The 72,089-nt window shown below is 29.3% G+C and overlaps 5 protein-coding genes across 5 annotated transcripts; all 5 read left to right on the top strand.

The window, feature by feature from the left end:
* The first annotated feature begins 1,581 nt into the window (after positions 1 to 1,581).
* LOC112744491 (zinc-finger homeodomain protein 8) lies at positions 1,582 to 3,327 on the top strand. Its single transcript, XM_025794147.3, has one exon. The coding sequence runs from the start codon at positions 2,061 to 2,063 to the stop codon at positions 3,093 to 3,095; it is 1,035 nt and encodes a 344-aa protein (XP_025649932.1). The 5' UTR covers positions 1,582 to 2,060; the 3' UTR covers positions 3,096 to 3,327.
* Positions 3,328 to 34,911: 31,584 nt separating this feature from the next.
* On the top strand, positions 34,912 to 35,897 carry LOC140178771 (uncharacterized). Its single transcript, XM_072216019.1, has 4 exons — positions 34,912 to 34,915; positions 35,045 to 35,123; positions 35,202 to 35,311; positions 35,452 to 35,897. Exons 1-4 carry the CDS (start codon positions 34,912 to 34,914, stop codon positions 35,895 to 35,897), a joined length of 639 nt encoding a protein of 212 aa, XP_072072120.1.
* A 12,962-nt stretch (positions 35,898 to 48,859) lies between these two features.
* On the top strand, positions 48,860 to 49,396 carry LOC140178770 (uncharacterized). The gene is made up of 2 exons (XM_072216018.1): positions 48,860 to 49,009; positions 49,097 to 49,396. The coding sequence occupies exons 1-2, from the start codon at positions 48,860 to 48,862 to the stop codon at positions 49,394 to 49,396; spliced, it is 450 nt and encodes a 149-aa protein (XP_072072119.1).
* A 6,261-nt stretch (positions 49,397 to 55,657) lies between these two features.
* LOC140178769 (uncharacterized) lies at positions 55,658 to 56,800 on the top strand. Its single transcript, XM_072216017.1, has one exon. The coding sequence runs from the start codon at positions 55,658 to 55,660 to the stop codon at positions 56,798 to 56,800; it is 1,143 nt and encodes a 380-aa protein (XP_072072118.1).
* A 1,805-nt stretch (positions 56,801 to 58,605) lies between these two features.
* LOC112743333 (uncharacterized) lies at positions 58,606 to 65,904 on the top strand. Its single transcript, XM_029292554.1, has 11 exons — positions 58,606 to 58,810; positions 58,893 to 58,973; positions 59,241 to 59,426; positions 59,513 to 59,593; positions 59,766 to 59,873; positions 60,593 to 60,658; positions 60,852 to 60,911; positions 61,020 to 61,458; positions 61,578 to 62,500; positions 62,620 to 63,699; positions 64,229 to 65,904. Exons 1-11 carry the CDS (start codon positions 58,606 to 58,608, stop codon positions 65,902 to 65,904), a joined length of 4,905 nt encoding a protein of 1,634 aa, XP_029148387.1.
* Positions 65,905 to 72,089: the final 6,185 nt, after the last annotated feature.

Genomic DNA, 72,089 nt, shown 5'->3' with positions numbered 1-72,089 from the left:
ACCCTAAAAAGAGTATAATTGTTTGTGGGGACAAAAAAACAATATAAAAGTATTATGGGGCCAGGTATATATGTTTAAAATTGATTTTGATTGTGTGATTGAATTGTGGACAAAAGTAAATAATTTGTTATGGGTAAAAAATTATTTTTAATAAAGATAAAAAAATACGAGTCGACATCAACATAATTAACAAACTTTTTGTTTCTACCAAAATTATTTTTCGTTTCTAACAAATTTTCAATTTTATATTTCTATATTTCTATATTGTATATTTTACATATGGAGGATTTTTTTTGTTAAATTATAAATTATTGATTTTTTTAGAATGTTAAAATATAGAGACAAATTATAAAATTAGAAATTGATACGTGAAATTTTATTTTTTAAAAAAATAAAATAAAATATAAAAACTCAGGTGCAGTCAATTTCACGTGAAATTGATAACTGAGAATTGTTAGATAAAAATTTAGTTAAATTTTTTATATTATTTAACAGTTCTCACCTATCAACTTCACGTAAAGTTGACTATACCTAAATTTTTACTAAAATAAAAAAGAAAAGTATAGGTACCAACATATTATCTGTCAACTTATTGCCAATAATAATTAATTATTATATTTTAAACACATATATAAAGAGATATATCCAAAAAATATATCTATAAAGATACTTTTATTAAATACAACAAAAAAAAGACATTTTTATTGGACACATTCACAAGACACTTCAATTAAACACAATTATAAATAAAAATTGGCAGAAATTGACAGAAATACTGTTAGTAACGTAGTGGGATTAAAAAAAAAATAATGATAAAATTTCTATTTTTTTTATAAAAAATCAGTGCACGAGATTTTTTAAAAATTAAATTAGAAATCGCAATAGCTAAGTGCGATTTTCGCATTGTACCATACACATGTAAAACACAAAAAACAAATTTTTTTTTTTTTTATCAAACACCAGATTTACTCTCATAAAAAAATAATTTGCCTCCTTTTAACCCATTTTTGGTCCATGTAAAATATCTTAGTTTGATGGGTCAAAGGAATAATAGTAAGATTTACCTAATAATTTTTGTAATAGAAAAATGGAATTAAAAATTTTTTTGATGTGAATGATTTTACTGTGAAAGCTGACCCGTCCCGTCCTTCCTTACTGCAACACTTGACAAATTAAGATAGGTTACAGTCCATTGCTTCAGAATTGCAGGCCATTCTAATTTCATGCTAACATCAAAATTAACCCCATCCATCCGAGTCAACTCACCGAGTCTTCATTAAAAATACTTGTGATTGAAGCAAAATGACTCAACTGAAATTTGGGACCCCATTTTATGGTGGAGTCAAAATCAAATTCCCAAGATTAAATATATAAAAATGGAGGAAGAGAATTACCATTACTAATGAATCCTATATAGTATAGTGTGATATAGTAGTAATAAGTAACAGTTGTATAGGGTCATAATAATAATTCCAATACAACAAAGGGGGTATATTTATTACTCACATCTAACCTCAAAGTAGGGTCAACAACTTAACCATGGATTAGAACCAGGGTTAAATACCCAAAGCTGGTTAAGAACAACCCACAACCACATAACCCAAGATTTTTTTATTATCAACAGTCCCTCACCCCTTTCTCTCTCTCCCTCTCTCACAGAAACAACCACCACTAAAAATAAACCTTCCTCCACCTCCACCACCACCGCCACCGCCACCACCACCAAAAATAAAAAACTAACCTTTTTCTTTTCAGCTGCCTCTCTTTGTTCACTTGCTCTTGTTGATAGCCCAAAAAATGATCTATAATTCCCAAACACATATAAAACAGTAGCATAGTGAGAAAGGGTTCAAACTTGAAATTGAATTCAATTTTGATATGGAGTGTGATGATATCTCTAACCTAAATAGCTAGCTAGCTAGAAGCAGCAGAAGCAGCAGCAAACCCATCCATCATCACAAGAAATTAAAAAAGCTTAGCTTTTAAAACTTTGTTTGTTATTTTAATATTATCTTGTTTTAATTTTCGTTGTTGTTGTTAGGACCCTAGATGTTAGAGCCATGGACATAGCAGCACAAACAACAATCAACAACAACAACATCAACAATAGTAGCACTACTCCAACAAAATCATCACCACCAACTGAAGAACATGAAACTGAAACACCAACTAGGATTATTCAAAACACCACTACTACTACTACTACTACAACCATACCCAACACACCAACACCATCAAAGGCTTTAACTTTCTCAAATGGGGTCCTAAAACGCCACCATCCTCACCATATCTCCGCCGCCAACCACCACCACCAACTCGTTGTATACAAGGAATGCTTGAAGAACCACGCCGCCGCTCTCGGCGGCCACGCGCTCGACGGCTGTGGGGAGTTCATGCCCGCACCCACTGCCACCGCCGGCGACCCTACATCCATCAAGTGCGCCGCCTGCGGCTGCCACAGGAACTTCCACCGCCGTGAGCCAGAGGACCCGCTTATCTCCTCTGCCTTCGAGTTTCATTCACAAAACCGCCACCATCCTCCTCCACCGCCTCCTCCACCGCCTCACCGGAGCCCTAACTCGGCATCTCCGCCGCCGATCTCCTCCGCTTACTATCACCACCCGTCAGCAGCACCTCACATGCTACTTGCCCTCTCCGGCGCTGGCATCGCCGCGCCGCCGGAGAGCACCGCGGCACCAATTTCCGCCGCCGCAGCTTTAGCTTCTCCGAGGAAGAGGTTCAGGACGAAGTTCAGCCAGGAGCAGAAGGAGAAGATGCACAAGTTCGCAGAGCGTGTCGGGTGGAAGATGCAGAAGAGAGACGATGATTTGGTTCAAGAGTTCTGCAGCGAGGTTGGCGTTGATCGTGGTGTTCTCAAAGTCTGGATGCATAACAACAAGAACAATCTCGCAAAGAAAGAGAGTAATGGCGCTGCTGTTACCACCATTAACGGTGGTGTTGGTGTTCTTGGTAGTGGTGGTGGTAGCAGAAGCATTATTATGGAGGAAGATCCTAATAATAACAACAACAACAATGGTAATGGTGTTGGTGTTGGTGTTAATGGCGGTGCTAATGGTTCTTCTTCTTCTTCTTAATCCTACTCTTTCTTCATTTCATGGCAGAAAGATGATCATAGGAAGAGAGCGAGAGAATTAAATAATATATAATATGTTCTTCGAGGTAGATTAAGGATATATTAATGGCACGGTACCTTAATTAATTGCTAGTTCTATTTTTGCCCCTTCTCTATCTTTTGTTATTAATTGTTTAGTTATTATATATGATTATATTTTTATTAATGATCAATGATGCTATATATTAATTTAATTGATGTATGTACATAGTATGTGTTTAATTTGAAGGAATTAGGAGAATGGAGAAAATGAAAGTGTTTGCTGGGAATTCTCCTTAGTATTAATGATTTTTGTGTTGATATGTCCGAGAGAAAGAAGCAGAAAGTGTTGCTGTTTTGAAGGCTTTATTATGTGTTACTCTTGTTTAAGTTGGTGAATTGTTGTTTCATATGGGTCTACACTATTCCCTTCTTATGGTCCCATTCTATCAATTTAAATTCATATTCTACACTATGGTTGAGTTCTGAGTTTGATGAGTTCAATATGCAGCATGCATTATTATGGTGCTGTAGCAATGGTACGTATGATCTTAGCTAATCCCAATTATTTTAAGATAATAATCCATCTCCACGTGAAAGTGTAATCTAATTATCCAATTTGATTGTGTTGTTTGGGAATTGGGAAATGGTTTTAGCCACTTTCCTTTTAAGGAAGTGGTTCTCTTTCTTGGTAAATAAAAAAAAAGATAAAGATGTATTTGCCAAAATATTGAAATAATAAAAGATGATGACGAGAGAGAAAGAGAGAGTACTGTCTTGTCTTCCGCACTTATTGAACGTTATGGGTGTGTTTTGTTTTCCATCATTATATTCACATAATTTATTTCTTTTCTTTATTTTTTTATTTCTTTTCTGGGGTCCACACCCTATGCCTGCCTGTGTCTTCTTTTCCATCATTCCATAATCAGTTTGGAAAATTTTCAAGTGTATCGTCGTACTGGTATTTCAGTCATTTTTAACTGTTAATTTTAATTATAAAAGATATATATAATATATATAATAAAAAATTACTGATACATCGGTATGACGGTACATTTGAAAATCTTTCAATCAGTTTAATTAAAATTGTCCATCATATATAAAAATATTTACTTATATTCGGTACTTCTTTTAAAACTTATTTTGAAAAATTTTGAAAAATTAATTTGAAAGCCAGCCAAATCAATTCATTGTTTGTACCTCCTTCCTATAGATTTCAAAATGCCAAAATTGAAGTAACTCTAATTTGGCTGGAGTAGTGTAAATAAAATAAAGTTTGATAATATCAATTATTTTTTTTATTAATTCTGTATAGATTGAATTATTTTAACAATTATAATACTTATATATGCAAAAAAATTAGTCATTATTTAGTTATTGTATATAAAATGCATATTTTGTATCTCATAATTTAAATAAGTTTTATTATTTGTCTGTTGCAGTTTTGATTATTATGGCTTATGGTTGATTATTTAATTAAAAAATGTGCAAATGAACATGTATAAATATAGGGAATTATTAGATAAAAATGACTAAAATGTCTTTTTTAAAGATGTTTTTTTGTAATTAAAATTCAATACATATAATTAATTAAATTGTGTTATTTTTATCAAAATTAGATCAGACAAATTAATTTGGCTAAAAAATTAGTGAACCAAATCTTAAATCGGTTTAAATTAATATTTTTTATAGAAAATAACTACAATATTCTTATTATAAAAAATTACTACAATATTCTTATTATAGAAAATAACTAAAATACTTTTATTATATATATATAATACGAGTATTTTAGTCATTTTCTAGGGATATTGTAATTATTTTCTATAGAAAAATATTAATTTAGACCGATTTAAAATTTGATTCAACAATTTTTCGACTAAATTGGCTTGTCTAATATAATTATGACAGAAATAACGTAATTTAATCGATTACATATGTTAAATTTTAATTATTAAAAAATATATTAAAAAAAAAGACGTTTTAGGTGTATTTTATTTAAATGACTCTTATAAATATATACAAATATATGAGAATTGATTTGATAATTTATTTGTAGCGTATGTGAATTTTTTTTATTTTAATAAATGGTATACACCAAACTTAATTTAATATATTTAAGGCAATTTATGAGTAAAATTTGAAGAAAATTGAGTCTTTAATAATAGAATGGGGTACTTATGATGGGGGGGTGGGTCCCTAAATTCTGAGGGTCTACCCTTATGGTTCTGGTAACCAGCAAGTGATGGGCTGGTGCTTGGTCCCTTAAAAACAGGGGTTATTGGTGCATTATGTGATGGATTTTTGTCAAGTATTCCCACTAAACACAACAGTAACACACTGTGTGGGGAGAAAATAAAACTTGATCTTGTTTCACATCTTTGAATTCAAATGCTTTGCACTTAATAATAATTGTTTATGAAAGTGATTTGGGAGTGCAACTCAGCCTTACTATTATTGACGGCAAAAACTGTTGAAAATAACTTTGCCTATTATATATTCTAATAATTAAGGAGTTAATTTGTCATGAACTTTACTAGCTTTTAATTTGCAAGTTGGGTTTTCGTTATCATGAAATTAGGGATAATACATCTACATATATAGATGCATGGTATTCTCTCTGGAATTTGCTAACTATTTTCTTGATCTGAGTTTGAATAGTGCCTTATGCTTTTCAATTATGGTGTGCTATTGCACTAGTAATAATCAATTAGGTGGTTTTGCTTGTCTTTTGGAAATAAAATAAATAAATAAAAAGGAATTTTTTTAATGATCTTTTGTAATTGCATATTGGTTATAATTAAGGTGGAAACTCAGGTGAAGTCGACTTCACGTGAAGTTGATACTTGAGAGTCATTAGATAATTTGACTGATTTGATTAAATTTTCATATAACGGCTCTCAGATATTAACTTCATATGAAGTCGACTTCATCTGAGTTTTCACCTATAATTAATTAGTGGAACTTTTGCACAATTCTTCATGCTATATATATATATATATATTATAGAAAATATTTTAGTGTTTTATGGTGTAGGATAATCTGTTAATTTTAGTGATTGTTTTTAATTATGTATATATTTTATAATAATTTTATAATTGACTTCAACGATTAAAATTACTAGATTATCATACACAATGAAACACCTTAAATACTTGATCCAATTAGTTTGTATTACACTATTACTAGATCTGTTATATATTAGTTGAGAATTAACGACTAATTTCTAATTTTTTTTAAATTTATTTTTGAATAGGTAAAAAATTTATGTTAGATCTATAAGTATTTATGTAATTCTATTCAATATATAACTTAAGTTTTTGAAATATGTATTTTCATAATATAATATTAAAATTTGATAACCAAAAAACTTAAAGTTCCATCACTCTTATTTCAAAAAAAGAAATTTAACACAAGACAAATATTTTTTTTTGAAAAAAAAACTATTTAAAATTCACGCAAATAAAAAAAAAATCTGTCTATTAGATATCTAATCATTTATATATATTCACCGACCAGCTTAATTTTTTAAGATAAATAATGACAAATTAGATTAAAAAAAAAATGTTGCACATACACTACTCTTGAATATTGAACTCAAAACAAAACATTTAAACAATTCAAATAACTATCATTCATATTGTACAGACTTCATGTTTAAAAAATTTGTCATCTTCTTCCTAAATTTATATAATTAACTATATGCTTGCGTACGAAGCTAACTTTACATAATCATGCAAAAAAAACTGAGTAGCTAAGCTCATAATAATGGAAAATTTTCAAGTGTACTGATATACCGGTATTTCAGTGATTTTTAACCATTAATCTTAATTATAAAAAGTATATATAATATATATAATTAAGATCAACGGTTAAAAATCGCTAAAATATCGGTATACCAGTATACTTAAAAACTTTCCCATAATAATAAGTACAATATTGGAAAATCACTCGCAACAGATAAATTATTCTTTTCATATATATGTAGAAAAATAAATTAAAGTATAATGAATTAATGATGATTATATATAATTAAATTAATGATAATAACATGACTCAATATTCAACACTAATAAATTAATAATGTGACTAAATGGTCAAATAGATAATCATAAAACTATGGAAGAATAATCAATCTTATTAGCTTAATTTCTAATAATTTTCCTTTGATTAAAACTAGAAGCAGCCAATAATATGTTTGACGGTGCAACAATTCTTTCTTATTACTCCTCCTGTCATTATCAACCGTTTATTAAGAATTTCTAGAAACGTGGGCAAATAATATTTTAAATTTTTAATCTATCTGGGTCAATAAAAACAATTAACATTATTCCTGTTGAACAAAATTCTAAAACATTCCCTTTGAACTAAAATAATTTTAAGAAGCTGTCAATTCAAAAAGCACCATTTTATTATTTTGTACACATATATAAATGGGTGATGAAGAGTTTAATTTAATTTGTCCATAATAATGTCTCAAAACCGCGTATTGAGACATCATTATCATAAGATTACTCTGTCCTTTTTAGCTTTTGGTTGGTGATTAAGAAGATAATGGATATGTGGTGAGGTGCACTTATCTTAATGATAATCATAATACAATGTTACGTTGCTTAATATGGGAGCTAACTTAATTTTTATAGGGTGAATAAAGTAAAACAAATAGGGTTAACACATAGGCTACTTTTCTGTCCCTACCTATAAAAATTACTCTCTGCCAAGTTGATGTGACATTCTAATAATAATTCCTAAATTACATGATTAGATGGATGAACTTTTTTCTTCTATTTAACTTAAGCCACAACATATCATATCATATCATTTCATTTCATTTCTATTATAAATCTAATTCTAATGTTTATCAATAAACTACTCAAACCTTTTGGTTTTGGTGTAGCAAGATTTTAATTATTAATTAACTGCACGTGTCGGCAAATTTTTTTGGATATTATGGAGCGAGGAGTGTAATATGGGAATATTACACTAATTTAGTATAATGTGTAGAGGTGGCAACGGAACGGATAGGGGTGGATTTTTGTTCTATTTGATTCCGTTTCACCGTACAACAACCTACATCAAATTTGTCCCATTTTTATTCGCGAGTAATAAAACGTTGAATTTTAATCCGTCTCTGCGGGTACTTGTTCCGTCCCTACCCGTTCCTATAATTATTAAAATCTAATAAATAAAATAAAATTTAAAAATTTATATAATCATCATCACATACATAACATAAATTAAAATAAAAATTTAAATATGATACAATATTATTAATCATTTACTAATTATTTTACATATATTATATATATAACGGGACGGATAGAGGCAGGTATTACCTAAACTCGATCCTGCCCCGCCCCTTCCAAAAACCCATTCCAATGCAGGGCGTCCCGAACGGGTAGAAAATGGGTGGATACTCGCGAGTTCGGATAATATTACCATCTCTTTAATGTGCTGATATAAAAATTATTATTGTCACAGAAAAATCGTGACTAACAATTTTAAAAAAGGACAAAAAATAAAATAAAATGTGATTAACAATTTTAAGTAAGGCAAATTTTTTTTAGAATTTCTGATACTATAAAAGCAGTAGTCCCAAATTTAAGTATTAATCTCGGTCGTTGATCAATAATTTAACGATTTTTTTTTATTTTTCTTTCACGTTCTCTCTTTATTGAAATCGTTATTAACGATTTTTTTCGAATTGATTTTACCGTTTTTATAAACACCGTTATGGATCTCATATCTATATAGAGGAATGCTACACATACAAGTCATGTTTGCTTACAAGTTTTACAAGTTGGGCCTAACACGCGCGTTACTGAACCATTTTCGCGTGTTTCATATTCGTTTTCTTTTTTACGAAGAAGAAGAAGAAGAGATACAGAAGAAAAAGTGGCACAAAAAAATACGTGAAAACGACGTGAATATAAATGACTTGTATGATTTGTATGGAAAAGCGTTCTCTCTTTGCCTTCGATCTCCTTCTGTTTTTTTTTTTTATTTTCATGGTTTCTGAAATCAAGTTTTGAAATTGTTTTGAAGATGATGAAACTTCAGAAATACACCCGAACGATTACAAAAATATACCCAAACAATTAAAGAAATACATCCAAAGGATTACAGAAATACACCTAAAGGATACAGAAATACACCCAAAGAATTTAAGAAATACACCCAAAGGATTTAAGAAATACACCCAATATAGGAGGAGACAGTATATTTCTTCTTGAAATCTTTTAATGTTTTGCTGGTTAAGGATTAGGCACATGACAGAGACAATCTAGAAAAAAAATCTAGAAGAACAGTAAAATAGTACCTTGAATAATGTTTTTTCGTTTTTTCTGGTGATTTAGATGAAGGAGAAAGAGAAAACGAAAAGAGGAGAAAAAATTTCAATAAAAAAGAGGGAGGAAGAGGTGGTGTTGATGACGATGATAACGAGAAAGAAAAATTACGAAAAAGAAGAAGAGACACGGAGAAAGAAGAAGAAGAAGAGGAAACACGGAGAAAGAAGAAGAAGAAAAAGAAGAGGCACAAAAAAAAAACGTGAAACGACGTAAATATAAATGACTTATATGACTTGTATTGAAAATCATTTGTAAGTGGAGAATTACTCATCTATATATTATACGGTCAAAATTTCATTTCTCCGAATTATACAAACTTAATTCAGTTAATTGGCATATCAAAAATAAAAATCCGCACGTGTCTACACAATTGCTATTCAATTTGAAACATATCCCACTTTTTTAATTTCCTTCCAAAAAAAAAAATTCAAATCAGATTCGCTAGCTACTGTGGAGTAGTAATCGGAAACAATTAAAATTAATTTTAAAAACACTGAGGATGATGTATGTATAGATGTGACATTGTTGATCAATTAAGCGGTAATATATATCCTTCGTTTAAGTTTTTGTTTTTAAAAATAAAAAAAATGAAATCAGTTTTTTCAATTTTGCTTTCTGCTAAACGATTTCCATATCTTAAGGGCAAAAAAAAAAAGTCAACGTACTTGAAAATTCAACATTCTAGTCCTGTATTAATTTTTTTTGTCCCGGTTTTTATACGAGATTATTAGTGATTTTGAGACTAAACATGAATAGTCATGATTGTATTTGTTATTTCTGAAGGCTACTTGCTCCTAGCTAACAAGAAAATTTTACAATTCTCTAAATTTTATTTCTCTTTCTATGTTAAAAAATTTGAGAGAAGTTGAATATTGCAAGTATGTTTATTATTGATCTTTTAAGAGTCTGAGTATATAAACTCGACAGTCTTGATGAGGCTTGAATATTTTATAATTTGTAGTGTTATAAATTCTATAGTTTAAGATGAAATATAATGGACTTATTCTTGGTTTTTATTTTTGATATTTTCAATTCTTTTGGATTTTGTGAAGAAACAGTAAAAAAATAATAAAAATAAAGAAAGAGATGTAACTATAATAATATATTTATTTTCACTTTTTTATTATTTTATTTTTTTTTCACAAAATTTTAAAAATAAAAACAAAAATCAATCAGATCCTAATAATAAATATTTAAAATTTTTATATGCATATTTCAATTCAACCCTTGATTAAATTGGTTGCACTTGAAATAGAAGCTTAAATTAATAAGAATTCTAAATTTTTTGGACATAAAATTTTATTACTATATCATAATATTATTCATCTCAATAAAAATTTAAATTAATAAAAAAAATAACATAAATAGTTATATATCTACATAAAAAAACCAAGATACAGAATCATAGAGATAAAATTTAGAAGAAAAAAGAGAAATAATTCGGTGAGAAGAGAATGAGTTGATAAAAAAAAAAATCATATTGACTAATCTATTACACTAGGTTTTATTCTTATTTATCTTAAAATTAATTTTATTCATATAATTAGACCCAATCCAATTATACTCATTGGATAAATAAAAAAGAACATTATGTAATAGAATTATTTATTTTAAATTTTTAAAAAATTAAATATATAAACAATTATATATCTATCATATATATTACTCCTATAAATTTATACTAATTATAGTAACTTATTTAGAGCCATACATTGATAATTTTAATTTATTTCAATCAAGGGGGTTCCACATGTTACTAAGTGTCGTGAACAATTTACCTGATAAACATAACCTAATTTTCCTCAAGTGTTGTTGTCCCATCTAATTGAGGTTAAGAACCTGTACTAATAAATTATGCCACGACTATAATTAGCAATAGAACGTGCTTCATGTGCAACATTATTTTGTGGGATTTTCCTCAAATTAAAACCACTTCCATTAGCGCAATTGGTATACTAGACAAAATCGCATTTAGACACATGATTTATGTGTGATAATCACAAAGACTTTAGGGAACTAAATAAAAAGTCGGTGAGTCATTTTATGTGGGGTTAAGTTCAAATATGGCTAGGCAATTTTCATTGGATTCTCAAAGTGGATTTGCCATGCCGATTAGTATGCTACTTTGTGACATTATGGGCCCTATTCACTACATACATATATATGGTTTGGATTCTCGCTCTTAACATCATTTGGGAAGTTAGGTAATGATTAATTAGTATAATATTATCTGGATTTTATAATGTAATTTTTATTACTCTTCTTATATTTCAATATAATATTTATAAAATAATTATGTATTTTTATCATGTATACAGTATTATGTAGTACAATAATAAACAATACACTTTTTTTTTAAATAATGTTTACTACTTCTCTTATCAAAATAATAACTTTGTGACTTAATGAACATCTTGATTCTATTTGTTATATCCCTTGTGAATATTTTCAATACTTCGACTAACGTTTATTGGCGCAAAATCATTTTCAGTGTTAATTCGAAAGATCCGAGAACCTTCAATCTATTCTCCCTTTGTTGGGCCTTCACAACCTCATATCTACTTAATGGCTTCTCGGCCTATTTATATGGTTTTTTTTTTTCTGTGAGCAGAACTACTTATTATATACATGTTTATAATATAATCTGGTCATTAAATAATGGTGTTTGGAGAAATAATTTATAGTATTACTACACATATAATTTTTTTTAAATAAGTTTAGTTAAGTTGAGCCAAACTAAAAAATTACTCACATAATATAACGTGCACGTGAATTATAGTTTTTTTTTTAACATATTTCCTCCTCCTTCTTGTATTGCTATTGTTGCTTTTTTTTTTTTTGTCTCCTCTTCCTTAATTCTCTTAGTATTTGTTCTTATATGCAGGGACGGATCTATGTTATTAATTGTAGAGGCAAGATCTCCACTATAATTTGAAATTTTTTGAGAAGTATATAATAATAATATTTATTTATCCATATTAAATTATTAAATTTAATCTCACAATAATTTTTACTCAATTTTTGTTATTTAATAGTTAATTTAAAAATTTTATATTAGATGTTTATTAGAATAATTAATTCTCAATTTAAATAAAATTGATGTTTTTTCTTAGAAATTAACTTGAAAGAGTATTTATCTTCTTTTAAATTAGCTTTAATTTTTCTCGTACAATTGTATTAATTGAAAAAATTTTCTCAACTATAAATATCAGTAAGAGTTGACTTCTAATTGTATGAAAAGTAAATTTTTAAATAATTGTCTAGTGATATATATAAAAAGAGAGATATTTTAATTGTACTGTAAAAAAAGATTACTTAATTTTTTTAAAATATAAAACCTAAAAATATAATTTTAAATTATATGTTATTATTTAAATTACTATTTTAGTGTTTTAATTTTGTAAATTATATATTTTAAAGATTAATCATATTTTATAATAACAAAATATAATTATAATAATCATGCTATATGTTCATAAAAAAATTATCTATATAGAATATATTAAAATATAAAATACACATTAAAAATAAATTAAATAATACATATATGTATACACAAATATATAATAGTTAATAGATAATTTAATAGGTGATTTTTATGTATACATAATATTTTTATTATAAAAAATATTATTATATTATATATTTTGCCCTCACAATCAAAATTTTCTGGATCCGTCACTCTTTGTATGGATGACCTGGATATAGCTCGGACTCTGAAAGACAGTGCCAAGTTGTTCCTTCAGGTAGCGTTTGTTTTGAGGTACTGAGACAGAGACTGAGACTCAGTATCGTATTTGTTAGTTCAGAGACTGGTACTAAAATTTCTATCTCCGTCTCTAAAATTTCAGTATTTCAGTACCTCCAAAAAGTAGGAACACAAGAGACTGAAATTTTTAGAGATGGAGACTGAAACTTTAATAACATTTTATACCTAAAATACTTTCATTTCAATTAATTAATTCCAATTTTACCCTTTGTGAAAATTAAATTAGAGTTTCATTCTTGTTTCAATTCCTGTCTCCCATTTTGCACCAAACAGAATACTGAGATTTATTTCAATCCCTGTCTCTTAGTCTCAGTCTTTCCATCTCTATCTCTCCACCAAACGCTACCTCAACGCCGATTAATGACCTTGGGAATTCCGGGCTTTCCGTCCAGGAAGATTCCACGTCACAGATAGTATGAATAAGGGGAGATGTACTTGCAAAAGACACTCCGATACTTAAGTTAGTACTTGTAAACTCCAAGAAATGTCCTTTTAAGAATGTAATACCATACCTTTATAGGTGGAGCATAAGAGGTAGTTACATTTGATTGATTTCGAATTAAAGAGCAGTTATCGATTTTTAATGAATAATAATGTTTGATTGACCGGTTTAATTTTAAAATGTAGTCCGGAGAAGCCAATCATAACGTCTACCACCAAATTATAACGTAGAATGTCGATTTATTTCTCATAATGCCGAGTTATAGCTATTATTTTGTAACAGTCATATCAGTATTATTATTACAGGTTTTTTTATGTTTTTTTTTTTTATTTTCATTCTTCTTGAGCAGTTTAACAAAAAAAAAATTATAAGAAAGTAAAATAAAAAAAATGACAAAAAAGAAGAAGCAAATGATAAAAACAAAGCACATAAATTTTTGTTAAAAAGCACATGAACTCATCGAATAGTATAAAAATTTTTCTACATAGCACAAAAATAAAAGTAATGGAAACTAAATCCTAGCACTTCATACTAAGTAACTAGAGTGATAAAAAAAAATTCAAACCTCCTCCTAAAAAATTCAAAAATTAATAAAATTTAGTAGGGGTGTGTATGAATAGGGTGAAATTGGGTTTGATGTGACCTAAATTCGACCTAAAATATACACTGGGCATATTTATTAGACCCGAACCCGATCCTAAACCAGATGAAACCTATACAGTTTCGGGCCACGATTATACTAGGTAAAAATCGGGTAAAAATCGGATCGTTAACATTACATTACCTTAATACCTTCTTATAAGCTAGGAGCCAGCAACTTTTGTGATTTGTAGCCATCAGTGATGATTTTAATGGTGTGAAATTTCATTCAATAGCTTACTTTTCTTTGCTGGTTACATGCTGGCCAGAATTTAATAAAGTTACTGTCCCTAGACTTTTCCTATTCAAATTTTCAAGACTCCAACCATTATTTGACATGGTAAAATTCATTTAGAAAAATATAACAAGAACCAACTCTTCTATAAAATTAAAGCATAACTATAATCAATAATAATATTGTCTAATAATACCAAATATTTAAATCAATACAAATAACACAATATTATGCATTAGTCTAAAATCTTATACATTTTAAACATAAAACATTATCTTATAGTCTTATAATAACTAATAACACAAAATATTAAGGTTTACCATACTTAAATTTCACATAAGAATAGCCATTATCCATTACTAATAACACAAAATATTAATTGTGTATGATGACCGGGCCACCAGACCGAGTTCGGGTGACCCGAGACATGGATCAGAACCAACCCGAAATAATGATCGGGTCTATTTTTGAGACCCTTACCTGACCTACCCAATAAAATCACATCAAATTAGCTCTTAAAGTATTCGGAGTCGAACCGGGTCTTCGGATCGAGCCGAACCATGCACACCCCTAAAATTTAGTATATATAAAGAATCTTAAAACGATTCATACACATAAAAATTCATAAAAAACAAATTCTTAAATTGATATATAAAAATTTTTATGTTCTTCATCACCATAAAATTTGTGATATACACCAAAAATTATATACTTAATAATTTTGCGGTAATGCTTAGAAATTACTTCTATTGCTGCTTTTTTTATACTAATTTTTTGTTTTTATCTAATAATTTTGTATTGAGTTCTAATGTTATTATTTGATATCTTTAATGTGTTTTATTGATTGGCTGAGTCAATGTTTTAAATTTATAATTCTTCAAAAATTTATGTGTTCAGTAATTTTTATGTTTAGAAGAAGAAGGTAATGATGTTGATAATAAAAAAAAAAAAAAAGAAAAAAATCAAATAAAAAAAGAATAAGCACATTTACATAACACATGTGATTTGGTTAAAAAAATATTTGGTCACCTAACATTTTATTTAATTCTTTATTTTTTATTCCATAATTGATACACAAATCAGCTTTGTAATAGATATTGAGATATATTTATATATGCGTGTGTCTTCATGGTTAATTATTTATCATTTTTACTTTTTAGGGTAAATATGAATATGAGTATGATAAATTTTGAGCATGAGAGGAACAAAATTCTTTTATTAGAGTCATTTTCAAGAAAGAAAGCCCCTAACAAATTAAACTCTGTAAAGCATGACACCATATAGTTGTTTAGTGGTGCCGATTTCTTGATCAGTTAGCACATGCTTGTTGATAACTAGAGCCAATTTTGTTCTATTCATGATTAAGCAAAGAATCACAATTTTATTCTTAATTTAAAAAAGAGGGGTCCCCTTAGCTTTTGTAACTATGTACATTGTGGTTATTATTTTATTTTATTTTATTTTATGATCTCATGTGCCTAATAATTTCTTGCATGTAATAAAATGGAAGTTGAAGCTTATGTACCCGCATTTAATCTTTTACCTAACATTCCATTTGGTTGATGAGAAAAGACCCCAAAGGAGAAATTAAAAGAGTGCTTCTAGCTTTGCATATTATCAAAATTCTCATCATTAAGTGAATCTGTTACCAATGACTTTGAAACTAACATGGTAACACATGCATATATGGTGTTGCTTAAACAAGTGTGTTTTCTCTTTTCAGTGAAAAACACCAAACAACTTTTAATTAATATGTAATTAACCCATTCATTATTTCTTCTAAAGTGTAATGAGTTATCACTATATTTAACTAGCCTTTGAATTCTTGCATCTACCCTCTTCAATGCATGATATATGTGTACATTTATATTTTATTTTTTGAATTATATTAGGAATTTAGGACAATTATTCCCTTATTTTATTCTTATTCAATTATATTATGAGAATTGGTCTTACTAATTATTGTTTATTTCTCTAAAAGTTAAATGAAAAAAAGGGATCTGTTTGGGTTGTGTTTTTTTATTTTATTTTAATTATTTTTTATTTTTAGAATTTTATAAAAAAACAAAAACATAAAATATAATTTTATTATTTTTATTGTTTTTTTTACATAAATTCTAAATAACGAAAAACAAAAAAGTTATGTGCAAAAAAAAAATCAATTATTAATTTGTGTATAAATATATGTATAATTTAACTCTTTTTTAATATATTAATGACTGATTTTAATATATACCTAACATAATTAGACCTAAATATACTAAGAGTTTGTTTGGGTGAGCTTCTAAGAAAAGATCTTTTTTCGAATTATCTTTTTTTAAAAAATCTTATGGAAAAGTAAAAGTAATTTTATGTTTGGGTATCTCATGTAAAAAGATCTTTTTATCTAACAATTATGTTTGGGTATAACAATATAAAAGTATTTTTTTGTTTATTTATTACATGAAAAATATCTTTTTTTAAGAGAAAAAGATCTTTTAAAAAAAGATGTAAATTACAGCTTCTCAAAAAAGATTTTTTTTTAGTGCTTTTACTTTTATTACTAGAAATTTGCCAAACACACTAAAAAAAATTTTTTTTTATTGAAAAAAATATCTTTTTTTATCAAAATAATGACGCTCAAACAAACAATAAAATTGAAAACACAAACCAATTAATACTTTTTAAAAGTTGCATATAAATTTTCAACTCGTCTACACTAAATTATGCTCAAATGTACTTTAAAATTTTCTACAAGCTAAGCTACCCTGCTATGAATCCACAGAATTATTATTAATAAAGGATACAGAAATTTACTTTATATATGCATTGTAACCTTAATTTCTTTTGTACAAAAAAAGATAAGCAGGGGAACAAAATGCGAAAGGACCAGTTATTGCAGACCAAATAATGGACCACACAATTATTTACAGCATAAAGATTATGAGGGGTGTACGTACACTTGCTAGCTATTATGGTGGTCCATTATTTATTTATATTACACATATTTTCTTTTAGGCCTTATCTCTAACAATCTCTCCATCTTTATTAATTTATAATATTCTTATCAACTCTTCTTTTTCACCTCTGCCTTCTTTGTTCTTTACTAAATGCTGGCCACACTTGCAAATATTACTGATAGGGATTGGAATTATTATTCTTCTGCTCATAATACACAATATAGAATATATTGTTTACACATGCAACTTTTTATGGTGACCTTTACTTAAAAAAAAAAGGGGAAGATAAATAGAAGATAACTCTAGACATGCATGCAAATCTATTAAACTAAATGGGAATTTTAATTTTTTGAAAAGGAACATCTTTGGTGACCACTTAATCAAATTAAAAGTACTTCATTTTAACTCACTCACTACAATAAAAAATTCTTATATTTTTTTTCATAATATTTTTTAATCTGATAAATTAAAAATTAATCTGTTGTAGATCCAGATTTTATTGAAGGATCTGACAGGCCAATAAATCGTTACATAAAATAAGATAAGATTCGAATCATTGGACTAATCCAAGTTTGGTTAAAGGTTTTTATATTATTTTAATATTTTATTTAAAACTACTATTCTATTTAGTTCATGTCTACCAAAAATTCTATTTTGTTCAAAATATTAGTTCTTGGTTTTGCATAGATTTTTTTTGGTCTCAACACAATATACTTTTGTCAGATACAACCATGGTGAAACAAACTTCTATTTTTTTTTAAGATTGGGCTTGCCTTACATCTGCTCACAAAGCCCACTTTTCTCTCTTAAGGTAACGGTAACATTAATTTTTTTTAATGTACCAAAAATAAAATATGACAATTAATTTAAAGCAGAGATTGTACAATGAAACCAAAAATTTAAATAGGTAAAAATTTATATATAACTATTTTTATATATCATCTAATAATATTTAGCTATTAATTTTATATAAAAATATAAATTTTAACCATGTAAACATTAAGAATCTAACTTCTTTTAGGGAGACTAAGATTTACATCTATTAAATAATTAAGATAGTATTCATAATCAACGGACTATAACTCAATTAGAATAGTCCTTCCTCGTCTAGAAGACTTACTCTTAATTTAAAAAAAAAATATATTCATAAAATATTTGTAAGATTATTCGTTAAAGTGGCTCTCCTTTTAATAGTGAGAATCAACTCATATACGTTATTATTAACTACACATGACGGATCCAAAAATTTGATAGTGGAGGACCGAAAATTAAAATATTATATAATTAAATATAGTATTCTATATTTAGTAATATATATCATCATAATTATTATTTTTTTATTAAAAAATATTAAAAAGTATTTGTTATATAAAAAAAGTTATCTTAGTTCTTATATTTTTTTTTTATTTTAGATTCGATAAAATATAAAAATTATCTATTTTTTAATTAGTTTACTTTATTGAGTATTATTGTGTAAGTAAGTTATATTTTTGTACTTCATATCATAAAAAAATATGCTATAAAATAATATAAATAAGTTCTAATAATTTTATTATATGCATTTAAAATGTATTCATGAATAAAATATATAAAATATAATCGTTTTAATGAATCACTTAATATGTTATAATTTAATATCATAAGAAAAATAAATAAATTTTAAATAATTTACTTTCAAGTATGTACTATAATAAATATATATATAATGATTTTTTTAGTTATAAATATTAAAATATTTTTATATGATAATAGGTGTGAAAATTTAAAAAAATTAAAAATTTAAAATTTAAATTTTAAAGATTTAAAAATTTGTTTAATCAAAAATTGATTAATAATAATATATTCTTTAATTTAAGAATTATTACTTATTTTTGAGTTTAATAATTTAATTATTTATATAAGATAATTATTTATTCTATCTTTAAATAAAAGTAAAATTATATAATATATAATAATTTTATATATTTAAAATTATTAATTTTTGTTCAAAAAAATTGGGGAGTCAAGGCCTATACCTGCCTCCCTTAGATTCGTCCCTACATGTTATGAAATTTGATCAAGGCTGAGAAAATTAATATTTTACGTAAAATTAAAAGAATAAATTATATATATAAATATAAAATAATAACAAAATGTAAATTATAAAATCGTCTCACTTAATAAAAATTTTCTAAAATCGGTTAATTCATTTAAAACTATAATATTTTTAAGAGATAAATCTATATTTTAGCTATAAATTGACTAAACTAACCCTAAACACAACTACTCTACCTTGTGGATATTAGCATTTTACAGAGGTAGTTGATTATGTAACAAACAATAAATTAAATTGAATTGGTACAACAAATCCCCCAGCCACTCAACAGATCCACAATAAATTAATTAAAACAAATTAAATTAAGTTGCAACTAAAATCTGGAACATGCATGATACATAGTATGGTGTAGTCATATGTTTAGGGTTTAGCCCAACAGACAAAAAAGGACAGACAAGATTTTAATTGAAGGTGCTTAATTATGTTTTGAATAGTGGGGTGAACACATAATAAAGACAATGGCTAGTTGAATAGGGTGGAGGAACATATACTTAGTGGCATGTGAATCAGAGGAAAAAGAAACTTTTTATCTTAGCCAAATAAGGAAAACCATAATGGCTCCTGTTCTTATTCACATGCTAATATTTATGATTTATCCCATAGAAAGATTCTTTGCTACTTAGTTTGTTCACAATGTGTATACATATCAATCTCAAAATTTCGTTTTACAATCAATCAATAGGATTTGGATCTTCTAAAGTTTGAATTTCACTTTAGAGAATCCAAATCCCATTGATTAATTGTAAAACAAGTTCTCAGATTGATATGCATACACATTGTGAGCAAACTAAGTAGCAAAGAATTTTTCAATGTGGCACAAAATTTTTTAATACCTAAAAAATATTTCTTCTAATTTTCATATGTTAGTAAAATTGTAGAAGATATTTTTTACAATTTTCTAAAAGTATAAGAGTAATTTACTCTTATACTTTTAGAAAATTGAAGATATAAATTCTAGACTATAGAATTATATAAATTATTTATAAAAGATGTATTTACAAGATTTTAAACTCTAGACACTACTTAAATTGTATAAATTAAAGATGCTTACTGCTCAAACCAACTTTTTGTTAGTGGAGTTATGGATATTCACTTCTGATTTGATTTGAATTTGATTTAACTTTTTTTTTTTTGTCATTTTGAGGCAATTGTTACAATATCCTCCAAACAATGCACAATAAAATTATTTTGAACACTTTTAACACATAGAATAATCGCCTATTTAATCAATTAAATAGATAAATAAAATTTTTGAATAAGAATAATTTTTTAGAACATGCATTAAATCATTAAATATACTATAGAATTACGCAAGTATTTCCCAAGTTTATAGTTCTATGAGAATAATTAAATATGATTGAATGAGTTAATTATCTAGAGTTTTTTTTTTTTTTTGGTGACTAATTATCTAGAGTTTAATTCAAACACCGTACTATAAATTCATAAAAATATGCAATATATATATATATATATTTCACGTGTTAAATGTGTCGATAATTAAGCTTATTATGCGATAATACATCACAAAAATGGTTCTTGTTTTTTTAGTCTGATCCAAAACTTTTTATCACCTAATTTGGGAAAAGTATGGAAGTACTTACTTTCGTTTTTGGTAATGAGTTTTTCTTTTTATTTTTGGTATTTGAATTTTCCTTTAGTTTTAATACTACAAAAATTTTCCAAGCCCAATTATGAAAAATACATTGAAGCCCAATTACTAAAGCATTTCACTTAGCAGTGCAGATTAAGTAGATGTTGATAATTCCACCCGTTACAGAAAAAATTTTGACCCAATGATACCAACCCAGCCCAGAATAATTTTTTTTCCTTAGAACAGCCTAATGTAATATATGTCTAAGGGGTCGGGCAGCAGAGGGGGTAGGGTCGGGCACTAAGGGGTCGGGTCATGGGGGTGTTTCATGTTCTGGTTGTCTGGCCGGGTCAGTTCTCTGGCCCATGGTCATGACAAAAAAAAAAAAAAAAGAATGTTCAATAGATAGGGTAAAAAATAAAAATGTTACTACACCTTCTACTATATTTGTGTCTATTAGTAGTTTAATTCATCAGCATATTCCAAAACATTATATGGTAGAAAGAAATCTAAGAAGGTTTTACTTTTTAAACACTAAAGTGGCGCATTCTAATAATTAAAATTATGTTTAATTATTTTGTTCGTCTGTATTATTTTACTAAATTTTTAATTAAATTTTTATATTTTTTTAATTGAATTTTTATATTATTTTTAATTTTATAACTACTTTTGTTTACGTCAAAAATATTAAAATTAATAGAATATTTTTTTTAAATACATGTAGTAAAAAAATTAATTTAATTTTTAATTATAAATATTTAATTTGTAAAAAAATATTCAATTAATTCTAATATTTTTTATATTAAAAAATATCTAATTATAAAATTAAAAAAAATATAAAAACTTAATTGTAAAATTGGTAAAATTATAACTATCAACAAAATAATTAAACCTTAAAATGATATAGTATGACGATATTTGTTGAGATATCAAGCATATGGAGATAAAGTTTTAAATCAGTGAAAAATAAATTAAGTAAAAAATATGTAAAATATAAACCTTATAAACGCGCACGTACCTTGATATTTTAGATTAAGATATATGTGATATTTTATCCACTGTTATCGTTGTTCTCTTTGATAAGTTTGAAAAATTTTAAATTAAATTGACGATGATCATACATTATTAAAATAATTAATTATAAATTATTAATTTAATCTTTCAATTAATATTTGTTAATTAATAATTTTGTTATGTGTAAATTTTAACTTGGGCCGAAAAATAGCAAGCCCAATGAAAAGTGAATTTTTAGTCTTGTGCAAATATATTTAAATTTATTGGCTGAATTATTGTTATGATAGCTGGGCCAAAATTCATTGTGCAAGCCCAAATCTGATACTTGGTGAATGACCAACTAGCTTGGTCCGAATTGAAATTGAAAGAAAAGGGCCACAAGCTATCAGAAGAAGGTAGATGAAGCTAGGCTCAAGCATGAAGCCATTGTAATGATGGCAGTAAGAAAAAGAAAATCTACAGTATGGTGTGGCTGAGATCTTTGCCACTAAAGACAAGGTGTGGTGAAAAAGTCTCAAGCCTTTCATAACCAAAAATGGAAGAAATTCATTTCGGCCAGAGGAAGAAGATCCATTGGAAGCATGACTCATCTCTACTTTTGCTCAACCACTACAAGAGGTAGCTACTATAACTACGTGGAGGATGAGGCAGAAGATAAGAGCAGGAAGAGCTATCAAGCAATCAAGGACTCATCAAGAGCTAGGTATCCTTTTTGGGGAGCAAGTCAAGATGGAAGGCCCGGATTGATGGATCTTGGTAAGAAGGGATGACACAGAGGTAATTGCATGTTAGTTTTAGCATTCGGTTTCCTCTCTCCTCTCTTTGGCCGAACTGATTTTTGCATGAAGAAGAAGAAATTGGCTTGGTTCAACAGTTTCAACCTTGGAGGCTTCTCCTTCTATAAATAAGGGAAAACAACCAGGGATTGAAGTAAGGAGTTAAGAGTGCAAAGCACAGAGTTCTCATAGCTACACAAACTAACAAAAGTTCTTCTCCTTCAATGTTTTTCATGTTGTATTTTTCTGTTTAGTTTTGTCTGTCTTAAGTCTCATGGAAAAAGACAAACAGTGAGGTTTGAATGAAAAAGCCATAGAGCAGAAAAAGGCAGAGTATACAAAATTAAAAGAAAAGGCCATAAATGTCCTTAAAGATCATTTGTACATCTGTGTTGTGTTTCATGATTCTGTGGAAATTCCCTTACAAGTTGGGTTAGCATTTAGCAGTTGAAAGCTTGGTAGGTGACCAAGTCAAGTTCAGGATTGAGGATAGATTCTGGACTTGTCCCGGATAGGAAGGGTAGTTCCTAGGGAGAATTAGTGTCTGTAATCTGTTTGATTATAGTGAAATTCCATCATTGTTGTGATGAAGATTGGATGTAGGCTGCACTGCACTTAACAGCTGAATCAAGATACTTCTAGGTGTGATTCTCTCTCTCTCTTCTACTCAATTTCTGGTTCTGTTCGTAGGAGACAAAAATAAAAAATATCTCCTCATTGATTACGAGACAAAAAGAAAATATCTCTTGACTATTGATGAGACAAAAAACAGAAATATCTTTTAAAGCATTTTAAAAGGCAGCAAGTGTTATACAATAAAAAAGGGGCTAAAATTCGACCCCTTCTCTTAGCCACCGATAAACTATCACTCTTAATTCATTAGTTACAACAAATAATTTATAAATAAATATATAAGTATATAGAATCAGATCAGATAGGGGGCCCTTTTGTTATTAACCGCCATTGCCGACTATGTGTTTATGATGTTCCAACCAAAGTCACTCTCAAGTCTCAACAGAGATAGGGAAAAAAAAATAGCAATTTTATTATACAATAATGAGTCAAAATAGAAACAAAACTACAATATATCATACTTAGTCCCAAAATATATAACTATTCTACTAGCTAGGGCTCACAAAATACACAAGTAGCTAGTTCAGTTACACTTTAGACATAAAATAAAATTGAATTGAATAATGTTGGTATATTTTGGATAGGGGTGTTATTCTGTAATTTTTTCATAAATTGAACTGAAATTAAATTGCACTAAATTTTAAATGGTTTAAAAACGGTATTAATCCACTTGCTTATATAGCAAATTGGTTTTAAAACAATTTGTAATATAATGCATGAATTTGAACAACTTCGAAAAATAAAGTCAATTTTAATTTTAAAGATTAGTTTAAATTAGTTTATATGAAGACAAATTTTTAAGATATAAAAAATTGATTTTAGTCGATTTATATATAAATAATTGATTTAAATTTAGCGGATGATTAATTTCTATCCGTTCTCAATCAATTCAGGTATTTAACTTTATCTGCGGATCATAAAAAAATACAATATTCAATAATAAAATTCTGAAATTATAATTTAATATTTATATATCACTAAACAAATTTAGCTTTTATATAAACAAAAATATTAAAGTGGTTAAAACTCTTTTAATATCCCTATTCTTGAATTAGTCTTGCTCATCTCTCATCACATCCAATCCATTTATGCAACTTTATTTGGGAAACTCTAAGCACATAACAATTTGCTTTAGGTAACTTAAACAAACATCATGAATCCACCAAAACATTATATTAGAGCATAAAATACCTAATTCATGGATTCTTAAACAAGGGAATTAAGAAAGGGAGTTTCTAGTGAACATTTCTCACCAAGATATCTATCCATGGTGAGTGGTGAGAGATATCTAGGTGTGTATGCTAGTGTTCCTAATCAATTGAAAGACCATATGTTTTTATCTGGTTAAGACGTTTGTTAATTGGTGGAATACTTTTTCATATATTGGAAGTTCCACTAACAACAATGCAACTACTCTTTGGACGACAAGCATGGCAACTATGGATAGATAAACAGTTAATCACACTTAAACTCGATTTACTAAAGTTTTCACTTTTAAAAATACTTTATTAATGTTAGTATTTTAAAAAATAAAAATAAAAATAACTTTTAATAAATATAAACTATAAAAATTATAAAAAATATTAGACAATTAATATTTTTTTAAATTAAGTCTAACTAAGTCAAATTTATGTGTATTTTTGTTTTTTTTTTTCTTCTCTATTATTATCATCATTATTTTCTTCCTTTGTTCTATTTTTTTTCTCTCTCTCATAAAAAGAATAAGAATAAAAAGAGAAAAAATACACAACAAAGAAGAGGAAGTAAGAATAACAAAAAGAAGAAGAATAAGAAAGAAGAAGCAGAAGAAAAAAAAAACCTGCAACATTAGTTTTAGCACATCATTTACGTAAACATAACATCAAAATTTTAGTAAATGATACAAAAAAAATCTTTAAAAAACTATAAATATAAATATAGAACTTTGAGAAATTTCAATTATTAAGAAATTCCTATATCATGGTTAAATTTTTTTTGTGTTAATTTGTTTTCTAACAGTTTTTAATTGGTTAAGAACTTTTATATGTTATGGTTAAGAAATTTTTGTGCCACGGTTAAAAAGTTTTGGTGATATTTTTCTCATAAATTTTGCACAATTCAAAATTCTCTCTCCTCTCTTCTTTATCATTTTCTTCTTTTTTTTCTTCATTTTCTCCTTCTTATTTTACCATCTTAACAAGAACTTCTATCATAGTTAAAAAATTTCAATGTCAAAATTAAGAAACTTTTTGTATTAGTTAAAAAATTTTGGTGTTATTTTTCTAATAAATTCTGTACAAATTCAAAACTCTCTCTTATTCTTTTTGTTTTATCTTCTTATAATTCTTCTATTGTTTCGTCCCTTAACAAAAATAAAAACAAAAGAAAAAGAAAAAAATATTGCAATAACATCAAAAGAAAGAAGAAGAGAAAAATAAAATAAAAAATACAGCAACAACAAAAGCAATATAAGAATGACAATGAGGGACATACAGAAAGAAGAAGGAGGAACGCGAAGAAAAATAAATACATAATTTATGCGCACATTATGTTAGTGATTTTTGGTGAGTTTGAACCACTTAATTGATAAAAATACTTATTTATCTAACTGAACCAAAAAATTATATTATTTAGTAAAATTTCTTTTAATATTTAAAATGTGTGTAATAGACTTAAATGTAATAAATAAAAGGTTTAAATGTAAAAAAATTATTAAAATTATTAAGTGTTTGAATCTTTAACTTTTTAAAATTAGAGCAACTTTAATAGAGTATTATTTTTTATAGTTTTAAAAACTAAATTGATTTATAATTGAAATTTACATTATTAAAATTGATAGATGAAATAAAATTGGTCTTATCCTAGAGAAACAACATCACTTTAATGAAAAATCAATAAAATTCTATTACTTGTATAATTATCTTGATGAAATAATTAAAAATAATATAAAATTTAATTGAATTGAAATCAACATTAGAGTGAAAATTTTTATTTTTAGTTTTAAATTACTGTTTATGGCATATAATCACATAAATGTTAATGTGTCATTTGATAAATTCAAAATAAAATAAAATTTAAAACTAGCATTAGAGATGCTATTAGAAATACAAATTAAACACGATTTTTTTTTTAATTTATGGAATATAAAATGAGACAAATATTTCTTAAAAAGAAAAACCGGGTCTTAATTAAAACAAAAAAAAAAGGGTGATGTTTGATCCAAACATTGGAGAAGAACAAGGGAAAGAATATCGAAAATGAGGTAACTGATTAAAAATTAATCCAAGAGCACTAGCTAGCTAAATTTTCAAACAATCAATTTTTATGAACACGTTAGGTTTTTTTTTTTTTATAAATAATTTTGTCAGTATTATGAATATTAACAAATAGGAATAGTAATTTTTCATATATATATATATATATATATATATGAGTTTTAAGAGAAATTAATATTTTGATGTTATAAAAAATATTATATCTCAAACTATTATATACAAACACATGAATACTTCTATATATAAGGTGTTTCTACACCAAAATGTTTTTTTAGACTCAGTGTGTAGATAATTCATATATCTATTTTTTTTATTTGAAAAAATAGTAGCAATAAAAGCTTTAGTAAAATTCAAATACATACTATATTAATCATTCTTTTTCTTGTCTATCTAAGTGGTTATTATTTGGTAGTGTGGTTTATTTATGTCATCGGCGATTCGTGCTCCACTAGTGTGGGAGCATTTCTTTAATTTCCGATTAAAGTTGGTTTAATTTATATATTCAATGTGGTGTTTATGCTGTAAATTCCAATCTATGTATTAATAGTATAGTTAGTTGTAGATGCAAATTAATTAAACAAGAAATGAAAACGACATTGTTTATCTTGAAGATTTTCCAGTGTATAATTTGGGAGGAATCTATTCATAGGAAAAGAAATAAAGATGTTGTCCAAATCATTGGTTGGATTAAAATTTAATTTTTCTTCTATGCAAAATGAAGATATAGATTTTCTTCATGTCCCTAATATAAGTTTTGGAAGAGAAGATAGAAAAAGTTCTTGATCTTTCTCATTTACAAAGTCAAGTAATTAAGAATTATAATGCAAACCCAAAAGATAATTATTGTTAGGGTATCTACAAAACTTTCAACCATTAGACGATTTTGGAGAAAATTAAGAAAAAATAAAATAATTAAAAAGATATCACATTCAATTTAAAATATTAAAGTGTTAATGAATCTTTTATTTTATAAGTTCTTCGGTTTTTTTTTGTTCTGTGTACACTCTTTACATTTGTAACATTAATAATTACGTGAATTTTATATATTAATTTTGATTAATTGCTGTGGTAATCAGTATTGTTTGACTAATTAGTAGAGAAATTAGGACTCACCAGTCAGCACTAAATCATAATTGAAAGTGCTCTTATCTAGCTTTTTTTTCTATCATCAGTTCAAGCTAAGATTAAATCAACTCTAATTAGTTGGTAATGTGATTTCTTTATCTCAACAACCAGCATGATTAGACCTGTGGACCGTTCTATGTATTCAAAGTGATAGTTAGTGGCTTGGAGCCTTGTTACGGAACTTAATCGAAATCCATATATATTATTATTATGTAATTCATTATGGTTCTGCTAATTAAAGTAATTAATCAATTAATGACTTTTGCACAGTTTGTTGCACATACAGACACAGTTACACACACAAAAACCAGCTTGCATGAGGAGCATGATTCATGAGACAGTAAAAGTGGTGTCGAATCTGTGAACTATTTTGCTGATTTACACACCAAAATCACCATACTACTAAATCAAATTTCAGTATCCATTCCATTTTTTCTTCTGATTGAGTTATGTATATTCTTAGTTTTAAGAGTTTTAGAAGTTTTTACGGTATTCTCTAATCCGGTAGGACAATAACTAATTCATCGCGGATCATAATTTCATTTAAGGGTTTGTCATTGGTCAATGAATTGTTGCACAAATCAAAATTCGAACTCTCAACACTCGCTTAAATGGATTAGTAAACTAATCACTAGACCAACCCAACTTAATTTTATAAAATTTTTTTTATGTTAAATGTTGACTATTGCAATATTAGTTGTGCATACTGATTTCTAAGACCTTTTCTTCTTAATAAACTTTTTAAAATGAATTGGCATTAAGTATATAACAATTGTCAATATATATATATATATATATAAACTAAATAACAAAATAACCATAATTTGAAGTCTTTGCTGTAAAACTTCAATATATTAGAATAGAGCTAGAGAACTGCCACCAAGAAAAAGACACAGAACAGAAGAAAATAGAGACTACTTTGATTTCTTTTCTTTCTCTCTCTTAAAAGCTGAGGATTCTTTAACGGTTGACCAGCAAATTCAGCGCCAATTTCTAGTCATAGAGAAAGAACAAACGAAAACAAAGAGGATACAATTTAATTTGTATTTGACTTTCTACATTATCAAAATTAAAAGAAAATAGTTTACAATTTAATTAATTAACTTCATTCTTAGCAATTACAAATACACTGTAAATAAAATGTAAGGGTAAAATAAAATAAAAATTTATTTACAGTTATTTTCATATGAAATTAATAATTAAAAATTATTAAAAAATTAATTAAATTATTTAATATTTTTAATTATTAATTTCACATGAAAATGATGGTAACTCAAACTTCAAATCATTAAAAAAAAAACATTAAATAAAATTGAAATTTCAAATAGTAATTTAAGTATTATGGTACGATGAATTCAGCGCTGTCCATGTAAGCTTTGACCATGGCGGCCATGGTTGGCAACAAGCTCGGTTCGAAGTTCAAGCTTATGGAAGCTTCTGTTGCAGCCACAAGCGGCACAAGTGAGAGCTTGAGGTGTTCCTTCAGCTCCGCTAGCCATGAACTCTCTGCAACCGTCGACGGCGTGGCCTCCGATGCGCTCTGCTTGGTTCTTCTCACACTCTCCGTATCTCACATACGTTCTTACGTCTCTTGAATAATCATTGCTTTCTTCGTTCCTTGATGAATCACTGCTCCTCAGATTGTACCTCCTCATGATGATTATGATTATCGATTCAAATTCCTGCATCAAAATAATAATAATAATCAGAAATCGGTAACTGGAGAGAGAGAGAGAGAGAGAGAGAGAGAGAGAGAGAGAGAGAGAGAGAGAGAGAGAGAGAGAGAGAGAGAGAGAGAGTACCGTATTTGCTGCTGTGTGAAGATCCCTAACCCTAGAACTATGGTATATAAATATACTTAAGAGAGAGAGTATAAGATTAAACATAATAATAATTATTATTAAATTTAAGTACAGATTATGTATATCTGGTTTTATATAAAATAGTAAGGGAATAAATTTTAAATTGATTAATAAAAAATAGTTAATTATATATGAAAACTATTATTCCTGATATGAACTGGTTCAGTTTGAAATTTGTGCAAGTGCTACAAGGGAACAACTCAATCATTTTTGTCACACTACTTTGTACTAATGCAATCTTTTATTTCAGGCTTAAAAACTACACTCTTCTTTTCCTATAATTAATTAATTAAAATATTTGGTAAACCCACGTGTTTGGTATCAATAATAGGGGTAGCATATCTTAAGCAGTTTCTTTTGTATGGAAATTAGTGTTTAGTTTTAATTTAATGACATTATAAAATAATGTTTTATATTTTTGTTCAATTATATTTATTTTTTTATGATTATTTATGCAGTTAATATAAAAGATAATTATTTTTTGTAGAGATAATTTTACGTAATTAAATATACGTATAAAACTGTTTTATATTGATAGATAAAATATCAAAATTAAATTTATAAAAATTATCCACTATATAAAATAAATATAATATATATTAATAATATATGTACAAACATTTTTGGTAACCAATACCAATCAAATCGGCCCAAATCTAGCAAAGATTACTGATATAATGTGCAATTGCTATATTTTTTAATTTCTTTCTCCATCTTTTCCTTATGGTGTTATTGGAAATTTATTATTCTTCTTTTTTAATTTGTTTATTTTTTTTATTCTTCTTAAATGGATAAAATAAGAAAAATTAGAAAAGGGTATAATAAAAAAGAAAAGATCAAGAAGAAAAAGAAAAAGATGATAAAGAAGAAAAAAAAGAAACATATAATTTTTTGTTAAAAAGTCTAAAAACTTAACTTATTGATATATCACATAAATTTTTACACATAAAACAGAAATAAAAATAAAGAAACTAAATTCTAGTACTTCATACTAAATAATTAGATTGACGAAGAAAATGATTATTCAGACCTCCTCTTAAAGAATTCGAAAATGAATAAAATTTAGCGGCGACTCATATACACCAATGTTCATAAAAAACAAAATTCTTAAATTAGAAATACTAGGGGCATTAAAATTTATTATCTTTTGCCATTATTTAGTTATCAACTCAATTTTTTTAGTTTAGTAATCTAATAATATATTTTATCTCATATTTTTAAACATTAATAACTAACTAATGGCCAAAAACAATAAATTCTAATGATCCGTTAGCATTTCTTTTCTTAAATCAATATATAAAAAATTCTATATTAATCATCATTTTGTGTTGTGCACTAAAATTTTTGTGCTCTATAATTTTACTACACATCTTAGAAATTACTTTTACCGTTACTTTTTTGTTTTTTGTCTTTTTCTATACTAATGATGTGTTTTCTATCTAATAATTTCATGTTGAAATTCTGATGATTCTTGATACTTTAAATACATTTTATTAATTGATGAGTCACATATATTGGATTTATAGTCCTTCAAAAAATTTTGTACTCAATAGATTTGTTAAAAATGTATAAGAAAAAATATATTATTGAAAAAGAAGTATACATACGTAAACATATGACTTGATTAAATTTAGTTTAAAAAAAAAGTGTTTGACTGCCTAACATTTTTAAAATAAATAATTACGCTTTGGTGTCTTTTTTATTGACATAAATTTACCATTATTTGTAAATATAATTTACTTTAAATGAAATTTGAATATATAATTTGATATGGATATTTTAATATTTTTTTATTAATAACTCCGTTTCAATAGGTTAATTATAATTAACTATGGATATCAAATTAAACTCTACATTAGTTCTTAACCACTTTTTTGTATGCAATTACTATCTCACGCCACACGTTATTTGTCCACGTTTTAATAATTAACTACGTTTTGGAAGGTTTTAAAACAACACCACTACTTATAATAATCTACTCACATGTTGAGTATTGTAGAAGTCATTTCCAATGGAAGATAAACCAATTATTATTGATTAAGGTTAATATATGATTGATTAGAATGATAAGTATTCATTTTCTTTAAGTAGTTGGTAGAGTTTTAGGTTAGGGCGGGTGAGTTATGTATATAGAATAATTTATAGGGTAAAATGCTCAATACTCAAATATGATTTTAGCTTTTCTACTAAAAGTGGGTTATAGATAAATTATGTTTGGACACTTGCATCTAAAAATGTTTAAATATCGAAAAGCGTTTTTAACTTTAACTACATAAATAAATAAAATGTTTCACTTCTGTTACCAAAGTTTGTAATCAATTGCCAAAGAGTTATAATTCAAATAGTATAATCTCTCCATATTCATTTAAAAAGTTACGTGTTCGAGTCTCTCTATCTTTAGTAAAAAAAGAAAAAAATTGCAATCAACTATCAATTTAAATAGCTAGCATGAAGTCGTTTATCAAATGTAAAGTCGAATATGTTTGTGTCGTAATATATATCACTTCTTCGAATAAATTTAAATAGATAGAAAGAGATACAAACAGTTATTATCGAAAATATTTAGTAACAAAAATAATTAGTCAAAAATAGTTAGGATTTATTCTATTTAACATTAATTAATTCTAACAACAATTAATAAATGTTAAATAAGATAAATTTTGACTATTTTTTGGTATTCCTAACATTATCAAACAGTTATTATAAGATAATGTTTCAGAGAAAAAAAAATCAGCCAAAATAATATAAACTTGTTTTATTTAACATTTATTAATTGTCACTACAAATAATAATATTAAATAGACAAGTTTAGATTATTTTTTCTATAGCATTACTGATTATTATATTCTTAACATATCCCTTCAAACAAAAGTTTCATAAAAATTGATACCATGTTATAATATTATTTAAAAAAAAAATTTAAGCTAATAAAAAATATATAAATAAATAATTATATCTGTAATAATAAATGCATAAATACACAAAAAACATAAACAAAAAGACATAAAATTTTTAATATATTTGATAATAAGACACAATAGTTTAATCCAAATATCTATTTTATCTCCAAACTGTAATTACTAATTAGAAATATGAAAGTTCTTTTCCCAATTATGTATGGATGGATATACATGTTATGTACATATGTAGTTACACTTATATGCAAACAGAGGAATAATCATTTTGAAATTGTCGTATAGGTTTGGCTAAGCTTAATTATATTATGCTTCTGGTAAAGCAAAATTATATTTTCGCCCCCTCAATACTCAAGATGAGTAAGTTCAATTTATCAGTCTTTATTGATTTTATTTTATATATATAACTTTTAAAATGTCTTTAATAACACGTTATTTTTAATTTTAGCTATGCTAGTTAATGTTAAATAAAACTAAATATAATTAACATTCCAATGTAACAAATAGGAAAAAGTAATATGATGAATAACAATATGCAATTGAGAGTATTTTATGCATACTTGGTTTGAAATTATTTACAATAAAGAATTAACTAAAAGTTAAATTATTTAAAATTTTATGTTTGAAGTTACTAAAGAATTAATTTGAACATACACTTTAATCAAAAGAATTATGAAAGGCCTGATTCAAAATAAAAAATTTAAAAAGATATTAACGTTATAAGCACAATATTCTTTATAATATTAACACATTTAGTGTTTTTAATAAAAATAGTTAATATCAATTTAAATATAAGAAAAAATATAAAAAATTTATTAATCAGTTAAAATTTCACAATTTATTATGGATGTTTATGTGAAAGTATTTATATATAAATAAAGTAATGAATTAGTCTTGACACAAAATTAAAGCATTCACTTTCTATGTCCTCATCACTACTAGATGTGATTTGATTGTAACTACCACTCAACCTAGATAATTTACTCTTCGGCTAGATTCAGTTTACACTAGTTAAAATCAATCAAGTCTAATAACAATTTGATTGAACCAACATGTATAATTCTATTCACCTAGTGAGTGCTAAATCTTATCCAAATGCATTCAAATAATAATTTAATCACATATGTCTGTGTCACTTATTTCATGTTTCAACCTTGATAATCAAACCAAAAAGATTCCCCAAAATACATGAGAAAAGCCTTTATAAGTGAGCGTTTGATTTGGTAAAATTAAAACTCTCTAATTTTCACCTAAATAATGATTAATTATACTTATTGACAAATAACAATATATATAATTTGATTATAATATCCTCATCATCACACATATCATGGCCCATTATAATCTTACTTAGCAAATAACAATAATTGTATATACAGGATTAATTTGTGGGGTGCATTGATTCGATGCAATATCAATTGTCTGTTTATAGTGATTAACCTAATATGTAAGCATCATTATATTGGCAATCTTTGCCAAAGCTGTACCACAAATTCAACATGATTTTTGTTTGCATATAGATGTAATTATATATGTAGGATCCATCCACATGTTTGAGAAATTAAGAGCTTTTTCTTGTTTTGATTTTCTAATTAAATTACTTGGAATAGCCCAACAATTTGTCAATTTGAATTTTAATTTATACCTTGTTTTTGAAATTTTTAAATTATTGTAACATTGATGAAGCACTAGTGGGGCTATTTTCACCCACCCAAACATTGATCTTAATTTTGGCTTGGGCCCGCACTTAATTGAAGTTTATTGAGAGTTCGGAAAAAGTAACTACTCAAAAAGATAACCATTTTAAAATGTTAAAATTAACTGTTTAGACTTCTGACCAAAAAAATAAGAAAAGTTTAAAACTTAATTTGCGTTAAATCAACTTGGATAAATCAGAGTGGTCAATTCACTCATTCGTTTAAACAAGTGTCAAAGATTCGAATTGCGTCTTATACATATAGCAACTCGATTTCATTACACACAACTACACAAGACCTTAATCTAATGATTATTTCTAGGATTGGATTGGGATTGTTCAATCTACTCTCCTAATTAGAAAAAATAATTCCCTTACCCTTTAGACTATATTCGAAAAAATACTACAGAATATTTTGCCTCTATCATTTCAAATTGAAACACTTATTAATTATCCGAAAAAAAATGGGTTAGAGTACCAACTTCCTTTGTGCTTTTTGTTTGGTGCACAGAGCACATGGGAGGGAGGAGAAGCAAGAGGTGTGGGAAGAACTGAGTTATGTTGCGAATTTGTGTCAGGTTCCGTTCTATTTTTTAGGGGACTTTAATGAAATTCTGCAAATAGAGGAGCGAAAAGGGGTGACTAGCTTGCCGGCGTCGTCGGATGAGTTTAAGAGGTGGGTGCATGATATGCAGCTGATGAATTTACCTCTTAATGATTGACAATACACATGGTTTCGGGGTCGGTCATGTAGTCGGATTGATAGGGTTCTGGTCAATGTTGAGTGGGCTGAGAAGTTCCCGGACATTAGGCTAAAAGGTGGTCCGCGGGGGTCGTCTGATCACTGCCCGTTGATTGTGGAAGGTACAAGATTAAAAAGGACCCTAGACCGTTCAGAAGCCTAGATTCCTGGTTTACGCATGAGGGTTTTCTAAGTATGCTGAAAACTGAATGGAGAAGCTTGGGAGATGCTCAGTTCATGTGAAAACTGAAGGCTTTAACAGGACCTCTGCGGCAATGGCACAAAAATATCTTTAGGGACACGGATAAGAGACTAGTGACGTTTGAGGTGGAAATCACAAGGCTGGACAATTTAGTGAGTCATGAGATATATGATGGTACAACGGAGGCTAGAAGAAAAATGCTAGTGAACTTCTGTGAAAAATGGTACATCAGGAAGGAAATCCACTGGAAGCAGATGTCTTGGTCTCAGCATGCAGCCGACATGGACAAGAATACCAGATACTTCCATACCATTGCCTCAGCCAGAAGAAGGTCTAATAGGATTGAGGCTCTGATGGTACATGGACGACTTGTGCGAAATCAGGCAAGGATTAAAGGGGCCATTAGGGGGTTTTACAAGGAGTTATATCACCAGGAATATGCTCCGAGGATTGGTGTCAGGGATGGGTTGGTGAAACAGATTAGTAGAGATCAGATGAGGCTGTAGCTTTGGAGGTCTTGCCATCAGAAGAGGAAATTAGGGAGGCAGTGTGGGACTGTGGATCGTTCAAGGCCCCAGAGAGTGGGTATAATATGAACTTCATAAAGAATTGCTGGGAAGACATTGGTCCGGAATTCATTGCAGCTGTACTAGAATTTTTCCGAAATGCTCAGTTACCTACGGATGCGAATGTAACTTGGGTGACATTAGCCCCAAAGTTTGAAGGTACAAAGGAGGTGAAGGACTTTAGGCCGATTAGTATGGTGGGATGTTTGTATAAAGTGATTTCAAAGGTGTTGGTGATGAAGATGAGGTCCGTGATGCCGGGGTTGGTAGGAGAGACTCAGACTGCGTTTGTAAATGGTAGGAAAATTCATGATGGAGCACTCATAGCCTGTGAGACAGTTCATTGGCTGAAGGCGCGAAAGAAGATAGCGGCTATCATCAAGCTGGATTTTCAAAAAGCTTCTGATAGACTAAGATGGAGTTTTGTTGATATTGTGCTACAGAAGATGGGTTTCGGCCAAAGGTGGAGGAATTGGGTAAAGGAGTGTGTTACCACGGCTACTATGTCAGTACTGGTAAACGGGACACCGTCAAAAACGTTCAAAATGGAAAGGGGACTAAGACAAGGAGACCCCCTATCTCCACCTCTATTTGTACTTGTTGTTGATGTTTTGCATAGGATGCTGGGGGAAGCCGTCAGGAACGGACGCATAGCGCCGTTACTGGTAGGGGGAGATCATATGGAACTGTCGCACCTACAATTCGCAGATGACACAATTTTATTCTGCCCGCCAGAGACGGAAACAATTGTAAACTATAAGAGGTTGTTGCGATGTTTTGAGCTGATGTCTGGGCTGAGCATTAATTTTGATAAGTCGAATCTGATCCCGGCGAACTGTGAGCAAGGATGGATTGATCATGCGTATGGTCTACTGGGGTGCCAAAAGACAGAGTTGCCTGTTCAATACCTTAGGGTTTCTTTAGGAGCTTATCCACAGTTGGTAAAGACTTGGAAACCAATCATAGATAAGGTAGAACAGAAGCTCAGTTTATGGAAAGTGAAGGTTTTGAATAAAGCAGGTAAGCTTGTCCTCATCAAATCGGTACTAAATAGCTTGTCCATTTATTACCTAAGTTTGTATAAGATGCCACGAGCGGTGGCGAACAAGCTGATTGCTTTACAAAGGAACTTTATGTGGTGCAAAGAGGACGGAACCTATGGCATACCGTTGGTCAAGTGGGAGTTGGTCCAGGCTCCGAAAAAGGCTGGGGGCTTGGGGTGGGAGATATACTGCTTAGAAATACAGCACTATTGTTTAAGTGGTGGTGGCCGTTTTCAAAGGAAGAATGTCCGCTGTGGAAAAAGATTGTCTGTTCTTGCAACAAGTTGACCCCTAATGTAATGCTAGCAACTCAGTCTTTACCGGTCAAAGGGGGCCTCGGAAGGACATATGCCAGCTGAATATCAAAGAGCAAAGGGTGAAAGAGAAAATGGTGAGTGGTTTGGCGATGGAAGTCGGCAATGGCAGGAAAACCTGATTTTGGGAAGATAATTGGGTTCAGGGTGGTCCTCTGAAAGTGAATTTTCCAAGACTCTTCTCTATTTCAAGCCAACAAGGATCTGTAATTGGGGACTATGGGTTTTGGGAAGGGTTAGAGTGGATATAGAATTTTCAATGGAGGAGGGAGTTGTTCCAATGGGAGCTAGAACTTGTCCATCAACTTCATGAGCGGTTAAAGCCAGTAAAGCTGTCATCTGAGAGCGAGGATATTGTTGTGTGGAAATTTGATAATACAGGTGTCTTTTCCACAAAATCCTTTCTACAGGTAATCCAAACGGAGACGTTGTCAGATGAGATCACGAGCTATAGCTTCACAAGTGCGCTATGGAGAGGCCTGGTACCACCAAGAATTGAGCTTTTTGGATGGTTTGTACTAGTTGGTAGAATTAATACTAAGGAGAGGTTGACTAGATTAGGAGTTGTTATTCATAGTGATAATATTTGCGTCCTGTGCCACATGGGGATAGAAACTGTTGAGCATTTATTTCTTCGGTGTGAGGTAATATGGCAGGTGTGGTACTCTTGGTTGCGATCCTTTGGTAGAGAATGAGTTATTCCTGGAACCATGAAAGAACTGTTTGGGAGTTGGATTGGCATGCACAACAGAAGACAAAGGCAGAAGATGTGGATGACAGCGTTCTTTGCAGTGATCTAGAACATCTGGTTGGAACGTAATGCCAGAATATTCAATAATCAAAGAGCAAGTATTGACTTCATTCAAATAAGGACGGTGTTGAGCTACAAAGAGTGGAATGGTTGTGATTCTTTCGATGGTTGATAGCATTGCTGGAGGTACCAGCAGATTGGTTTTTTTATCTGTAGTGTTATATGTATTTATGATTGTGGTACTCTGAGTGATGATTATGTTTAATGATCTGATAGGATGATTGGCCAACTTAATCACATGGATCTCATTACACCATATTCACGAATTATAAAACACATTTCCAAATTAAATAACCACCGATTACCATACAAAAAAAAGTTTTGATATGGCTAGTTTGGCACGTGAAAAAAAATATATTTAAAATTAAAAAAAAAATTATCGCATTATTATTAACCCAGTTGTGTTATATAAAATGAAATGTTAAACGACAAAAAATGAGCATAAACAGAAACTTAATATAGCATAAAAATAAGAATGTCTAGATAGATGGGCGTCTAAATACATATAAACAAAATAAAGAATAAGAATATAAGAAAATAAGTTGAAATAATACTTATTCTTAAAAAAATAGCTGAATTAAGTGTGTTTGAAATATAATTATTCATGTGTAGTTTTTTTTAAACTTAAATTTTTAAAAGAAATGATTTATTTTTTGATATAGTATCAAAGCTTTTATGATAAAAAAAAATTCTAGAATTTAATTTTTATTGAATATCAAAATAAAAAATTTAAGCATGAAGGAAAAAAAAACTTATGCTAAAAGAATCATGCAAAACATATAAAAAGAAAAAGAAAGTCGGTGCAAAAACTGACGTAAAATCCATAAAAGAGTTCTTGCCTGGGAGCATGTTAGTCATGACATAGTCTTAGGTAATTTGGATATATTACTAGAAAAATTATTTTTAATAGTTATTTATTTTATTTTTAATAATAATAAAAATAACTGCTAATAGATTTAATTACTGGCAATTGGATATTAATCGTCTTATATTTTGTTGCTAAAAAATTTTAGCGACAATTATATAATAACTAATAAAAATTTTTGTTTAATAATTATAAAAAATATACAAATACCATTAAATTAAAATATGCAGTAATAACGATAAATTTATAATTATCGTAAAAATATAAATTAATTAAAATATATTGATCATTATATTATTGTCACTAAAAAATTACTGCTAAAAATAATTTTTATTGTAGTGATATGTGAAAAAAAATCGATACAATATCCAATTATAGATTTAATTTAATTTGGTGGCAGCAACCACAAGTAACACAAGCTATGTTGGAGAAGCCATTAGGCATGAACAGATGTCCTAGTCCAATGTATGCATATTGGTCCTTAATGATAAATTAATTTTTAACCTTTCAAATTAAAAAAATATTGTGGGACAAAAAGAGAAGAGAGAGAATACTGTGTGTATAGTATAGTAACGGTTCTGAAACTGCCAATCATTAAAGAATAAATCTGATGTGGCTTAATCTAATTTGTATGTGATTGCATAAAACAATCAGTAAGATTCACGCTCTTCAGGCTGCTTAGTGTTTATCACAACATATATGTTTTTTGGTGTATCCACACACATGTTATGTGTGGAAGGGGCTAATAATTCCTCTGAATAATTAATAATCAATCAGACCTTGTTTTGGGCTTAACATGGATTTTGTTAATTAACATAAAAGAACAATTCAAAGTCACATTTTTCACTTTACTACTTATGATGGTCAGTACTTAGTAAGGACTACTAATTCTGTTGAATAATTTTATGCCATGCTGAAAAAACTTGCAACATTGAATTTTTAGACAAGGAGAGGGACGAGATATCTCCTTTTTTAACAAAGTCTTACGATGATTAAAATGAAAAATAAAAGAATAGAGTGACAATCAGATGTTTAAAGATATTAATTTTGGATTAATTAATTTTTGAATAAAAAAAAAAGTATTAATTAGGTCCTCTAAAATAACAAACAGTGGACATGTATATTCTTCTGTCAATAAATAGTGCGAAACAAAATGGAATTGTCCATATATTCATTATTTACAGAATTACAATGGTACATGTTTCGTTACTGTTACATAAGCAGAAAAACGATGTAGTTTTGGACAGTGAAGCATTTATTATCTTTTGTATTTTTATATATCCTTTATCAACTGCTTTTCATTTATCACAAATCCTATAAAAAATAAGTGAAATTTCGCTCCAAAAGTTGTTATCTACATGACTATCTTTTGTAGATAGACACACCAAAGTATTTAACAGTACATATAAGTATCACCGTTAAGTTTTAGTTGATAAATTGATAAGAGAACATCATGTGTCATCCGTTTGCTATCTTGGAGGACCAAATTGAAACTTCTTTTTAAAGATTAATTAGTCTGACATCGAAATCGAAATTTTTATGACCTAATTGTTAATTTATTTAAAATAAAAAATATCTTATAAAAATATAAATATTTTTTTATGAATACATTTTGATGAGTTGAGTGATTTTTTTAGTCCTTTTTTAAGAATAAAATCGTGAGACCGTAATGTCAAAACAGACTAGGTTGTTACATTTTGCGTTTTAACACTAAGGTGGGTAAAATTTCAGTCCCACATTCATGTTGAGTGTTATAGGATCTGGATATACATTGATGAGTACTTAGTTCAAAATATTGTCTAGATACACTCGAAATTAAGTCATATTGTGTTGTCACTAATAATTTCATGTTGTAACATTAAAAACTAATTAATAGTTCAAATTATTCCCAAAAATATAAAAGATGCTTTAAAAAAAAGAAAAAAGAAAAAAGAAAAAGGAGAAGCAATAACTTTGGTTTAGAAAGCATTTTCTTTCTACCAAAATAGTTAACAGGTTTAAATGGAAAATCATTAATAATAGGATTCTAATCATTCGTAAATCATAGGAACAACATATGACGAGAGAATTTAGTTTATGAGGACAAAGATATATAATTATATATACATATGTATATAATTAGAAGTTTCGCATCACTTTTATTATTCTAGCATGAAAAGAAAGATTAATAATATAATAAGGGCAACATATGTTTAATTAATAATAATACTTATATATTTTATTTAAAGAAGACTCTAATTTGGTTGAGGCGATGTGTCCTCAATTCCATGACAAAGAAAACAAAGAAACACACGATTCATAAAACAAAAACTAAGAAATTAGAGCAGGTTCATCACAACATAACATCATAGGCTACGTTGGATTTTTTATTCTTTAACACATGAAATTTTATTTTACTCCTTACTACTTAAGCCCTAGCTCCTTTGTGGTGGAGGAAGGTAATCATTACTGTCTTCGCCTTCAGCATGCACTTCAAGCTTGTGGAAGCTCCTATGGCAGTTACAAGCGGCACATGAGAGAGCTTCTGGTGTTCCTTCTTCTCCGCTCGGCATGAAAGCTTGACAACCGTCAACCGCGTGTCCTCCGAGCCACTCGGCTTGGTTCCTTTGGCACTCGCCGTATGTCACATAAATCCTGATGGCCGAGGAGGAGGTGGAGGAGGAGGAAGAATCAGGTTGGTCGTTATTCTTTATGTAATACTTTTTCATGATGTTCAAAATCCTACAAAAAATGATTTATAAAATATGTTAAGAGTTGGAGAATCAAATTAAGGAGCAAAATTGATGAAGTAGAAAGAATCTAACATATTAGAGACAGAAATACAGAAATAAAGACAGAAAAAGAGAATGAGAAAGAAAAAATTACTAGTGAACAGTAAGATAATGCGAAGAATCATCATTTTAGAAGAAGTATATATAAGTAGTAAAATTAGAATTAACGGTTGAATTTAATTTCTAAAAATATTTAAATTTTTTGTCTTTAGTGATATGAGACTCAAATAGATAAGTACGATGATCTGGCTAATTTAAATTTATAAGATTTTCAGGAAAAGATAACTTAGAGTCACATTTTTCACTCTACTACCTGTCATCACTATTTATCATAATTAAGTACGTTTTCTTAAACAAGATTACAAATTATGGTGTGTAATAATTCACTAATCACATGAAAAGTGTTGTAGAAAAATGGTGCAATGTATCTAGACTGAGAATAAAAACTTAATTAAAATTTATTTATCGTTATAAAATTATTTATTCTAATAACTTAAATTATTAGATAATATATATATATATATATATATATATATATATATATATATATATATCATGTCTTCGAGTAAAAAACATACACATTATATATAGGTAGAGTTAGCTCTGGTATTTTTCAGTAAAAACTATCTGTTCATTTACAAAACTTTGCTTAATGTACTATATTCAAATAGTAAGAATAAAGAAACACATACATGTATTTTCATTCGACGCCTTAACTTTTTTGGACAAATACTTGCATGATATGGTCTCAAAGTTTATGACAAAAAAAATTGATTATTATTATTATTATCTAGAAAAAAAATCAGACATATAATAATTACGTCATGTAACAAATATTTTGAATCGACTAAAGCTTTTATGAGTTTAAAATAAAAAGTAGGATAAAGCATTCATAATAATAAAAAAAAATCTAAAATCCAACATTAATTCAGCCAATTAATTTGAAAATGAGCCAACAAATAGAAATAGTATAAAAAAGGCACATCCAAAATTAAAAGGAATATAAAAAAATATTTGAGAGGTGAAATTTTGATGTTATAGGAAGAAAAAAGAGAGAATGAATAAAAAAGTAAATTCTAAAAAAAAAAAATAAGTGAATGACTTTGTTTAACAAAAATTTTATTGGCTGAAATTGGCTGATTTTTTTTATTGATTCCCAAGTATACTTTTAATATAATTATAGTTTTACATATTTTTTTATGAATTCACATAATGTTTGGACGAAATTAAAACTTTGTACACTTTATTTTGATCCCCGTTGGGTTGTTATCGGTTAATGGTCTATGTTATAGCTAGGACACTTTTGAAGAAAAAATATATTTGAACTTGAATAATAAGAAAAAGAAATTATCTAAAATTAATACAATTATAAAGTGATAAAGTGTAAAAATAATCTAATTCATCACAACGTTTATTATGTGTGAACTTCACTATTTTGATTCAAAAATTATGAGACTTACTTTTTTATTGTATTATTCTTTTCATCACTTTAAACCAGTTTGATCCGAAGAGTAATAATAACATTATTTGTTTTGAAATTAGAAGTCCAATTCCTTAATTTCAAATTTTAAGTTTATTGTAACACATATAATTAAAATAAATTATAATACACAACACACGATATTCAAATATCAAATAAATTCTTCTAAATTTTTTATTAACATTTTAAAAAAATGAGTTAATAGTTAAATTAGTTCCTCAAAATATAAAATATTTTTTAAATTTATTTTTAAAAATTTTTCAAATAAATTGGTCCATCAACGATTAAAATTTAATCATATTTGTCTTCGAGTTACTCTATTAATAATTTTCTTCAAAGATTAATGTTATAAAATGTTAATTGACAATATACATAATACCTAATATGTCTAATTATTGAATATTAACCACTTATATTTATAAAAAATGATTAATTTAGTCATTTTTTTAATTATATAAACTCTATTTTCAATATGACTTAACGATTAAATTGATAAATTTTTATAAACATATTTAATCAGTGTCTAATTAGACATATTAAATGTCATAATGTCATGTATGTTATCAGTTAACATTTTACATTATCAATCATTGACAGAAATTGTGAATGAAGTAACTGAAAGAAAAATATGATTAATTCATAATCTTTTAAATGACCAATTTGATTGATAAAATCTTTAGAGATAAATTTAAAAAATATTTTATTTTTTACAGACTAATTAAACTATTAATTAACCCTATTTAAATCAAATGCCTCTCTCCTCATTGAATGTATTTTATTTCTTTAACCTGTTAATTAATTTTTAGAAGCCATATTAATTAAAAGTTAATAATTGTATAAGATAACATTATAACGTAAAAAAGTTTCATAAGACTAATTAATAAAGACCTTCAATAATTCTTCAATTAAAAAAATTAAGGGTTTAGTTAACATATGTTCTAAAGACACATAATAAACTTATTATTAGTAAAATTTTTTAATATTTTTATTTAATAAATATAAAATAAATGCATTAAAACTCAAATTTTTGTATTTTCAATAACAGAAATGTTTGGTAACGAAAGAAAATCAGTAAAAAACAATCATAAATTGTCTTATTTAGCATTTATTAATTGTTACGACAATAAATAAATATTAAATAAAGCAAGTTCGTGCTTTTTTTTTGTCTCCCTAACATTACCGTTTTAATAAAAACTTTTTTTTTGTAATCTTAACATATACTTTTAAGACACATGATAAATAAACCTTAAAATTAAATAAATATTTTGATTAAAATTTTGTGTACAAATTTATGGATCATACTTATCTAAAGTGAGAAAGCAACGAGAGTTTAATCACCCTTTGTTAAGATTGGAAGAGTCAATATGAATTGTTATATCTCTAATACGTTCTATAAGTAAGAGCTTCTTTTGAGTTTGATTGATTTTTGTATATATATTTTTTTCTTTTTATTTATCTCATACTATTTTTTTTTAGATTCATCAATGATCAAATTTTAGATTTTTCAAAATTCTAATACCATATTACGATACTATTTTTCAAAAGTTTAAACTATTAGAAATAGATAACATAAATAATTATATCTCCAATACTCTTAAACTATAAATGTTATATAATTTCTATATGATAAAAATTACAAATTTAATAGTGATTAACTTCTTATTTTATTACTTTATAAATTTTCTCACTTTAAATTTCTTTCCCAAATTAATTCTTTAGTATAACATCAAACATAAAATTCTAAACTTTAAATAATTGAAATTTTAGCTAAATCGTTTTATTATAACATAAGTCTAACATTTGTCATTTGAACTAAAAATGAAAGTAACAATCCTCTTGTCAGAATATATTAAGATCAATTAGCATTCATTAAAATTATTTAGTATATCTAAATATTTATTATATCAATTTTAATATCTATAAATATCTTTTTATATTGTATCATTTAAAATATAATTTGAATACACACAAATTTTTTTTCTACTACTCTCTCTTACCTTTCAAACAACTCTCAATTATTATTCAAATGACATGCTATATATGTATATTAAAATCAACTATTAAATCAATTTTTTTTAACCAAAGATAGGAGACTCGAACCCGCAACTTCTTAGATGAGTATGGAGAGACTATATCATTTGAGCTATAACTCATTGGCATAAGATAAAAAGACACCACATCCAACTCAAAATCAATTACTCATAGAATATATATTAAAATACATAATACTGAAAATATGAAACAAATAGTATATTGATATACAAAAACATTATATATATAACAAAAATCAGACACTAAATCGATCATAATGTATTTATATATAAAATAATTTATACTTTCAAGGCATAGATTGAGCTATTAATTTTTTATGCACACATTATATGATTGATATAATCTTAGTTAATATTAATTAGTATAGCTTACAAATAAAAGTAACCTTTATTATTAAGTAAAATAAAATCAATAAAGAGTTACATATAAGTTGAATTTACTCATCTTTCGGTAGTGAGGGGCCGGAAGTGTGTGTGTTTGTTTTTGTTTTTTTGTTTTCCTTTTTGCTTAATCATCAGAACCTAACTACCTAAGCATAATATATAATTAAGCTTAGCCAAACCTATACGACAATTTCAAAATGATTCCTCTGTTTGCATATTAGTGTAACTATATGTATATCCATCCACGCATAATTGGGAAAAGAGCTTTCATATTTTGATGTATTGGAATATTAGTGTAATTTAAAATAGTTGAAATGAAGTAATTTTCATAAAGTATTTTTTTTTATAAAAATTCTTATAATATCATATCATTAATGTTATGATATTAAGCGATCAAGTAGAAATGTATAAATAATTATATCTTTACTAACAGTCATCTTGTTCATCTTAATAATATAAGGGTGTATATAGATAGGGTTAAAAATACGGGATAAATTGTACCAAAATATGGAATAATAATTTTTATAGATGAATATTATGTGTAATTTGATCATAAAGTCTAAACTATTGACTTAACTCAAGTATTTAAAAAAAAAAAAAAATTCACAGAACTAGTTGAGTTAATTAGTTCATGTGTGCCATTCAAACTCAATAAATTAAAGTATATCTCAATTTATATATAATAAAAGATTTAAATTCCAATAAGATAGCATATCTAATCATAAATCTATAGTTTCAATAATTTACATAACTAATTTTGTCACTTTTCACACAAATTAAAGGTGTAATATAAAAATGACGGCAACGTTGTTGAGACATGCATTCGACCGGTTTCAGCAGTGAAGTGAAAGCTTGAGTTTGAGTTTTTCTCTTTTTGGTTTTTTTCGAAGTGTCATTGTATTGCAAATCCTCGGTCGGTATGAGTCAAATAATACTCAAAATTATTATAATTAATATAATATCAAGATGCTGCCTTGATTGGACAAATAAATTTAAATGCAACAAAGCTTCTAGATAGAAAGGAAAATATTAAAAAAAAAACAAACTTTTACCTGACTAATCTTTTTGTTTTCCTTTATTTACTTCATTCATCTATTAGTTATAGCTACTCTATATACTAACATTAAATTAAATTAAAGGTTAATTTATGTATAAGTCTATTAATTATAGAAATTTAATATTAATTTATGAAATCATCTCTTTTAAAATTTAAGTTGTTAATGCACACGAATAATTATATTGTTCTATTTTTAGGCTACGTTTATTTATAAAGACAGGATACTGAGACAGAAATCCAGATATACAAAATTGTGTTTGACAAAGAAGATATGGACAGAGATATTGTGTCTAAAGACACTGAATAAATATATTTTGTGTCCATCCTAACATACAGGAAAGATACAGAGACACTAATAAAAGATACAAATTATTTTTCATTTTTTCATTTATTATTTTTGTTAATTTTTCATAATTATATTTTTCATCTCAAATTTTTTAAATAAAAAAAATGAAAATAAATTAAATTTTCATAATTTGTTCTAGTTTCTCACCAAATAAAATTTAAGAACACAAAATTTTGTATCTCTATTCTTTTATGTCTTATTTTCAATGTCTTTTCTTGTTTTATTCTCAGAAATAAACGCAGTCTTATAATATGTTCGTTACAGACGAACACGTATATATGTAAACCTATAAAAAATTTGATTGGAAAGAGATAATTAACTTCAAATTAACCCTTATCTTTTTACATAATTAATCCATAGTTAATGGAGTCAAGCATAGATTAAGCATAGCAGAGAGATCGATAAAGCTGTTACTTAGCATACAAAATAGAAATTCTGTTTTGGTGTTAAACTGATTTACCAGAATTCAGTTAACATAGTTATTAGTTCTATACCATGCAGCCATGCAAATTATGTTGATCCTATACAATTCACAATCACAATTCATCAATAATTCAATATTCATCTCTAGCTAGTTGTTAAAAGAAACAAATAAGTACGACATTAAGGAAAGAGTTAGCATGCACCACGTTAATAAAAGTTGTTAAAAAATTTTTATTTTAAAAATTTAAACTATAAAAAATACATGTAAATAATTATATTTTGAACCCGTCCTGAATAATTTTAAAATTTAGCCTCTTTTTTCTAAAAAAAATATAGTTTATTTATGTTTAATTAAGAGTTCAAAATAAGAATAGAAAATATTTAGTGTTAATTTTTATATGTATCTTTACACATTAAATTTATCTTATACTTTTTTTTCTCTCTAAACAACCTTATCCTTATATTTATTAAACAAATATAAGGGTCTAACACAATAAAAACTAATGTATATAATCATATGTGTGAAGTGTTTAAATTCGGACAATATATTGCTTTTTTTTTTTTGGGGAATATTTTCCTAATAATTTTTTCCAACAAAATTTAAGTAAGAAATTCAAGTATTATTCATGTTATGTATTAAAACAATTAAAAATGTAATAAATAATAAATATATTTAATCATTATAACATTATTATAAAATAATTAAAAACATTTAAAAATACATTACAAAATTATCAATCATTAATAATTTTTTGGTCCTTAAAAATTTTTGACCCCCTTAAAAAAATGTTCTAGCTCCGCCCCTGGTTTTAGTATTAGAGTTTTAAAATTGATGTGATTCATGATATATCCATAGTTCCATCTGTTAAGATCAAGCTTTATTTAGCTAATTATTGAGGAAAAGACATGGATAACTAACTTTGGCTTTTAGTATTTGCTCTCTTATATTCATATCCGGCATTAAAAAAAAAAAAGTTGCCTATGTTATTTCTGTGTTATTAGTGTTACAGATGTATCTATCTATATATTATAGTAGAGTAGTAGCTGATTGTTCAATCGACAAGTGGTGCGCCGAGTGATTGACACGTGGACGACACCAAAATATGTAGTGTCATATGTATTGAACCTGAAATGAATAAAAAATAATAGTCATTATCAAATCTTGAAATGAATATAAAATAATAGTTATTAGGGTGGCAAAAACAGGCATTTTATGTCTTTGAGATTCAAACTTCATTATATAAAGGAGCATGCATCTAATGTTCATACCTCTATCTTTCTAAACATCACTTCTTCCAGTTTGAAAAAGTGTCAAAGGCTAGCTGATTGTAGTGGTTTTCCGTTTATCAAACTAACCATGGCTGAATCGTTTGATATGTTGATGGACATCAGTCCGAAAAAACTTGCATGGAACTTCTTGGTCTATGTTGTTCGTTTGTGGGAAGCTCCTAGCCGGTACAATCTTAAAGAGATCAATAGCATTGAAATGGTTCTTCAAGATAGTCAGGCAAGTAATATTGATTGAATATAAACTGCATGATCTTATACATTCACACATGCATTCCAAATTGAGCTATATTTTACTATCTTACAGGGAGGGAGGATCCAAGCTTCGGTCCCTAAGGCGTTGGTACGTAGATGGAATGATAACCTTGCTGAGTTCAAGATGTATAAAATGTCAAATTTCATTGTTGTAGACAAGAGGGAGAAAACCAAGACAACTATGAATCGGTGGACCTTAAACTTCTCTCACCGAACTGTGGTGCTCTTGGTGGAGAATCCAACTTTCCCACTTCAAGCGTTTCGATTAACGCAAATTCCAGAGTTGTTAAATGCTGACAGGATCGATGACTCTCAATTAGTAGGTGAGGCGAATACATTTTCACTTGCTTAGTGTATAACTCATAACTACCTAACAATAAGTTGGATATCGCAGATATTATGGGTGAAGTGGTTGGAAAGGAAGATCCCAGGGAACTCATCACAAGCAAAGGGAAGGAAACGAAGCGTCTAGCTATTTTGGTTGAAGATCTTGAGTAAGTTGTGTTCCTGAATTATAGTGACACAATATAGCTTGTGTTATAATGATAATAAGGGTTAAACCTGTTTAATCACACTGATTTGCAGTAATTATCGTATTGGGTGTGTGTTGTTTGGGGACATGGTTGATCAAATACTACCATACCTAGATGATGGAAGAGTTGAGCCATTGATAGTGGTCCTGCAGTTCTTCCGACCGAGTAGATGGAATGGTATGAATCCAAACCCTTTATCTTATAGTATATAAATTCAATGTACACATTAAGTATGTATGAAGTTTTCTCATTATCAGCTTTATAAAAAAACAGAGAAAACCTCAGTACAGAGTCATTTCGACATTTCTAAGCTACGCATCAATCCCGATCTCGATGAGGTTCGCGACTTCCGTGACAGGTCTGATCCACATTTCAATTTCTATAGATTAATGTTCTTTTCACGGTCAGAAGTAGCCAAGCATTAAAAAAATACTTACGTTGTGCCGCGTAGGAGGCTTGCCGCTACACCCTCAAATTTGGTCAGAATTAGTCAAGTCAACACAAACAACTCACATTCTGGGGCAGATGAACTTAAGCGGGGAGATGTGACGGTGAACACAATAGAGGAAGCACTAAACTCTACACAGGTCATCCCCAAACCTATTTAAATCCATGTTACATAATATGGCATTTACATAAACCCTCATGTATTTGCAGGAAGGCCCTTTGTGGATTGCTGGAACAGTTGTGGCAATCAATTCTGGCAAGGATGATTGGTTTTACAAATCATGTAGGAAGTGTCCGAAGAAGGTTGAAACACCAATTGGAAATAGATACGAGTGTGGAAAGTGTGGCCACACTCACGGAAGTGCATCACTAAGGTTTGTGTTCAGATTTTCAATATGTTTTGGATGGACTATGTTATTACAAGTTACTAAGTTGTGCAATTTATCTAATAGGTTTAAGGTTGAGGTGATGGCCTATGATGGCACTGGTAGCATAACACTGCTTCTATGGGATCGAGAAACAGTTCAACTATGTGGTAGACAAGCAGAACAGATCAAGGATGAGGAGGTTCATAGTAAATTATAACAAGTATTATGTCATGTACTCTATATAAATGTCAACGAAATCAACTATAAGTTTAGACTTTTGTGATTTAATTTCAGGAACTTTATGCTGAAGGATACCCTGCAGCTCTTGAGAGCCTTTTAGAAAGAAAACTGCTTTTTAAGGTGAATGTCAAATCCTCCAACATCAAGCTATATGACCAGGTGTATACAGTGATGAAGGTCTGCGAGGATGATACAATTTTTGAAATGCATCTGCCAAATAAAACGTTCTCTACTGTAACTGTATGTGCTAAAAGTTTGTAGGTTCCTTGATTATATTGAGACTTTGAGCAGTTTATATGGCTATAATATCTAAGTAGGAATATCTCCAATATGGTTGTAGGATACTGGGTGCAGTAACTCGGTGGATTTGTCAGCAACTATGGTTAATATCAACAATCTTAGTGATTCTCAATATTCTGTGGTAACTTTTGTGCTATATACTTTATAGAACCAGTTATTTTGTGTTAAATCTGCAGAAAATTGACAGTTTTTTTTTTTTTTCATGGGACAGGATGTTGTGGAGGATAGTGTTACAAGCCTCAAGTGCAAAACCCCAGCAAAAACAGCTACCATGGTTTTAAACCAACAAATTCCCATCAACATTGAGAATGAAGAAGAACTGGGGTTTTCAACCAACAAACTTACCCGCAATCGTGGAAAGAGACAGAAGATGCAAGTTCATGATAATAATGAATGAGCTTTATGAAATACTTATTTCAGAGATATCTATAAACAGTGTTTTGCTTAGCTATTATTGTCTCCATGTTTTGATAATGGTCTTATTAGGGTTATTTATATGTAACTAAAATTAGTAATGAGGAGTTAGAGTCTTAACAATAGAGATATTGATTAAGAGAGGAACTATATGTTTTAATGGTATGTAATGACAACTCAGGCACTGGATTTTTAAGGACGTGGCATTAATAGTGATTTCATATATTTATGTTGTGTTAAGTTACATAATAAAAAGACTAGCTAAATAATATAAAAAAAAAGTCTTATTATATGAAATATTAGGGATACTTTATACAATAGCAATGGTTATCGCTAAGTCATGCTAGAATCAGACACTATTTTATATAGGGAAAGGGTCAATACTTGATTAAAGCTGAGGTATTAATTGAATCATAAACCTCCTTAAGTACATTATCAAACAACTTTCATTAATAGTCAATGCCAATCATTCTAAATTTGACAAGCCAACAAGCTAGATAACAATAACTCTCCACATATAGGTATTATACATTACACATAATTCATGTGATCGTAGTTTCGTAGCTGCCAAAGAACCATTAAGCAAAGAACTAGGGAGAATTTGATAGGTATCTAATTATAAGAAAGTGTGTACATCTATGCAAAAGTATTAGTGCTAAACTAATCAATTTAGCATTGGCCTATCTTTCAAATTTTATAAACTATAATCATGATATATGTAACTAACAAAGTGGCATTACAAACACTCTGTTGCATTTTTTATAAGTGTATACTTATAAGAGAGTGTGACACTTTTATGCAAAGGTGAGAATTTGTTTATCAACTTATCATTTTAATATCTTATGCTTGATGTCATTAGTGTAAATATGTGATAAAGCCAATTAGTCCATGTGATTGAAGTATTGTAATCAAATAGACGTGAGACTACGTTATATTCAAATGAATGCAAAATCAGCAAGTATGCTGGATTTAAACAGATGCACTGCTAACAATTTTAGCTAAGTTTACAAACCAGTATCTCAATCCTTAATGTAGTTTGCCAGTTATAGGTTCAGACTACTAATGCTCACAAAGACCAAAGAAACAATGTGTCATATGCGTCATTTACACATCTAACTGTATTAAATAACGTGGAAAGGTCAGCTAACATAGGGTGTGAGAAATTATAATTGATGAGCTGGATAAAAAAGTCACTTATTCCATAAAAGTGTAACGCAGCGAGCTGTTAAAACCTTATCAGAACTATATAAAGCAGATAAATTGCATCACAAGATCAAATACATATCTACATTGAGTTGTGTGGAACAAGCTTCCAAAAAGTTTTTAAATGTGACTTTATTTGGGAAACGATGAATGAAATATGTGAACTATTCGGTGAAGTTTATTCATAGTGAAGGAAGAAACAAAATCTTTATCCACACCATAAAATTAAAACAAGTAAACCTTTATTGCCTTTCTTGAGGAAGGGGATAATGTCAGCCAAATTCATGCAAAGTCATAGTGTGAACATATCAGAGCATATACATTTAAATCATATAAAAATAATGGTTGATTTTTTTTTATTCTATATCCATACTGATATATTAATAGGCATTCACGTAATTATTGTTTTATTTTGTAAAGAAATAAATAATATGAATTTAAATATTAGTAATTATAATAATAATAAATATAATGATATTATATAACTTTTAACACAACTTATTTAATTATCTATCTAAAGTTTTATTATTGCGTGATACCAAATTTTATCATTTTCTTTCACACGAGTTAATTAAATCGTTTCATTATTTTAACATGGGGTCAAATCTAATTTTTTTATGGGGGCATATATATGCACACATTTACTGTCTAACATTTTTTAAGAATGATAGTATGGGCACTTGCTCCCACAAAAATTCACATGGATCCATAAGTAATTTTAATATATCTTTAAATTGTATCCCAAGTAAAGGTTGTTTCTTATACCAAGTGATAATACCATGAATGGTTTACCGATTTAGACCACTTATCTGTAAATTCGAAAGTGGACAACAGTTGGATTCAATTATATTTATATGTGGTTGCAGGTAAAGCAAAATATCTATCACACATATAGAAGGAAATATGCATACAATGATAAAAATGTCACCCGTCTACAACTATGAAAGAACATGATTAAAGTTCCCTTGATGTTTTAATGAAATGCAGGACTTTGTTCAAAGTGGGTTTCTTTGGGAAACGATTAAAGAAAGCCTGGACTATCCTGTGAGTTTAAATGATGGTTAAGGTAATAGTAGATAGGGTGGCTCATTTTGACACACATCAAGAGCCTCACCATTTTAAATCAACGGTGATCAGATATGTTGCACTTAAATCTCGGGTATCAAGTTGACAGATCATAAGATTTTTCGAAGTGACTAAAGCTCAAAATAGTGAAGTAGGGTTGAAATGAAGCTTTGTTTTTTCTGAAAGAGATTTCAATTAAATAGACGAGTTGAATGTAGTGTGTTGGCATAGTCTTTATCCCAATGTTTGTTTACATGGGGTTCTGTTCAAACAAGACTGCCATTGCCTTTTTTGAAAATAGGCTTTGTCCAAGACAAAATTATGCAAACTAATGGTGTGAAACATAATTAGTGCATTGACCCAGTAAAACTATAAGCACCATAAAAAAAAATGCAATGTTGATATGTTCCCAGGATTTGCATTAATTCACTAACAAAGAGAAGGCGAAATTGCATTTAAATCAAATAAAAACTCAATATAAAGTAGGACATTGCAACATAAGATAATGTAGTACCTTTTAAATCATACCTTTTGAGGTATGTAGTCAAAATAGTGGTCATTTCTATTTGTGCAACTGTAAAAGAATAAAGAGGTGTGTGATCTCTATTTTTGCATTTAGATACTTTTAAGAGATAAATATAATTTCTGGATCATGATTAACAAGGCATAGAATACATACGGACTTTCAGTTACATGAGAAGACTTAACATTATAAAACATATTCCACTAAAAAATTATTTCTCATACCAAGTGATAAAACCAGTAATGGTGAACCTTGTCAGAAATAATATATTACGAGGTAGTAAGATGTAATGCAAAATGGTTATGACACCTATATAAAATGTCACCAATCTATTGAAAGAACTTGATTAAAGTTTCCTTAATGGATTAACCAAATGCAAGACTCATTGGAGTAGCTATACACAAAAATAGGTTCTACGTGTTGCTTTCAATACACCCTTTAAAGTTTCTACTAGAAAGAGTTTAGCTGACCCAAAGAGTGTGCACAAGACAAAATCTATAGTTAAATATGTTAACTAGCAAATGCCAATAATATCCAATGGTCATTCAATTATGATGCAATAACATATAATACACAATGGGTATGACACATACATACGCTAATGACACATAGAATGAAAAACAGGTCACCAATCTATTGAAAGAACTTGATTAGAGTTTCCGTGATTGATTAACCAAATACAAGACTCATTGGAGAACTTATTCACAAACGTAGGTTCTAAGGTGCTACTTCTAATACACCCTTAGCAGTTTCTAATAGAAGGAGTTTACGTGCCCAAATAGTGCCCAAGAGAGAAAACATAGAGTTAAATACCTTAACTAGCTAATGTGCCTAATATCCAACGGTCATTAAATTATGATGCAGTAACATATAATGCAAAATGATTATCACACATGCATAGGGTAACGACACATATAGAGAATGATAAAAATGGCATTAATATAGAGAACTTTTTTTAAAGTTTTCTTGATGGATTAATTAAATGTAAGACTCATGGCACAAGTCATACACAAAATTAGTTACTACTGTGTTGCTTCCAATACATCCTTAGCAGTTTCTAAAAGAAGTATATGAGGTGTCCCAAAGAGTGCACAAAGGACAAAACGTGTAGGTAAATACTTTTACCCATTAATGTCACTAATATCCAATGGTCATTAGATTTGCATGAATGATAAAGCAATTGGCCTGTATTTATTAACAAACAAACTAAGATCGTCATCTAATTAATTTATTTATCACCAATATTGGGTGTACTCATTATTAAGGTAATGACAAAGCAATGCATCTAATGTATGCATAGAGTCAATACAATTTTATTTAAATATTTATATAAATATCTTATTTTGCAGTTTGTTGTCTTAGCCATTGCATGACACATTCTAAATATCAATATAGGCTATTGATATTCTCATTCAAAACATATATATGTCATGAGTTGTGAGAAAGGTTACAAGAACCATAATTTATACTCAAAAACACTAAGAGCCATTAGCGGTTCTGTAATAAACTGTATAGCTAGAATGAGTGACACTCCACCCAATATGAAAAAACTTCCACACCTTAGTGAGGATCTTATCTGGAAGATCATGGTGAAGGCAGATCCTAAGACAGTTGGACAGTGCAGAACCCTAAGCAAGGGTTGGAATTTCAGGCTGTGTACTAATTTGTTCGTGAAGGCAAATTATAAAGAAAACAAAGATCGAAGCAAGAGTGTGATTGTAGGCATTGGCTATCCCCCAGGTGATTACAACTCTGTTTGGTTTGTCCGAGCTTATATTCAATCGGGTCGCCAGGTTCAGTTCAATATCCCAATGGATGCTAACCAATATGGCTTCTATTCAGTCATTGGGTCTGAGAACGGAATCATATGCATAAAGATCTCATTGGGTGGCCTTAATTCTCGGCTTCTTATATGGAATCCAGTCTCGGATAAGAGGCGGTACGTAACCGATGAAGCAAGCAAGCATTCCGCTCATGCCATTTCTCTATATGCGTTTGGTTTTTTGGAGGACGAAATTGAGTATCGTATTGTGCATGTCTACAAGCGTGCATTTAGACAAAGAAATATGTCATGGTCTCTTTACACTTCATTTGAACGAGAATGGACTCATTCCGGTATGTTTGAGAGTGATGTCCAGAAACTTGGGCCCAAATATATAGTGAACAACGGGATAGTCTATTGGATTGGGTGGCAGGGAGCTGATTTCTTTGAGCCAGCATACATAGTCACGTTCAACCTCCGTATCCAGATGTTCCATGAGGCAAAGATCCCCCCAGATGTGCCATCTGATTACAACTCACTAACTTACTTCAACGATGGTGTCGGGTATATTTCATACCGCAATCTTGCATTCAGCAGGCAAGTCCTGGTCTGGCAAATGAAAAGGAATGGTGATCACAACATCCACTGGGAGAGGATGATTAGAGTTTCTGGTCTTGGAATCCCATACACTCCTTCATTGTTCGTAGGTAATGACATAATAACAGTCATGGAGTGCAGAGGTGGGTCAGGAAGTGCAAATGATGCCGTGCGAACAGACTTCCTGATTTCGAGGCTAAAATATATGGAATCAAGAAGGGAGCATTTGGTTCACCGCACATGGCAGGAACATGTTAACGTGAAGACAATTACAATGCATTCAGATGGGCTATACATGGTTTAGAGTTCTATTGATCAATTTAGATGATTTTGCTGAGTTTTAAATGCAGTTTATTTTGTTTAGTTTGGTTATTTAGACAATAGGGTAGAATATATGTAGTTAGATCCCTTATGTTTCAATATAACCGTCTATTGGGTTCGTTTTGATTTTGAAGGAGTTTTCAATGTTAGTTTGTTAATCAATGTTATACACTCTTCTAAATTTTGTAACAACTTAAAAGGTTTAGGGTTTACAGGTTTCTTTATCCTTTTATCTTTGATATTAAAGTAGTAGTAATGGTTGTAGCAGGTAGTACATATGGTTAACTTTCTATATGTACCCATTTATATACACTTAATTTAATGTTGAAATCAGATTTACATATTCAACTCAATATATTAATGAATACATATTTTTCTGTAAATTCATTAAGACATGTCACCGTAATTTAATATCCCTAATACTAATTTAACAATGGTTATCTATTATCAATAATAAATACATTACCTAGATTTAACTAAACAGAATTGATTGATTACACTAACATCATCTTGATATGAAAAGTATATTTGGCTCAAAAACAAGTTATCATATACCGGACTTTATAAATTTTGTATATGACATATTCACAACCAAGGTTAAGAAGGACTTTAAACTACGGTTTGTAGACATGGACAACAACTAGGCCTTATAAATTGCCATACCTGGGTTTTATAGAAAAAAAATTATTGGCTATGAATCATTTAAAAAACATATAATATATTATGGATTATCTTTAAAAAGAAAGTTAGCAGGCCTTGTGGAGGTGTGTTTAGTAATAGGTTGCTAAAATTAGTCTGATTAAATGACTACAAAAAAGATGCTACATAATTCAAAATATATACCAATGATAGCTAATAATAAGTTAATATAAAAATGATTTATAATTATATATCATATGAATTTAGTATTACAGCATGGTATTATGAGGTCTATATCAATAAAGGTTTAATATCATGATAAATGTGGAATAAAGTAGTAACAATGAGGCCAATCAATGAACAATATAGTATTTTAACTTTTCACATAGGTTTCTAAGGCCAACTTAACCGTATTAAAATTACCTGCTATACCCACACAACCATTGTTACCAGTTAATTGTTACATGTACCAAAGCATAACATGTGAAGAGAAAGAGAAAGACAAAAAAAAACTAGACACAAGTGGAGCCTCCCAGGGCAAAAGTCCTCAACAGTTAAAGCTGGGGAAGAAAAGTTAAGGCAATGCAATCATCACAAGGACTAAACACAGATATAGTTATAAGAGGAAGGCTACTAAAAGATCTCCCACTGAACTCAAGGGCAAAAGGTATAAGTAATTATAGATTTATTTTTCATAATGAGATTTAGAATACAAAGTCAAAATATCTTGGTTCCATTTAGGTTAGTATGAATGGAACAGAGTTGGGTGTATACAGATCTAAGTATAATGATTTCTGGCACTCATGTTTCTTTTTCTTATAATCTCTATGTTTGGAATATTAACAATCATGTTTAATCTGAAATGTGCAGAGATGGAGGAAAGAAACACGCTTAAAAATAAGAGAAAGGTTGATCAATTTTGTACGAATGAATGGTCAAACAATAGAGAGACTCAAGGTACGAAATATGGACAACATGCTTTCATTCAACATAATATAAACGAAGTTATTTTCATTACAATTGAAAAATAGCTTATCCACAATAAAGTCAATTTCAGTTATAGTGTGTATACCACTACAAGAGTACCTTGAATATCTCTAAATAGTTGTATAACATGGTGTTATAAGTGAGAAAGATAACAAAGGTATCATGGCAGGGACTTTGTCATCAACATTATCGGCTGACTGGAGCCAGCCAGTTGATGATATGCAACGCAACATAGGGGTTCAGATGGGCTCTAGCAGTACTATTGGCAACTCAAGGTATTTTACCGCGAATAGCAACCTACAAAACGATGAGATCCGGGAAAGCTTGGGAACAAAACCATATGTTCTAGCAGATGTAACTAACACAGGTAATCTTATATATTAACAACATAGAAATCAAAATCTTACTTTGATTATGAATAGGTAAACTATGAAAGATCTTTATGACAGATACTGCAAGACATGCTAGGATGGAACGAGCTAACAAGCTAGCCAAGAAAAAACAACGTCCAGTAGAATCTTTCCCTCAAGGTAAAGCTGTAATAAATAATGCTTTATTTCAGCACTTGCTGCTAACCAATTATTAATGTGCAAATCGTTCTCTAATTGCATATTAGTGTGAATAGTGTGTAGAGGTTTCATTGTAGAATAACAGTTTGTGAAAAAATTATATGTATAGACCCAACTTGAGTTACATAACTATATACAAAGTGCAGTAATAATTAATTGAATTTGTTCTTAAATCACTATAAGGTAATTATTGTTCACTAATGACAAGTGTATTTTACTATTGCTTAGTGGCAAATTCTGATATAGATTGTGTCATCACAGGAAATGTAACATATACTCTAGCAGATTGCACACTCTATCCAAGTATTGTTATGCAAACCATGAAGAGAGATGAATACAGTAACTTAGAAAACAGTCAAAAATGGATATTGCTACCATCAAATCTAACAACACTGGATACTTTAAGAAGTAGAGGTAATGAACTAATGGTAACAAACTACACATCGGACTAATTTATGCGTTCTAAATATAGTGATTTAGCAAACATCTTTCATTGGCAGACAATGCTAGGCATGCTAGGATGGAACGAGCGAACAAACTATCCAAGAAAAGACAACATATGGGAACGTCTTCCCCACAAGGTAGGAACTATACAAAGTATGTTGTAGAAGAACTTGCTTATTGCACTTGAGTTATAATAGGTACAGTTTATAGTCACTATATATGAATCCATGTGTCCTAACTTAGTCTGAGTTATCCTTTTTTTTTTTTTTGTATTAATTTATATATTTTCTGACATGATAAAAATTGTAGTTGAGTTGGTTAACATTCACAAGCAAGGGTTGATTGTGAATAAGGAAAACAACATATGTTCAAATGCAAATCAAGTGAATTGTGGTCCCCGAAATGGCCCATTTAAAGGTCAGTTCTATTTAATTATGGTATATATATATATATATATATATATATATATATAGGCTTGAAACACAAATGGTAATCGAATTAGCTAATGAATCATACCAACTAATGAGTACTGTAAGATAAGTGCAAATCAAAGTTAGATAACTTATCAAATTTGTATGTAAACGAAGACACTAACCTTGGTCTCCATCCTTGGCCGAGCATTCTTTCTCTCAATCTTCCCTTTCACCTATGCCTCCCATAGATACACTGACTTTGTGCCTTCCAACTCTTCCCAATTTGCCACTTTTTACCACTCTATTCAATCTTACCGCATTAGCATATGTCTATATGTAAATCTCGAAGCCCTTGGAGATATTAACTCTGTGCCCTTTAACTCTACCCAAGTTGCCACCTTCAATGACTCCGCTCAATATGCCCGATCTGCATTTGCCTACATTGATATGCGAAACTATGAGGCCCACGCCTTAATCTTTGTTTGCAGAATAAAATTTCAAAATCATCAAAACCACTAAATTCATATATGAGGTTTAAAGGTTACAACCAGAGAATTTAAACCCCCTAAATACTAAATAGATATAGAATACATGACACTTAAGCATTGATATATGGTCCTAAACTCAATACAAACCGAGATTAGTTTATTATATGTGTTAGATATTTTTGTCATATCCATTTATAAATAATGAAGAACTGATTTTTGACCCATTGTAAAATAGATGCAGAGCAGTCGAAGGCTCGCAAAGCAGGAATCACTGTCATACATCGACAAGAAAATAACAATGGTATGATATTAAATGGCTATGAATTTCACTCTTCAATTCCTAAAAACTGAATAGTTTACAAGTTCACTTAACTACAAAATTTAAGGCATTCTTAGTAATATTAAAATGAATTAGGAAAAGATATTTAATAATATATATTTATTTTTGTCTAACCCGTTCTAATAATGAAATGATCTTCCAATGCATGACACAGGTGGAAGGGCTTTAGCAAGGGATGCTAGAGTTGCCAGTCGTAAGGAGCAGGCAAGCAAGGGTATGTTGAGAGATATTCAAAGGATCAATTTATTATTAAAACTCTGCAAATTATATTCATGCATGTAATTAATGGATTTTTCCGTTCATGTTAATATTGAAAATTCAGAGTATTTGCACTTGGGAGATGCAATGTATATATGCGAACACTGCAGTGCCCTTTTTTGGTACGATGAAAGGATAAACAAAAGTTATAACACAGACCAACCCAAATTCACGATGTGCTGTAAAGGAGGTCAAGTCCAACTACCACACCTACCAGAAGCACCAAAAGTTCTGTATGAGTTGTTGTTCAATAATAACCCCAAGAGCAAGCATTTTCGTGATAACATCAGGTCATATAATAGCATGTTTCAATTTACTTCAATGGGTGCCAAAATAGACCGCGGTATAAATGCTTCTAGAGGTCCACCTACATTTATTCTTTGTGGCGAAAACTACCATCTAATAGGTAGCCTAATTCCACCAGAAGGAAATATTGCGAAATTCGCCCAATTATACATAGTTGATTCACAAAATGAGGTGCGCAACCGGATGTCAGCTATCAGGCATGTATCTATAACCTTTTATATTTTAGTTAAAATATTTTCAAGGGTTTAGATCAAACTAATTAACCTTATATGATTAAGCGTTGTTTAAAAAAGATGACATTATTTAAAACATACAGGGGTGAAGATAACAAAAACATAGATGAAGATATTGTAAGAGATCTTAAGAAGATGCTAGATGAAAAGAATGTGTTGGTGAAGGCATTCCGCATGGTTAGGGATTCAATGGGCAAAGAATCAAATTCCACAATTAAACTTAGACTATTGGGAAAAAGGGGAAAGGATGGTAGAAGATATAACTTACCATCGACAGATGAGGTTGCTGCATTGATTGTCGGTGATTTTGACATTGACAAGACAGATAGAGACATTGTTGTGGAGACACAGAGCGGAAGATTACAAAGGATTAATCAACTCAATCCAGCATATCTAGGATTACAATATCCCCTGCTATTTCCTTATGGCGAGGATGGATACAAGGAAGATATACCGCTAAATAAAAGACATCATAACTGTGGTAAAGGACGACAGGAGGTGTCGATGAGAGAATTTTTTGCTTTTCGTATACAAGAAAGACTAGCCGACGGATCTCCACTGTTATACTCAAGAAGACTCTTTCAACAGTTTTTGGTTGATGGGTACTCCATGATTGAATCATCAAGGCTAAACTACATACGCAGGGACCAAGAGAAATTAAGGTGTGAGATGTATAAGGGAGTAAAGGAAGCAGTACTGAATGGAGAAACAACGCCGTCATCATGTGGCAAGCGTATAATATTGCCTTCATCATTCACAGGTGGACCAAGATATATGATACAAAACTATCAGGATGCAATGGCAATATGTAAGGTTGTTGGTTATCCAGACCTCTTCATAACCTTCACGTGCAATCCGAAGTGGCCTGAGGTTGAAGACTTTTTGAACAATAGAGAGTTGAATCCACAAGATCGACCCGATATTGTTTGTAGGGTTTTCAAGGCCAAATTAGATACACTAATTAAAGATGTCCGAGCAAACAAAGTTTTTGGTAGAGTTAGTGCAGGTATGTCCAGTCAAAACCAATTATGTCATGTCTCAAGTTTCCATTAGCAATAGATATAATGTTTTATGTATGAGAGTCTATTTGTCATGGATTTGAACTTTTCATTATGAATCTTACAGTGGTATATACAATCGAATTCCAGAAACGTGGGTTACCACATGCACACATTCTACTATTCTTACACAAGGATGACAAATTTCCCACTGCCGAAGATATTGATAAGATTATATCAGCTGAGATACCCGATAAAGAGACAGACCCTGAATACTTTGATGCAGTCGAAAAGCACATGATGCACGGTCCGTGTGGAGTGGCAAAGAAAGATTCACCATGTATGGAAAATGCTAAATGCATTCGACACTTCCCTAAGAGGTTTATTGAGAGTACTACTATTGATGATGATGGTTACCCAGTATATCGACGAAGAGAAGATGGAAAGACTATCAACAAATCAGGAGTCGATCTTGACAACCGTTACGTGGTACCACACAATAGGTTTCTACTCATGAGATATGGTGCCCATATTAATGTTGAGTGGTGTAACCAGTCAAGATCTATTAAGTATTTGTTCAAATATGTGAATAAAGGTCATGACCGTGTAACGGCTTCATTTTATAAAAGTGCTGCAGACAAAGAGAACATGGATGACTATGATGAAGTCAGTATGTACTATGATTGTAGGTACATTTCTCCGTGTGAAGCTGCTTGGAGGATCTTTGGTTACAACATACACTACAGGGATCCCTCGGTTGTTCGTCTAGGATTTCACTTACCCGATGAACAAAACTTGATCTTTAAAGATAATGAAAAGCTCGATGATGTGATCCGAGAAGCATCTGTCAAAGAGTCTATGTTTCTCGGTTGGTTTCAAGCCAACAAGATCTACTCAGAAGCAAGGTCGCTAACTTATGCAGAATTCCCTACACATTTTGTGTGGAAGGCAAAGGAAAGGGTGTGGTTGCCTCGGAAGAGCCATGCTGTAATTGGAAGAATCTTCTTTGTGCCTCCTGGATCTGGTGAGAGATATTACCTAAGGCTACTACTCAATTACGTTAGGGGATCAACTTGCTATGAAGACATTCGAACTATAGATGGTGTTGTATACTCATCATTCAAAGATGCATGTTATGCACGTGGTCTTTTAGATGATGATAAGGAATATGTTGAAGCAATAGTGGAAGCAAGTTATTGGGGGTCAGGTACATACTTAAGGAATCTTTTTGCTACATTGTTATTTTCCAATTCAATGGACAGACCAGAACATGTATGGGAAGAAACATGGACTTTATTATGTGATGACATACTTCATAGACACAGGAGACTACTCGATAATCAAGGTATTTATGAACTTTGTGGCATTATAAGGATAGTGTGATTATTTATGACATAATAATTAACATCTTCATATTTATTGGTAGAATTTTTAGAATACAAGTCTATATCAATTTATGTACAGCTTGCTATGGCTTGCCTAAACATATAACTTCATGCATAATAATAAATAGTATGAATCAATAGGATATAAAAATAAGATTTAGTGGACATGGTATTAGATATAATAGTGATTTGGACTCATTTTATTAGATTCACTTTATTAAAAAAAATAAAAATTTGAAAAATTTGACCAATTGTTAGAAGCAAGGTTTTGCAAGTGTTTACGATTTGAGTTAACAATTTTTTCTTAATCAAATACATGATTTGACATATATGTTGCTATTATGTACACAGCGTTAGTCCTCACAGAGGATGAGATCAAAGATTTGACCCTAATGGAGATTGAGAATATACTTAACAAATACAACAAGAGTCTGAAAGATTTTCCACCAATGCCTATGCCAGATACAAACCAATGTAACAATTTACTGTATCCCAATGGCATGAATAGGTTAATTTGCGATGAACTCAGATACGATCGGCAGAAACTAGCTGCAGAGCATGTAACCTACTTAGGACTATTAACTGATGAACAAAGAGAAGTATATAACGAAGTCATTGCCGCAGTTCAAACCGGGATAGGTGGAGTATTTTTCCTTTATGGGTACGGTGGGACAGGAAAAACATTTGTTTGGAAGACACTAGCTTCTGCATTGAGGTCTAGATCACATATTGTTCTAACAGTTGCATCTAGCGGGATAGCATCACTTTTGTTGCCTGGAGGCAGGACAGCTCACTCACGTTTCGCAATACCACTTAACATAGATGAATTCTCAACATGCAATATTAAGCAAGGGAGTGCATTAGCTGAGCTTTTGATTAAGACAAAGTTGATAATTTGGGATGAGGCACCTATGGTAAATAGATTCTGTATTGAAGCTCTTGACAGAACCATGCGTGACATATTAAGGTTCAATAACACAGATAGCTTGGAGCAGCCATTTGGAGGAAAGACAATTGTTTTTGGGGGGGATTTTCGCCAAATACTTCCAGTCATCCCGAAAGGGTCTAGGCAAGAGATAGTCAATGCCACTATCAACTCATCATACTTGTGGGATGACTGCAAGCTTTTGACACTTTCAAAGAACATGCGCTTAAAATCAAGTGATTCAAACTCAAGGTCATCTGAGTTGAAAGAATTTGCTGATTGGATACTAAGTATAGGTGACGGCAGCCAAGGGTCACGATCGAATACAGGCGAAAAGGTTGTCATTCCCGATGACATATTGGTTTCTGATTGGGTAGACCCAATTGAAGCAATATGTAGAGTAACTTATCCTGAAATCTTTTCAGGAAGAAATATTGACCAACAGATTGAAGATCGAGCTATCCTTGCACCAACACTGCAGTTAGTCGATGAGATCAACAACTACATGATGAGTTTAAATCCGGCTGAAGCGCAAACATATTTTAGCTCTGATAAGGCATGCCCCACAGAGCCTAATAACGATTTATTGGCTTCAATACACACTCCTGAACTCCTAAACACAATCAAGTGCTCAGGTGTCCCTAATCATGAGTTAACACTAAAAATTGGAACACCGATTATGCTGTTAAGAAACATTGACCACTCCGCAGGATTGTGCAATGGAACACGATTGGTTGTTACTAAGCTTGGAAAACACATAATTGAAGCACGAACGTGTGCGGGCAAGAATAAGGGGCAGAAAGTGTTTATACCAAGGATGACCCTAAGTCCTTCTGACCATCGAATACCATTCAAATTCCAACGGAGACAATTTCCTATTATGGTTTCATACGCGATGACTATAAACAAGAGCCAGGGTCAGTCATTATCAAAGGTTGGGTTAATATTAAAGAAACCCGTATTCACACATGGCCAGCTATATGTTGCTATCTCCAGGGTGACAAATAAGGCAGGACTGAAGATTTTGTTATGTCATGATGATGATCAAAAGAAAGAAACAGAGAATGTCGTTTTCAAAGAAGTATTCAGAAACATATGTTGAACATTACAAGTATTGCAGGAAAAGATTCAGCATTCATTGGTTACACAAACGAGGTACTTGCTCCTACCAACTAAGTCGTTGTTTCATGTTACAATTTTCTTAAAAAGCGATTTTAGGTGTAGGGAACTAAATGAGTATAGAATCAGTGTCTTCGGCAGGATTTAACCAAAGTAAAACTATTTTGAACAATAATGTTTTGCATTATAGGAACTACTTACTCCTACCAAATACGTCGTTGTTTCATGTTACAATTTTCTTAAAAAGCGATTTTAGGTGTAGGGAACTAAATGAGTATACAATCAGTGCCTTTAGCAGGATTTTACCAAAGTAAAACTATTATGAACAATAATGTTTTGCATTATAGGAACTATATTACCTTTATTGTCCAGCTAGAAGGTTTATTGGGGTGATATGCAATCTGATGTCCTCATTATAGCCCCACCCTGAAGTTAAACAAATGAGTAGTGTTACAAATAATGCCCACCAGGATCCTGTATACCTCTCAGTTGCCTACCGACACAATTTGAGTAACACAAACTAATGACAGTTGGATCTGGGCTTAATAATTTATATACCTCTGTAGAACAAATTTAATTTCATTGTGCCAGGCCTTCGATTAGGAAAATAATTAGAATTGATGTCCAAATACATACCACGGAAATCCTTGAATATTTAGGAAATGGCTTCCAATTAAATAGCTTGATCCACCTTCCCATAGTTATCATTTGTAGTGTATTATAAGATTTGTGGCAGTGTACCCAACTGGATCAAAACATCATAATTAGGGAGCACCCAAAATATATGTGATATTGAGTAAAATATAAGACACATGATTATTCAAAAAATACTAAGTTAAAGTTATAAATCAGTCTAGCTTAAATTCAAAAAAAAATCTTATGGAACCCACACAAACATTCAAGTCAAATGCCAGCATGGTTGAAAGATTTTGTTCAAAGTGATAGTTTTCATACTAGATAATATCAAACAAGACTAGATAACAGCTAGGTAAAATTTAAATGTATAAAATCCATTTCCTTCACTAGAACTATATTTTGGTGTTCCTACGAAGTATCTACTAAGTAATTTTTGATGAAAATTTGTTTTTCCTCCTAAAACAATAAAATCTGTATTTGAACAATAGCTATTATTAGGATTTTGAGGAAAATCTGGTGCAACTTCCCGACTAAATATGCCACATGCTCCAATGGTTTAAAGAAAACATTGTGCTTTCCCTGGAAAAAAAATTAGTGACTTTTCCAATTATGAAAAGGCTAATTTCTTTAGGGTCGATGAGCATTGTTCTTTTTGTTTTTGTACTTTTTTTATATTCTGATGTGTCCTTAATTTTTCTAATTCAATTGTAAAAAAATAGAGTCAAGATTATTTTCAAACTGAGGATGGACCTCAAGAATGTGATATTATCTCCATTATACCTTAAAGAGATCAGTTCATTGTCCAAAATTATTTATAAATGGCCCTTTTGGTTCCGCTTCTCATGACCATGTAAAGTATGACATTGTGGTACTGTCTACTGATTGGCTTTGGTGTTGGATCCACCACTTCCATTAGCATTCGTAAATATGTAGATACTACATATTGATCATGTTGAGGCATTTATATATGTAGTCTGCTTTCTATTTCTTTTTATGTTATACTGCATAGTACTAAAATTCAATTTGAAGACCATTTTTTTCATTAAGTAAACACCAAAATTTTGATATTTGATATTTGTAATACAGCAGTTTCAGATGATACAGTAGCTTAACAAAGGATCCACTTGAAGCATATATTTGATTATAAGAGAGCAAAACTGCTTTGATTAGTTTAGAGATTATAATGAATGAATTTTACAACCTCAGACATCAATAAGGTATGGCTTAACTTGACTGCACAAGCTTATTGTCTCATTCTTTCTTAAGTAATACCATTGAGATAAGTAATATCATGTTAAACAATTGATACAGAGACAACAACAGTTATGTCATGATATGACATACCCAAGTTTTTAAATTTCTAACTATTTTTTAAGATATTATCACTCTTTTAGTTGCATTAGAATTTTTATTTTGACCGGTAAAATAGTACCTATTATGATCAACCATTTTAAGCTGTTTATATGTATGCTTTTGTCTATAATTTTGACCAGTAAAATAGTACCTGTTATGATCAACCAGAAAAAGGCGAGTTGAACTAGCAAAACATCTATATATATGTGACGATTAATATATCTTTTTTATTTAACAGTGTGGGATGTATTGGTGCAGTGGAAATCAAGGAGCGCTTAAACTGTGTTTTTTTTTAAATTAAATTTGGCAAAGCCATGTAAAATATGTACTTTAGTTTGGGGATTCCTGGATTGTTCAAAATCTGTGAAGTTTTTATTGCATCTCTTTGCTTGCACTAACAATGTTGTTAATTGTGATGTTTGTATGTTTCTGGTATTATATCTTCACTTTCACTTTTATCTTCTAAGATAATGCTACGATCTTCAAACTAACACCCCATCAGCCAAAAAATTTAGGACACTGAGAAAATACCTTTTTTAAATACACATATAAGAGGAGAGGGAATCAAAATAACTAAATGAGTGATGAGAGTACTTTGACTTTAGGAGTTGGTTACAAAGGAGAGATATAAGTAAAAAATAAGTTGTATCAGTGGATTAGGCATATTTTGGAAATCATAGTAAGAGGGTTTAAGTTCAAATTTAAAAGAATGTTCAAAAGTATGAGTGGGATAGGTTCAGTGAAGAATATTCTAGCAAAATAACATGTACTAGATGTAACAGATGGTCGCGGTATACTTACATACATCTCGAACCAAATCCTTTTGGATCGGATTCTACCCATCTCGGCGACCTTTACCCCGAAGAGTAGATGGAGCGAGCTTATCTTAGAAATTTAAGTCCCTACCCATTCAGCTAGCTCCCACCATGTTCTCAAAGCGCGGTCATCCCACATGGACACGCTAACGCAGGAGATTGCAATCCTTGATGCATAAAAAAGTAACAAAGCTCCTGATTTTCTTAAACACTGTCACCGCACCAAGAAAGTTGTCAGCTCTCAACACCAAATACAACCCCATTATGTATTTCATAAACGAAATTATTTAAATGTATTCAGTTGTAGTGGATTTCAAATCAGTAGTTAACCAATCGAAAATTATATCTCTAATATTTAACATGCTTATAATTGAAGACATAGTACCTGATTTCGATTTAGACGTTTCATGAAGACTGGATCAGTAGTGGATTTGACAGAAGGATTCAATTATATTCCAACAGCCATAGAAATCATCATCTATAGATTAACTAGATCCAAAAAACTCTGTGCCCCCGATATTGACTGTGTGAAGCAAAAGTGAGTTAAGATACAACGCCAGACAAATTGAATAAGGAAGCCAGAAGCAGGTGGTGCCGGTACCCCTTTTTCCATTGATTTTGTTTCCGTGATGCCCATGGTTTTTTCCAGATTATTAGATTGATCCATCTGTGTGAAATATTTGGAGAAGAAGACTGTTGTAGCTGGTGGGGGTGGGCGGGTTGCAATAAATTCAAATTTAATGAACAGATAAGAATTCAGAGAACTTACTTTATGGGGAGTGGGCAACTATTTAATGAGACTATATAATTATAGGATAGATAACGGTTATATTATTTTTTATATAAATCATCTTTAATGGCTTCCCATTTCTATCTAATGTAATACTTAATCAAGTTTAAATTATCCCACGTTATATTTCGAATGGTTTAATCCATTCTTCCCGAATATTTGATTATCATTTTGTTAAATAGAAATAATAATCTATACATGTAAATTATAATGATTTGATAAAAACATATATATAACCTCATCGAATTGGGAAATAAAACTATTCTTAATGTGGGAACCATCTGATTAGGTAAATTTTTTTTTTTTTTTTACTATTTTACGTGTTTAAATAAATATTATAAGATTTTGATTTTTTATATTTATTTTTAATGAAATCGTGATGGTGTCTAATTCATTTATAAAAAATTTTAAAGCCCAATTAATCTAATTTAGTATTCACATGATTTTTTATATGGTTTTTCTGTCTAAACAACACTTAATCAAATGCTTTTTTATCTAGATATTTCTTTTAATAAGGAACAAATTGTAAAAGTATTTCTAATGCGCTTATTAAATAGTGCTAATGAAATTATATTATATAAAAAATTTAACCTTCTTTAAAATAATACACAATTTGTTAAAGTACGTGATAGTATTAATTTTTTGAAAAATAAATATATACTTAAAAATATTTATTTATGACTCAAAATGATAACATCTGTTATTCAAATTATACTTAAAAATTATAATACAATATTCGTATACACGTTTAGTTATTTATTATTTTAATTTGTTAAAGTGTACTCTAAAAATTACCATTTTAAGAAAATTATCATTCAAACATATAAGTTAATTGTAACCGATGTTAATTTCATTTACTATTTTTGTGCAATTGAATAAATGGTAATATAATAAAAGAAAATTAACCATTCAATGTGTGTAAAATGCAAAAAACTCTGCTATACATGTATAAGCTCCTTTGCACATACATTAAAAAACAAAAGAATAAAAGTAAACGTATGAAACAAGTAAATATTTCTGAGGAAATGACTATAAATAAATTAATAGTATTTAACGAACGGAAGATCTAATTTTTTTAAGTTTCGTTACAACTTACGGATCAATAATCTATAGAATAGTGGAATTAATTCTTTGAAGCTACTGACATGTATTATTAGTTTAAAGTTAAACAACAAAAGTATAATAAAATAATATATGAATAATTATTGATAATAATTATTATCAATATATCAAAAAAGTTTAATCACTTAATTTTTTTTGATATTATGATCGTGCAATTCGTTTCAATTAAAATACATGAAACTCTTTTTTAAAAAAACTTTAGATAAATACCTTTAAAAATATTAAACACATAAACCGCAAGTAATCCGGACTATAAAATAGGGTCTAATAATATAAAAAAGTACCATTACATTAATTTTGTCTGTGTGACTAAAATGTAAAATTTTTTTATTTCAGTTTTTAATTATTTAGTCTATACAAGCGGAAATAAAACAATCTTATATATGGTACAAATAAATTTTATATACTATAAACGAATACTTTTTAATTTCAGTTTTTACATAAACTTTAACTAAATACCTATACAAATATTTATTATAGTCTATATAAGCGAAAATATAACAGTCTTATAAACTGTACAAATAATTATTATATTTAAAATTTTTAAAAATTAAAAAGAATAATTTTTAGTACCAACATATAAGTAATAATACATTTTTGTAATAGATCAATACTTGGTCCGGGCGTAGCCCGGGTATTCTACTAGTATCTACTTATGTAGCCAATTGCAAAGCCTAAGTCAACCGTCAACGTGATGTATGAATGCATGAAATCAATCGTTTCAGAGGGATTTATTTTGTAACCAAGAAATATTAAATTCTAAATTTTTTTATCATAAAAATTTTGTTATTGTATTATAAAATTAAATTTTTTTAAAAGTTTATTTAGCTAATAAAAAGAAAAATATTATTACGGAGATAGATAAGGTTTAAATTGACCTGAAATTTAAATAAAGACTCATTGCGGACTTAATATAGATAAAAAGATAATAATAAACACCTATAACCATGTTATAATGGTTATAGATAGTGGGAGAAGCTATTCCTATTTATACATTGTCTTGCTTCAAGTTGTCTGAAGGTTTAATTTCAAAAATTTATTCTATTTTTTCAGTTCTGGTGGGGACAAAAATGTTCTAAAAGGCGGATGACTTGAATTAACTGAGACACTATGACTTGCCCACGAAGAGAAGGAGGCCTTGGATTTAAAGATCTCAGAATCCAAAATCTGGCGCTTTTAGGCAAACAGTTTTGGCGACTCGTAACACAGCCTACTTCCCTATTATCCAAAATCTTAAGAGGTAAATACTTTAGCAATGGTAATGTTATAACGGCGAAAATTAGAGTCTTACCTTCTTGGAAATTGAGGAACATACTGGAAGGCCGAAAGATTGTTGAAAAATGTCTTAATTGGGCTGTGGGTACTAGAGAGAATATCCGAACCTTTGAGGATCCTTGGCTGCCTCCTCCGTATCCTTTAATGATTTCTGATATGCCAAATAGACAGGCTATT

This window comes from Arachis hypogaea, chromosome 14, assembly GCF_003086295.3.
Source record: "Arachis hypogaea cultivar Tifrunner chromosome 14, arahy.Tifrunner.gnm2.J5K5, whole genome shotgun sequence".
In the NCBI taxonomy this organism is placed as follows: Eukaryota; Viridiplantae; Streptophyta; class Magnoliopsida; order Fabales; family Fabaceae; genus Arachis; species Arachis hypogaea.
This window is presented reverse-complemented; position numbering and strand designations above follow the sequence as displayed.

Bases quoted from the DNA above. Each gene is read 5' to 3' on its own strand.
- LOC112744491 (XM_025794147.3), top strand. From the start codon at position 2,061: ATGGACATAGCAGCACAAACAACAATCAACAACAACAACATCAACAAT.
- LOC140178771 (XM_072216019.1), top strand. The intron at 35,124-35,201 runs GTGGGTGCATGA...TCGGTCATGTAG, and splicing joins TCGTCGGATGAGTTTAAGAG to TCGGATTGATAGGGTTCTGG. The intron at 35,312-35,451 runs GTACAAGATTAA...AGGCTTTAACAG, and splicing joins CTGCCCGTTGATTGTGGAAG to GACCTCTGCGGCAATGGCAC.
- LOC140178770 (XM_072216018.1), top strand. From the start codon at position 48,860: ATGGCTGAATCGTTTGATATGTTGATGGACATCAGTCCGAAAAAACTT. The intron at 49,010-49,096 runs GCAAGTAATATT...ACTATCTTACAG, and splicing joins TGGTTCTTCAAGATAGTCAG to GGAGGGAGGATCCAAGCTTC.
- LOC140178769 (XM_072216017.1), top strand. From the start codon at position 55,658: ATGAGTGACACTCCACCCAATATGAAAAAACTTCCACACCTTAGTGAG.
- LOC112743333 (XM_029292554.1), top strand. From the start codon at position 58,606: ATGGCAGGGACTTTGTCATCAACATTATCGGCTGACTGGAGCCAGCCA. The intron at 59,594-59,765 runs GTAGGAACTATA...TAAAAATTGTAG, and splicing joins GGGAACGTCTTCCCCACAAG to TTGAGTTGGTTAACATTCAC. The intron at 60,912-61,019 runs GTATGTTGAGAG...TTGAAAATTCAG, and splicing joins TAAGGAGCAGGCAAGCAAGG to AGTATTTGCACTTGGGAGAT.